At 49.9% G+C, this 69440-nt stretch overlaps 2 protein-coding genes and 1 long non-coding RNA gene across 9 annotated transcripts; 2 read left to right on the forward strand and 1 right to left on the reverse strand.

The window, feature by feature from the left end:
* Window positions 1-3058: 3058 nt before the first annotated feature.
* PLEKHB2 (pleckstrin homology domain containing B2) lies at window positions 3059-16554 on the forward strand. Of its 4 annotated transcripts, none has more exons than XM_053952180.1 (8): window positions 3059-3119; window positions 6355-6402; window positions 7015-7167; window positions 7890-7992; window positions 8840-8879; window positions 10954-11043; window positions 12155-12269; window positions 14288-16554. In XM_053952180.1, the coding sequence occupies exons 2-8, from the start codon at window positions 6366-6368 to the stop codon at window positions 14422-14424; spliced, it is 675 nt and encodes a 224-aa protein (XP_053808155.1). In that variant the 5' UTR covers window positions 3059-3119; window positions 6355-6365; the 3' UTR covers window positions 14425-16554. The 4 variants fall into 4 exon arrangements, with proteins under 4 accessions (XP_053808155.1, XP_053808154.1, XP_053808156.1 ...); XM_053952179.1 differs by lacking the exon at window positions 3059-3119 and adding an exon at window positions 3147-3216; XM_053952181.1 differs by lacking the exon at window positions 3059-3119 and adding an exon at window positions 4664-4686.
* A 20992-nt stretch (window positions 16555-37546) lies between these two features.
* LOC128792660 (uncharacterized) lies at window positions 37547-45160 on the reverse strand. Of its 3 annotated transcripts, XM_053951218.1 has the most exons (6): window positions 45092-45160; window positions 43461-43724; window positions 42649-43013; window positions 42256-42447; window positions 41167-41671; window positions 37549-39202 (listed from the first exon to the last, which is right to left on the reverse strand). In XM_053951218.1, the coding sequence occupies exons 1-6, from the start codon at window positions 45108-45110 to the stop codon at window positions 38769-38771; spliced, it is 1779 nt and encodes a 592-aa protein (XP_053807193.1). In that variant the 5' UTR covers window positions 45111-45160; the 3' UTR covers window positions 37549-38768. The 3 variants fall into 3 exon arrangements, with proteins under 3 accessions (XP_053807191.1, XP_053807192.1, XP_053807193.1); XM_053951216.1 differs by lacking the exon at window positions 45092-45160 and having other exon boundaries at window positions 37547-39202; window positions 43461-45061; XM_053951217.1 differs by lacking the exon at window positions 45092-45160 and having other exon boundaries at window positions 37548-39202; window positions 42385-42447; window positions 43461-45060.
* Window positions 45161-47010: 1850 nt separating this feature from the next.
* Window positions 47011-49320, forward strand: LOC128792661 (uncharacterized). 2 transcript variants are annotated; one of them, XR_008432499.1, is made up of 2 exons: window positions 47011-47670; window positions 47760-49320. It is a non-coding gene; the product is annotated as an uncharacterized LOC128792661 (long non-coding RNA). The 2 variants fall into 2 exon arrangements; XR_008432500.1 differs by having other exon boundaries at window positions 47011-47654.
* Window positions 49321-69440: the final 20120 nt, after the last annotated feature.

The raw sequence follows: 69440 nt of genomic DNA on the forward strand, positions 1-69440 counted from the left end.
TCATGTGACAGCACAACACAAACTGATCACACTGGGTCATTTTTGAGGGTAAAATCTGCCAAGGAATTTTGATCACGGGTGCAGGTGAATTACCCATAGAAATAGCAGGAACTGTAAGCCGAGAGTCTTTTCCACTGCATACATGGAAGTGTGTTAAGGCAGTCTGCAGAAAGATGTTTCCAAGTCAATGATTTACCTTTCTGTTCAGGACTATTATACACATGGCTAAAACAATACAACCTTCTGGAAAAACAGAAATATGTTCTTTTCCATCTCTCTTTCATCAGGGAAGCTTTATAGGCTATGTACAAACTATTGCAACCTGGCTTAGTTTTCCAAACAGTTAACCAAGCTTGCCTTATTTCTGGACCTATCTTCTGCTCTGCTATTCTCACCCAATGCCAAACTATTTTCAAGTTGCCCATAACCTTCATATTTAAGCTTTGAAACACTAATAAACAATAACCACATAACCCTTTTGGAGTCCTAGTTCTTTGAATTCCTTTTTCAGGTGTTCTCCAGCAGTAGCTCTCCTGATCTTTCTGTTGCAAGCAGGGATCTTTGGTTGAATAATAGTTTTCTTAATTTTACTACTTTTCATTTCATTACCTTGTAAGCAATGCTGATTCTGGAAAAAAAAATTTGCCTGATTGAGCATGTATTACTCGTAGTAATATTAATAGCATTAATTATAATAATAATGCTGGCATCTATTTTGTTTGAAATGCTTTTTCTTAATGCAAATGTATATTCTGCTTGGTTTAGAGTCTAATTATATTTTATGAATCAAAGTATGAAATCTGAAATTCAAATTTCAGCTGAAGACCCTCAAGTGACTGTGAGAATTCAAATGCTGATGTTGGTGGCAATCAAAATTTAGCATGTATTGAAGAGATGTATTATGTCAGCTGCATTATGACAAAGAATTAAGAGTAACATATGGCTCAATTTTTCCAAATCCGTTTTCCCAAACAGCAGTTTCTTAGGTGTTTAGAAATTTAATTTGCCAATTCAAATTTTAACTGGTATGTTGTAACTACAATGGGGAAGTTGAACTTCAGCCTTGTTTGCTTTGATTCAGGAGAAGAATGGGAGTAAAAAACCCAGGGTTTGGAAAGACTTTAACGTTCCAAACATTTTTTTCAAAATTATTAGTGAGGGATGAATCTTACATCATGCTTTGCAAGTTACCAGACTGACAGTGCAATTATGAACAGGCTGAACATTTGAACAAAAGCCTTCACTTTCACACTTCACTGGCAAATGGCTTGAAAAGAAATCCCCAGTTGAAACAGTATTCACCTAAATATTCTAGTTCTTTTGCTCAGGGTATTAATACTCAGGCCTTCAGCTGTGCAGCACAGCTAATTAGAAACTCGTTGATCAAAGTTTCCTCAGCAAATGAGGAGCCCAACATGTTTAATTCAAAAGATCTCAGAATGATAAACCTAAGAGATGTTTGCATGTGCTTCCAGCATATGCTTGGATTGCTGGCAGACTGAAGATCTATCTTTCCTGGATCTGTGCCTCTGTCCTGCTCCCTCAGATGGGATTTGTATGGCACTCACTTCCTGGATGAATTATCCAGGGCTGGGTTATCTGGCTGGGTTCACAGCCCTGCCCAACCTTCCAGGGTGGGTACAGGACAGGACACAGTCCCAGACAGCTCCAAAACAAAGTCTTGATGCTCTGCACCCATGGAGATAATTCATCCAGGAAACGGTTAAAATGGTTTGAAACCTAATATGAAAACTAAAGTTTTATATGAACCCAGATAGCCAATGCTTTGAAAACGTACCCAAAAGGTAGCTGTCCCCTCGTGACTGTTCACCCAGGGCAGGATCTGCTGAATTCCCAAATCCTCAAGAGGAATATTTTTCATTCCAGAAGAAAACTGCTCCCTCCCTGGATGTAAAGGTTGTCTTCCCTTCCACCACCAACCTAATACCTCTGTTTCTGAAAATACTTTTTCAGCAATGAAGGGTGACAGTTTTAGCCTCAGAGAAAGGACTCCTACATAAATGGAATTTGACCTACACAAATCTTGTTTATTGGCATTTTCTGAGACCTGTCCTGTTCACAGATAGGTGATCTCTTTTTATCTCCCCTGTTCTACCGACACCACTTTTCTGGTCCTTCAGAGGTACATGAAAGCAAAAGCTACACTACAGCCCTGAAGTACAGGACCGCAGGCTTTCTATGTATTTTCTAGTTAGAACTGCTGTTGTGCTCCAGAAGAGATAATAGATGGGTAGGAGGAAGTTGAGGAGCTTGTTGACAAATTAAGCAAAATTGTAACTATGATGAATATTATTTCTGTATTATCTAGGCTTAAAGAGCTGAAGCAAACAAATTAATGATTTTTTTTTTTCTTTTTACTTGTTGTTATAAGAGTGGTATTCCCTCCTAGGCTGCCAGAATGAGCCTGAGGAAAGTTCTAATAAGAAATTCCATCAATCAGGGGAAATATTACATCTCCATAACAGATTGTTCTCACTTTCCTCAGTAACCATCTCATACATTTTGCGTTAGAAATGGAAACAGAATTTAAATGACAGCGCTAATTAGCCGGTGAGACGGCGCACTTCCCATCGGTGCCGGCTGAGCGGCGTGCGGGCAGCACTGACCCCAGCAGAGCGTAGGGCTATCATGCAAGCATGGCCCGGGCGCGGCTGCTGGCTGCCTTATGTAACAGGTCACAGACCAGCCGGCCTTTCCTGGCCTCCGATACTTGCGTGACTGCCTGAACAAAGCGCCTGCTACTCTCTGTTGCGGTTCCACGGCGTGAGATCAGAAACTGTGGAAGAAAAGAAAATGCCTGATTTCTGAGTGCCGTGGGGCCGCCACAGTGCCAGCCGCTGGCCCGGGGCAGGAGGCGATGTATTTAAAGCTCCGGGAAAGCACGTGTCGCGCCGGGGGAAGGCATTAACGGGAACGGAGTCAGTGTCGCCGGCGCATGCCTTCCCCAGCAGGCCGAGCCTGTGCCGGGCTGGCCGCGCTCCCCGCGGCCACTGCGGCGGCTCCGCAGGCTCTGGGCCGGGCGGCGCGCCTGACGTCAGCACGGGGCTGGCACTGCCCGCGGGCGGAGCGGGGCCGGCGGCGGGCGCGGGGAGAGGCAGGTACGGCCGGCGGCTGGGCTGGGGTAGGGCAGGCGGGGAAGGGGGCCAAGGGGGCCCGGCTCCGGGGAGCGACCTGGCCGCCGTCAGCCCTGCCAAGGTCAGCGGGGCGCAAACCCGGCCGGGAGCGATGCCGGGACCCGGCTGTCGGCGGCGGGGAGGGCGAGAGCGGCTCTCGGGGCAGCCCAGGCCAGGCTGCTGCTGGCGGGGAGGGAGCGGAGCCGCCGCCGTGCCCTGCCGGGCAGAGGCGCGGAGGACCGGGGGCTGCCGTGGGGCTGTCCCGGTGTGAGTGAGCACCGCCCGGGCAGGGCTGGGACAGAGCCGCGGCCCCGCTAGCGCCGGGAGCTGGCTCGGAGAGCACAGACAGCTTACGGGGAAAGGGCCTGCGGAGCTGGGCCAGAGGCAGGGAGCTCCAGAAATAGAAAACTTGCGCTGTTGAGAGCGGGAGGGGCCGGGTAGGGTTACGTTTGAACACTGTACTTCCCGTACTCTCCCAGGTACGGAGAGTAAAGTAACCGTGTCTGCAGGCACTGCTGCTCACCGCCGGCTCAGCTGCGGAGCTGCGTCTGCTGTCTGAGCCTTCTCCATATACGGATTGCAGGATCTGGCCCACTGCAGTTATCAGAATTGCTCTAGTGATTACGAGCTGCAGTTTGATTTTGCAAATCAAAACACTTGATTTGTTTTAAAGTGTGTTTTATCAAGAAAGGGACTGGAACAGACTGTTGGATATTCCACATTATATTCTGTGCAGAAAACTGCTGTTCCAGGGAGCAGAAAGGAATTGTCCCACTCCTTTACTGCATCTACCCCTAACTCGAGTTCACTTTAGAGTGCTACTACTCTTAGATTTCAGTCACCAAAACACTTTTATTCATATTCGTTATAAATTAATTTATCTTTGGTTAAGTCCCATTTTTCATGTTGGTGGCACTGGCCTGGTTTAACAAGCAAATACTATTCGGATGCAGCTGATCTTTCTAGGCTGTCTTCTAGCTCTGCAGATATGCTTTTAAACATCATGTAGGAGGAGTGTGAATACTGTATAGGATTTCAAATGAGCCCTTGTGCTTAAAAAGGACAAGGAAGATTATCTAATTGTTTTTGCACCTCCTACTTTAAGTGCTGACAGATTTTTCCGTGTGATTCCTTGCTCTCTCTCCAGAGCTGAAGTTTTGGGCACTTAAATTCTAAATTGGGAAAGGGTATTTGCTGCCTCTGAGGTTACATGCAAGGTGCTGTGCAGCTGCTGAAGTCCCGTTTGCTCTTGTAGCTTTAGACAGCTCTGAGACATTCTTAATGTGAGACTTTGTGAGCCATTCCGTAATCACAGGCAAAACTCAATTTATCAAGAGAGAGGTTTTCTTCTGTGGTTTTTCCCCTTTTTGTGTCTAAGTTAAATCTAATTATGCTATTGTGTAACAGAGTCGGTTTAAAGGTAGCAACAACATTCCATGGCCTAGTCTAACAGTTGCAGCAGAACTGAAGTTCATGCAATTTCTTTTTTGGCTTGTAGACTATGAAACAGCCTCCAGAAACAGTGATTCCACCTTATTGGGAAAACTGGAAGGCAAGGAAACACCATTCAGACACCTATTCCTGTGAAAATGAAGAGCAAGTAGACTGTTTTCTTGTAAAGGAGAATCAAGGGGAGAGAAGCCTGTGTTGGGGTGGTGGCAGAATGAGCCTCAGGTCCTTTGTACTGCTTTGTTACTTTGGAAGAATTAATTGGCCTCTCTTTCTGGAGCTCTCTCTCTGTATAGGGATGACAAGAGCATGCTCAGACCCCAGAGCAGGACCAGGTGACCATAATTAAAGCAGAACAGGAATCTGGCACTCCCTTTCAGAAGTGGGCTCTCAGCAGAATCTTTCTTTTCCCAGCAAGCTGGTACAAAAGTAAAGAATGAGGTTTATCCTGGAGTTCAGACTTTACCTGCAGGTGATTCTCACCATCATATCCAAGCCTGTGCAGGATGTGGCATAGCTTAAATATGAAATCCTGATGGTTATAATCTTGTGTACTACAGTATTTGCCCAGTTGTCTGAAGAGGACACAGCTACAAGTAATTCCCATTAGATCAGGAAACAAATGGATGCTTAGTAACTTTATGTTTTACTAGAAGATTACAAATCTCTTCTTTTTCTCCCTTCTCAGCTTTAAACACATTCTGCTGAGATTTTCTGGGAGGAGTTCCTCTGTCTATCAAATCTTCTAAGCCATCTTTTACCCCCTCATGGCCCCCCCTTTATGCTGCTACAAGTAGAATGTTATTTGTTAGGTTTCAGTATCGTGTCTGTCTCTCCCATTGGCTTACAGGCCCCACAAATAATTTCTAAAAAGCAACCTTCTCAGGGGAGGCTTAAAATGCTTCTGTTCTTCTTCTTCTAGTTCAATTGCATCCGGATAGTTGAGTTTTTATAATCTCTTTTAAAACAATAATCAGAACACCATTAGGCTATAAAATAAAACCTCATTTTCCAATATATCCCACATTTGATGTCTTTTTCAGCATGCTCATAAACCAGAATGCAGTGGCTGAGTACTCAATGTCACATGTGATAACTTGAATTTAACACAGAGTCCTTGCCATGCTATTTCAAGCTTCATTTAAAAGCTGAGGAGAACTGAGAATCTTACTTTATGGGCTCATCTTTTAGTCACTTTAATTCTTACAGCGAGCTGGTGATGATCTGAAAGAAAGAAATACAAGTCATAAAAACAGCTTTCTCCTTCCTTTTTAAGATTAAACTGTTTCAGCTTTTGTTTTGACTGGACTTTGAGCCAGTGAATGAAAAACACAGAAGAAGAAATACAGAAAAAAAAAAAAAAGAAGCAAGTAGTGAGGCTGCTTGGTAATTTGAGACTGCAGATACAGGATGTACACCTATGCAGAGAGAAGGACTTTGAAAGGAACAGGTGGTGAGTCAGGAAACAGTCATTCTAGTCTGTTTCTTCCCCATTTTCTAAGAGCAGTAGCTGTAGGGTTTTGTTTGCTAGTTAATCATCAAGGTGGTCTCTGACAGTCACACTGGATCGCAGCAGTTGCACATTTGTTATGTCCTACGCCACCAGTTGTGCTTACTGAGTATCTTCAGCTGGGATCTGCTGCGTCTCTGCAACGTGAGCTGGTACATGCAGCTCTAATAGATGGTACTGAGATGCCTCTTTCTAATGTATTATTGTGAAATACTGACAACTGCTTTTCTCCCCCCTCCCCCTTCCTCTTCTCCCCTCTAGATTAAGCAACAATGGCATTTGTGAAGAGCGGATGGCTGCTCCGGCAAAGTAAGTCATGGGTCTTTCTCTTCCTTCTCTCCCTGTTCACTGGGATTTCTTCAGAAAACATCAGAGCAGCTGAGTAATTCCCAGGTTTTCTTAAAACAAGTAGTTCTGTAGGTTGTTTTTGTTGGGTTTTTTCCTTTTTACTTTTAGGACATGTCACATAATGATGTGTCATGACGGCATTCCCACGTGACCTTTGGGTACTCTAGTGGGAAACAGGATATAAACATGTCTGAGATGTCTGACTGGCATTCAGCTTCAGATGCTGCTCTGTAATTAGTGCTGTATAAGTGGGGACTTAGAAACTTTACCTGACACCTCAACTTAATGTCTTCCAATTAATCACATCCTCTGCTTGTTCCTGCAGCAAGTTAGAACACAAACATCAGGTCATGGACTTAAAATAAAACTAGTTTTGCTTTGAATTCTAGATGAAATATGGCACCCAATTCTCTAATGTTCCCAAGTGGGGATGTTGTAATACAGGATTTTGCTTGGCACTTTGGAAGGTTGTTTGGGCCAACTGTGGAGGATTTCTTGGTTTATTTTTTATTAACTTTAGGACATAAATATTTCCTGATATGTGTCCTCAAAAGTGACTGTCTGATTTTTAAGGTACCATTTTACGGCGTTGGAAAAAGAACTGGTTTGATCTATGGTCTGATGGCCGCTTAATATTCTATGATGATCAGAATCGCCATGATCTAGAAGATAAAATCCACATGCGAATCCACTGCATCAACCTCAGAGTGGGGAATGAATGTCAAGGTAATAATGAAACCTTCAGGATTTGTGTATCCAGAGATTCTTTACAACTTCAGTGCCTGCCCAGCATAGCACATACAGCACTACTGCAGATGTAAACATGTCCAGTGTGCAACTTCACTGTTCTTGAATCCCCCATCTTCCAAAAAAACTCAACCCCACCAACTCCTAAATTGCTTTGGAGATAACCAGGGTGTGGTATCACCATGTGATAGGTTAAGTTAGGGTTTGATACTTCCTGTTAAAACTCAGTGAGGACATGCGTGTACCATGTGTGCAGGAGGATGGGATGTTCCCAGCAGGACTGTGTGTCTGATACAGAGTGTTCTGGTGTAACCACAATGCTGGCTGGACAGAGAGGCATGGCTAGAAATGGGAAACCTCAGCAGATATTTTTCCTAAATTCACTTCTAGCATTTGCTAGTGCTCCACTTGCTGCTGACACAAGGGAAGGACACAAGTGCTGGACAGTACAATTGCTACGTATGGATTGGTTCTGCTGTGAGACACTTGCATTTTGTAGGAAAGGAGATGCTTACTTTCAGGACACTCTGAAGAGTAAGAACAGGTTATTTCCTTCTGGGACTCATTCTGATGCCACGCAAGGCAACTACAACTGGCTCTAGTTTATTTTATCCACACTTGGATAAACTGACTCCCTTCTTGTACATGTGCTCATGTAATGCTGTTTATACTCATAACTCATCTCTGTTTTTCTCACTCAGATTTCCAGCCTCCAGAGGGGAAGCAGAGAGACTGTTTACTGCAGGTTGTTTGCCGTGATGGGAAGACAGTCAACCTCTGCGCAGAGAGTGCAGATGACTGCCTGTAAGACAGCCAGAGAATAATGGTTTTGCTGCTTCTCCCTCTTTTATCCCTCTCCCTAGTTATTTTACTCCCTTCTAACTTTCAGAGATATATTTTAAGAAAGTTTTCAAGCAAATAAAAGCAGGTCTTCAGTGATAGAAAAACCAGTATCTCTCCTAGAAGTTGTCTAGCTCATGCAAACTAACTGCAAGTTAAGTCACTGAAAACACTGAAGGGTGAGGAGGAGTAGAAGAATCTGATTAATATGATCAATGCAAGACTTGTTAAACAGATTTTTTTAAAACTTTTGCCATTCTTCAATAGCACATGATGTGGCATTAGCCCAAGGATATCCCAGTAGCAATTGGAGGAATATTCCATTATTATGAATTCTCACCTGAGCTGGGCTGTGCAGAATTAGATAACTTCTGTGATCACTGTTTGCCAAGAAGTGTGTTTCAGGGAGCATGCTCCCAGCCCTGTGGCAGTAGTAGCAAGGCCCCTGCTCTAATCAGCACAGATGAGCTATTCTGCTGGGGTGTATCTCTTCCCATTACCTCATCCTGAGCATGACTGCATGTTTCCTACCTGCATGTTGTGCTTGCAGCGAGGACCTCCAAAACTGCATCCATTCCTCTTCTTGTTCCTCCTCGTTCTTTCTCAGCTCTGCAAAGAAAGTAATTATTTCTTAGTCTTGGTGTAACACTTGTGCATTTGAGTATCTCATTAGTCTTTGACACATGCAGTATCTTAAATTCTGCTCCTGCAGTACCTCTGCTTGCTAACCTTGTTTGTTTCATTGACCTGAAAGAAAAATGTGACATTAATTTTTATCAGTGTTCCACTAACCAATGGGGTTTTTTTGCAGGGCATGGAAAATTGCTCTCCAGGATGCCAGAACAAACACAGTGAGTGTCCTATCTAGACTTTATACTAGATAAAGCAGCACATCAGTGTTCTGTGTTTAGTTTAGTTCTGAAATCGTGTTCCATCCTTCTCTGCTAGAGCATGATAGTAAAGCTTGTGGGTGGGGAGAAGAATGATTCTCTGGATCACAAACGCATCCTTGCAGCCAAGTCCAGGCAAATACATGCTGTGTGGAAAATAATAATTTTAAGGAATTATTTCTCTGGGTGGAAGTGAATGTTTGGAAAGCTGGTCTGTGGGCACTGAGGCTGTGGGCAACAAGCAAATCTTCTGCAACCAGCAGAAATAAACTTTTTACTCCTACTGTTTGTTGCCTCCAGGTGAGTGCAGTGCTAAAGGAAGCTTACTACACAGCAGCTGTCTGTTAAAGTAGATCCATCCCACTGTGGGATGCTTCTTGGCAGAGACGGGGAGGAGTGAGATGCTTGGCAGGCATCTTGAGGAGGAGTGTATTACCTCTGCATTTTCTGCAATTTGTTTTTCCTTAGACTGCCTTCCAGAGTACTATGCAGCAGTAGCTTTCCTTGGATGACTAGGCTGAACCAAGATGAGGTGTTTCTGTTCAGGGAAAATGCTGTGTTTTGTAGAAGTTTATCTCAGTTTCTGATGGGTCACATTAACATTGCCACTGTACTGGGGTATCTGTCAGATGATATAACTTAGATTTGTAGATACCCAAAGCAAACACTCGTCATGGCAAAACTACCCCAGACATGACTGCCTCTGACTGCAGCCATGCTACACTGCCTGTGGCCTTAAATGAGAAGTGAAGGATTTGTCCTCATGCAGAGGACACAACACTCATGGTCTGTCTGCTCTAGTTTTAGGGGATTTACCATTCCTGTGTGTGAGATGGTGGCTCCTGATTTCAGGAAATGGGAACTGCTGTTTTCATGCCTCTGGCACTGCTGCCAGCCTTGATAGATGGCTCAGAACATGGCAGTGCTGACCTTGGTCAGCCAAGGCAGACCCCAACACTGCTCAAAATAGAGCAGGTAGCCCTCTACATAAGTAGATACATAAATTAACATTTTCCAAAGCTATTAAAAGTGTCCAACAAGGACTTGGACTAACTGGGGAAGTGGGTTTGAGTCTGTACGTGTGTGACACACTTTTCAAAAATTCCAACCATCCAGCAGTGCCTCCTAACTTCACTGGAGTAGTAGGGTGATCCCCTTAGCTTTGAGAACTGTATCATTTACAGGTGTTTGCAGGCTTGTACATCACTTGTACAGCGATCCCTGTGGCAGGGCAGAACACATTTACTGCTAAGATGTGAACAGATTTCTCAGGTGATGGAAATACCACTTCATATAGTATTTTAACCATGCTTCAAGCAATCCTTAGACTCTTCACCACGAGTTTGACTTGGGATATAACCATATTATGTCCTCAGATGCCATGATTTCATCAGTCCAAGAGATAATACAACATTTGTTGTTGATTTATTAAAATGTTCCCTTGTGAATTAAAGAATGGGAGCTAGCTTTTGCCTTGGAAAAGGGAATAAGAGCATCACTGTAGATTTTGGATATTTGGGGCAAGAATACAAAGGTAGTGTAAGAAATCTTAATTGTCTTTGAGAACTTACTCTAAATGGACTCAGGTACCACTTTTGGCTACTGCGTTTGTTTCCTTTACCCACTTCTGCAGAACTTGGTGATACCAATCTAGGGTGCCAGGAAGCAGCCAGCTTAGTTGTGAAGATTTCTTTATCTGAAGACAGAAAATGAAGAGCAGGGTAATTTCTATATCTGAGGCTCTGGAATGGTCAAAGGAGCCGGGGTGCTTTGTACACATTTCCCTGTCTGTGACACACACACAGGGAAAAATTTGATGGCTCCTTTCTGTGGCTATCAGGAATTTGTATTCTCCCAGATCTAGTCTCCAGGTACTTTGTTTTTGCAGACTTTACAAGGTACTCACTGCTTTCTTAACACACAGTGTGGCTAAAGGTTACTTTTTCTTTGGGGTCATTAGGTTTTAATCCTTAGACTGCTCTAACTGTCTGTCTGTAGGAACAGGTGATAACTGCTCTCTATCCTTGGTGTTTAGGGCTACGTGGGATCTGATGTGATGTATGATGAGACAGCCATTTCCTCGGCCCCTCCTCCCTACACAGCTTATGCTACACCATCACCTGAGGTAAGAGTTGCAGTCAGGAAGTGTCAACATGAACTAGGCAGCAGGAACAGCCTCCTTCAAGCACTCACAGAGTGCTGTGTTGTACTCTTATACCCAGCTTTAAAGCTTTTTACAACAGCAGAGAGTAAGGCACTAGCAGTCTATTGCTGCTCTTATTTGAGATGGATTTCCTTTCAAAGGGATGAGGCATATTTGGTTGGGAGGTATATAAAAGGGTGGCTGCTCAGTGAACTTGAAAAATAAAGCTTCTGAGAGACAGGGCAGGATTTATTTGGCTGATCTTCAAATATACTGGTCGTGCAGCTTCTAACATAAGGAAGTGTAACTACACTTTCATGTTGTGCAAGCACTGGATAGGTGTAAGATCAGGAGTGTTAGAAATGGGGTGTAGTGACTTTTAACACATAAGGATTTTGTTGTACCAAGATGTGACAGCAACACAATAACTCTAGTTCCTGGATACACAGTTCTTTTGCAGTGAAGGAGCAGCTTTGGGACCAAACCAGGATATGTAGGGGATTTCTGGATGTGCTTAGTGATGTGCAGTAATATGTTAGGGGATAGTTTGGAGCACTATTGCTTGTTGCACTATCTGCTCCAGCCTCTCACTCTTGTTAAGAATGAGTTGTGGTGCTGGAATCTTCCTTTGTGTAGCCTCCTCTTTTGGAGAAAAAAAAATTCTTCTAAAACATACAGCTCTAGAGCATTTGTCTTTAATCTGACATTTGCTTGGAGTATACCCTCTTGGAGGGCTGGCTGGAGTTTTTTGGGATCAGCTGCTGCCTTCCTGGTATTTCTGAGCTCCCCAGAGAGCTGCTGTTGGCATGAGGGCAGAGAAGAGAAGCTGGCAGGACTGTTGTGCCTCAGCCTGATGATCCAGGCCCTGCCTTTGCCGTTGCCTATCCAGGAAAGGAAGAGAGCGGATGCTGCTTATGAGTGCCTTTTTTCAAAGCACTGAATCCATTCCAGGGAGTAGATTGGCTATAGCAGGACATCCTGGATACTTTAGTGAAACTTTAATTACATTAGAAATGAAGGCAAATTGAACGGTGTGCTTGATCGGATCCATAGCAAAGTGTACTTGCGTAACAGACCTTTTTGATTTCCCCAGGTTTATGGCTATGGCTATGATCAGTACAATGGTGCATACCCCCCGGTGGGCCCTCAGATCTTCTATGCCTCCAATGGACAAGCTTATGCTCTGCCCTATCAGTATCCATACCAAGGTAATCAGCCCCATCCTCCACCTTCCCACAGAAGCTATTTGAGTCAATCTTTCTGGCTTTGGCTCTCTTAATCACCATCCTTTACCAGCCACCACTCCTGCACACAGAGAAAGAAACCTGACCTGTAACTGGAACCCAGTCCACTCACCCTTTCACAACAAAGGGACTGCAGTGAAATTGGTATTAAGGGATTTAACCTTCCCAATGCGATCTCAGCATAGTTACATTGCTTTGTAAACTCCTTTTGAAGCATACAGAACTCCAGCTACAGCATGTTTTCTAAGGAAAGGTACAAGAGCCAGAAGAAGATGGGGTTTTGTGATTCAGTACTTCATATTGGGCATTGCTGGAGCTTTTCATTCATCTGCTGCTCTTAAACCTAGTTTAATTATTTAAATGCAAGTTTCAAAGGTAAATCTACTCCCAGAACAAGGCTGTAGCTGGTTCCTTCCCTGTGTGCTGGAATTTCTGTAATGCAGCATTTCAGCCATGTGAAATCTTCTGTTTCTCTGTTCAGGTTTGTACAGCTTTCAATCTCAAAAACAGGAAGCAAAGAATAAAATTGTAGGGTGTGCTTTTGACGATAGTCACCTTAATTTAGGGTTAGTTTTGCACAGAGCCTTGAGTCCTACAGAACTGGGGCTTTAGAGTTGTATGATAAGAAAAATGAGAAAATTAATTGTTTATGATCTGACTCTGCAAACAAGAATCTCTACCGAGAATTTTTTAATTCAGTTTGGAGGGAGATTTTGTTTTCCATTTGACATTTTTTAGGTTATTTCACTTGCCCTTTCCATTTTTTGTTATAAGGGAGGTGCATCAGCCTTTAAAGCTTTTAAAGTTTTCTTCATATAAGTTACTGAAGTCCTAAGATACAGGTGATATATATTCAAACACAGAGGAACATGTGTTCTGTTGGTTCTGAAAAGCAGTAGCTTTTTTAAAACCCAAGAACTGTTTTTAAAACCTTCCAGCAGGCCTTGGAACTCAAGCCAAACCCAATGCAGCATCAGACAGTAACTCCCCTGAGCAGTTTGCAAGTCCAGTGTGTTAAGATACTGGTTGGGCATAGTAACCAAGGCTCAATGTTTTCCTTCACTAGGGTCACTGCAACTAAACTTTAGGGTTCAGATTCACCACAGCATCTCACTTAATCCCTGTACCTTCAGCTCCATTGCTCCTTCTCTCTAGTGACATAGTCCTTCTCAGGGGGGAGAGTCATGCATTGCTGAGAGTCAGTAAAAGCCGTTCCGAGTTGTATTTAGTTGGATTACTTAAGAATCTGTTACAAAACACCATTTTGGGATTTTCAAGAATTTTTAATCTCCCTGAAATGTCTGGAAGGGAAACAAGTACTGTTATGTTTGCTTTGCAGCTAGGAGCTAAATCAGTAAACATGAAAGGTGAAGCTTGTACAAGTCTGTTACAGAGCAAGGGTCAGTCAGTGGCTTCTTGAGTCTAAGGTTAATTTCTTACTATTGGCCAATTTTCATCTGAACAGAAATGTAGCAGCTGTCACCACCCCACAGATCAAGATGTGAAGGCTGAATTGTAGTAGGCAGTAAATGTAAATAACTGAATGCACAGTTTCAGACAAATGACTGGCTTGAGACCTGCCAAAATTTTTTTCAGGGGGAGGGGGTAAGGGGGAAGAACTAAACTATTTGCCTTAACTTCAAGGCTGAATCAATTTTTAGACCCACTTCTTACATTAAATCCACAAAGTGAATACAAGTAATTAATAGGTTCTTTGCAGAACAGTGTTCACTTTTTGCACATTTATGATGAGTTTTCCTCACAGATATTAAAGGCCAGAAGTGTTGCTAGGATTGCCCTTGGATTTAATTAATGTAGAGGCTGAATCCAAAGGAGAAATGCATTCTACCTGTGCAGCTGACAAAATATTAGTATTCATTTGAAGGAAGAAGGTGAAAGAATGGCCTGATTTGAAATTGCAGAGTATGGTATTAAGATGCACATTTCTTTTGCCCTCCTCCCAACAACCTCTTATTTCCTAGGACCTTATGGCCAGCCCCCTGCAAACCATGTCATCATTCGAGAGCGTTACCGTGACAGCGATGGAGATCTTGCACTGGGCATGCTGGCTGGAGCAGCAACTGGAATGGCTCTGGGATCACTCTTTTGGGTCTTCTAGATTACCCTTTCCTTATCTCTGTAGTTCCAAACCCCTTTATTGTGTGCAATAATATATTGGCAATGTTGTTTACTGTTAAACTTTGAAAAATGCAATAGTTATTTTTCGGTAGTGACATCTTAATAACTGATTCTTAACTGTCTTAATGAGAGTTTAAAGGCATCATTTAGTTAAATGGTTGGAAATGGCATGTGCTGCTCTTGAATTCTGGTCTGATGTTCAGAATTATAAGGATCAATATGAGCACCAGTGTCACGTGGTAGCGGTTACCTGCTTTATGAACAGACAGTTATTGTAAACACCATAGGAAAAAATATTTTTTTCTTTTTTTGAGGGGAAGGGTCCAAGATCTAGTTCAAATAAGAGGTTAACAGGAGTCCTGCATTAGTATACACATACTGCTGGCTTTTAAACATTCCCTGGAAAAACAGAGCTCAGCAGGATTCCTTGGCATTAGACAGTCTGCCATGCTTGAGGGATTTTTTTTGTTTTCAGACTTGCCTGTAGATGGTAGTGTGCTTTCTTAGGTGGAACCCTGTACCTGCCTCTCACACCATCCAGGTGAAGTTCTCTGAGAGTGTATGAGCAAACCACTAAGAAGCAGCAGCACTCCTCAATTCTTTTATTCTCCCAGAAATATGAATGACCAGTGGCAAGGTAGAGCAGGCAGAAACAGGAGGGGAGAGACAAGCAACACAAGCAGACCTTGTACACAGACACTTTGATACCAGCTGCTTGCCAGGGCTAGGATAAGATGCCTGCCTCTTAGCCACCAAGGGTTTCTGAACCAGATTCCTTATTTGCAACTAATGTTGAGCACAGCTGAGCCTGGGTTTGTTGTATGTGCATTTCCCCCTCACATTCAGCAGGTCTCCTCTTCCCTCCATGACTTGTTGAGATAAACACTCCAAGTATTTTCGCTTGTATGCGTGGTTTCTCTAGAGTGTGCTGTCCCCTGGAGTGCAGCTGTTTTGTGTGTTTCATGGCCTGTTCTAATCCATGCTGAGCTGTGCTTGGCAGAGAAAGAAAGCTCTGAAGAAATGCAAGGGCTTTCTTGTTCAGGTAAATGAGGCAGGGTGTCTAAGTTGAGTTCTTATAGTAAGAGGACTTATTTTTATGCTTCCACTTTTAGCTTCCTGTATTTGCATACTGTTTTAATGTTAAGTCTTACTTATGCTTCCATTTAGAAGAAGGTTAATTTCCTTATGGTTCACAGGGTTTCGTGTCATGAAAGATGAAAATAGATGAGAACTTGCACCTATATAAATTTAACTGAAGCCCCAATCTTCTCCATTTCATCCTAAAATTCTCTTGGCTCTGTCCTACTTATTTAAGCAATAGAGGTCCTGGACAAGAGTTTGGGTAGCAGCCAGGGGAAGCACTAGGCTTCCATGAGCCTTAGGACTAACTCAACCAAGTGGAATCACTGGAAGTAAACAGACAGATGGCTGCTTTACTAAGAGTGGCCTAATCCAGGGAAGGTAAACTGCTTTCAGGAAGCTGGCTCTGAGCTGTACACCAATGTGCAAGCATGTCCTTTCACAGGTTAACACAAGCTGCACGTGTTCTGCCAGTCAGATGTACTGGAAGGACATTCTGGAAGTGCAAAAGAGGACTAAAGTGAAAGTTTCCTATTGCTAGTCCAAGCCAAAAGAAATTGCAGTACACTACTGAAGCTCTCTTAGAGACCTTGAAGTCAGAAAGGGATGGAATGTAAGTGAAAAAACATGTCTGCCCTTTTAAAAATCCCTTTAAAAGGTGAATTTGATTACAGGTCTATGTTGCTCTTTGGTTTGTGCTTTACAATAGCAAGTTCTGCAGAATGCATCCATCTCCTCTTCTTCCTCTGTGATTCTTAACTTGTAAGGAGTAAGGGAGAATAAAATCACTGGGCATCGTATGATTTTTTTTGAATTTCCTAATGATTGGGAAAGGATAACATAAAGTAAATCAGCTGGGTTTTTTGTTTTGGTTTGGCCTTTTTTTTTTTTTTTTTTTTTTTTTTTTTTCAGAAGAACTATTAGTCATAGCAGGGGAACATGTCATTTGTGTTTTCAGGAGATAACTCTGTCTAGGTCCCTAGTTTCTTCAAGTGAAGTATATAAAATAAAGATGGTTGATTGCAAAACATTCCTGGGTTGAAACTAAAAAGAAATTATCTTTTTAAAAGTTCAAATTGAAGTAATTCTCCATTAAGAAAATAACCCTACACTTCTCAGTGGAAGAATACCTCAGGGAACCCTGGTCATGACCTCAGGTGACCTCAATGACCTAACGTGACCCCAGTCAGGTCCTCAAATGACCTCAAGTGATCCTGGTCAGGGTCTCAGGTGACCTCAAGTGACCCCAAATGACCTCTAGTAACCACACCCAGGGCCTCAGGTGACCTCAAGGAAACACAAATGACCCCAAGGGACAGAGGTCATGACCTCAGATGACCTCAAGTGACCCCAAATGACCAAACGTGACCCCGGTCAGGGCCTCAGCGACCTCAAGTGACCCCAGTCAGGGTCTCAGATGATGTTAAGTGAACCCAAATGACCTCAAGTGACGCCAGTCGGGGTCTCAGATGACCTCAAGTGACTCCAAATCACCGCAAGTGACTGCACTCAGGCCCTCAGGTGACCTCAAGGAAACCCAAATGACCCCAAGGGATGCAGGTCAGGGCCTCAGGTGACCTCAAGTGACCCCCGTCAGGGTCTCAGGTGAAATTGAATGACTCCAAATGACCTCAAGTGACCCCGATCAGGGCCTCAGATGATATCAAGCGACCCCAAATGACCTCAAGTGACACTGGTCAGGGCTTCAGGTGACCTCAAGTGACCCCAAATGCTCTCAAGTGACCCCACTCAGGGCCTCAGATCACCTAAAGCGACCCCAAATGACCTCAGGTGACACCGGTCGGGGCCTCAGGTGACCACAAGTGACCCCAAATGACCTCAAGTGATCTCGGTCAGGCCCTTAGATGACCTCAAGGGACCCCAGTCAGGGCCGAAGATGACCTCACCTGTCCCCAAATGTCCGCAAGCGACCTCAGTCAGGGCCTCAGGTGACCTCAAGCAAACCCAAATGACCTCAAGTGGCCCCAGTCAGGGTCTGAGATGGCCTCAAGTGACTCTAAATGACCTCAAGTGACCCCGGTGAGGCCCTCAGGTAGCTTCGGGTGAGCTCATGTGACCCCAGTCAGGGGCTCATGCCGACATCAAGTGACCCCAAAAGACCTCATGTGACCCCAGTCAGGATTTCAGATGGCCTGAAGAGACCTCAAATGATCACAACTGATCCAGGTCAGGACCTCAGGTTACCTCAAATGACCTCAAGGGACCCCGGTCATGGCCTCAGGTGACCTCAAGTGACCCCAAATGACCTCAAGTGACCCCAATCAGGGTATCACATGACTTCAAGTGACCTCAAATGACCTCAAGTGACCTCCGTCAGGGCTTCAGATGACCTCAAGTTACAACCAACAACCTCAAGTGACCTCGGTCAGGGCCCCAGGTGACCTCAAGTGACCCCAAATTACCGCAAGTGACCCCATTCCGGGCCTCAGATGACCTCAAGTGACCTCAAATGACCTCAGTTGATCCCAGTCAGGGCCTCAGGCGACCTCAAGTGACTCCGGTCAGGGCTACAGATGAACTCGAGCAACACCAAAAGACCTCAAGTGACCTCGGTCATGGCCTCAGATGACATCAAGCGACCCCAAATGACCTCAACTGACATTGGTCAAGGCTTCAGGTGACCTCAAGTGACTGCAAATAACCACAAGTGACGCCAGTCAGGACCTCAGATGACCTCAAGTGACCCCGGTCAGGACCTCACATGACCTCTAGTTACTTCGAAGGACCTCAGGTGACCCCAGTCAGGGCCTCAGGTGACCTCAAGTGCCCCCAAACGACCTCAATTCATCACGGTCAGAGCCTCAGGTGACCTCAAGGAAACCCAAATGACCCCAAGTGAGCCCAATCAGGGCCTCAGGTGACCTCAAGTGACCCTGGTTAGGGCCTTAGGTGACCACAAGTAACCCCAAATGACCTCAAGTACCCCATTCCAGGCCTAAGCTGACCTCAAGTAACCCCAAATGACCTCAGTTGACCTCAGCCAGGGACTCAGGTGACCTCATGTGACCCCGGTCAGGGTCTCAGGTGAAACGAGTAATCCCAAATGACCTCACGTGACCCGTGTCAGGGCCTCAGATGACATCAAGTGACCCCAAATGACCCCAAGTGACACCAGTCAGGGCTTCAGGTGACCTCAAGTGACCCCAAATGCCCTAGGTGACCGCAGACAGGGCCTCAGATAACTTCAAGTGACCCCAAATGACCTCAAGTGACCTCGGTCAGGTCCCCATATGACCTCAAGTAACCCCAAATGACCTCAATTGATCCGGGTCAGGGCCTCAGGCGACCTCAAGTGACCCCAGTCAGGGCCTCAGATGACGTCATGTGGCCCCAAAGGACATCAAGTGACCCCAGTCAGTGCCTCAGTTGACCTCAAGCAAAAGAAAATTACCTCAAGTGACCCCCCAGTCAGGGCCTCAATGACCTCAAGTGAGCCCGGTCAGGGCCTCAGCTGACCTCAAGTAGCCCCAAATGACCTCTCGTGACTGAAGTCAGGACCTCAGGTGACCTCAAGCAAACCCAAATGACCCCAAGGGACACAGGTCAGGGCCTCCGGAGACCTCAAGGGACCCTAAATGACCTCAAGTGACCCCAAAAGAGTTCATATGACACCCGTCAGGGCTTCAGATGACCTGAAGAGACCCCAAATGACCTCAGTTGATCCCAGTCAGGGCCTCAGGTGACCTCAAGGGACCTCAAATGACCTCAAGTGACCCCAGTCAGGGTCCTCAAATGACCTCAAGTGACCCCAAATGACCTCTAGTAACTGCAGCCAGGGCCTCAGGTGACCTCAAGGAAACCCAAATGACCCCAAGGGACAGAGTTCATGGCCTCAGATGACCTCAAGTGACCCCAAAAGACCAAACGTGACCCAGGTCAGGGCCTCAGCGACCTCAAGTGACCCCAGTCAGGGCCACAGATGAGGTCAACTAACGCAAAATTACCTCAAGTGACCCCAATCAGGGCCTCAGGTGACCTCAAGTGACCCCAGTCAGGGTCCCAGATGACGTTAAGTGATCCCAAATGACCTCAAGTGACGCCGGTCAGGGCCTCAGATGACCTGAAGGGATTCCAAATGACCTCATGTGACCTGTGTCAAGGCCAGGGCCTCGAGTGACCTCAAGTGACCCCAAATGACCTCAAGTGACCTCACTGAGGGGCTCGGGCGACCTCAAACGACCCAAAATGACCTCAAGTGACCCCGGTCCGGGCCTCAGGCGACCTCAAGTGACCCCAAATGACCTTAAGTGACCCCAGTCAGGGCCTCAGGTGATCTCAATGACCCCAAATGACCCCAAGTGACCACAGCCAGGGCCTCAGTTGACTTCAAGTGACCCCAAATGGTCTCAAGTGACCCCGTACAGGGCCTCAAATGACCTCAAGTGACCCCAGTCAGGGCCTCAGGGATGTCATGTGACCACAAACGATCCCAGGTGACCCCGGTCAAGGACTCAGGTGACTTCAAGCGACCTCAGTCCGGGCCTCAGGTGACCTCAAGTGACCCCAAGTGACCTCAAGTGACGCCGGTCAAGGCCCCAGGTGACCTCAGGCGCCACCAAATGACCTCAAGTGACCCCAGTCAGGGCCTTAAATGACATCAACTGACCCCAAATGACTACAAGTGACCCCAGTCACGGACTCAGGTGACATCAATAGACCCCAAATGACCTCAAGTGTCCCCCGTCAGGGCCTCAGATGACCTGAAGGGACTCCAAATGACCTCATGTGACCTGTGTCAAGGTCAGAGCCTCAGGTGACCTCAAGTGACCCGAAATGTCCTCAAGTGTCCCCAGTCAGGGCTTCAGATGACCTGAAGGGACTCCAAATGACCTTATGTGACCTGTGCCACGGCCAGTGTCTCAGATGACCTCAAGTGACCCCAAAATGACCGCAAGTGACCCCACTGAGGGGCTTCAGGTGACCTCAAGTGACCCCCAAATGACCTCAAGTGACCCCAGCCAGGGCTTCAGGCGACCTCAAGTGACCCCAAATTGCCTCAAGTGACCACAGCCAGGGCCTCAGTTGACTTCAAGTGACCCCAAATGGCCTCAAGTGACCCCATACAGGGCCTCAAATTACCTCAAGTGACCCCAGTCAGGGCCTCAGGGTATGTCATGTGACCACAAATGACCCCATGTGACCCCGGTCAAGGACTCAGGTGACCTCAAGTGACCCCAAATGACCTCAAGTGACCACAGTCAGGGCCTCAGATGACATCTAGTGACCCCAAATGACCTCAAGTGACCCCGGTCAAGGCCTCAGGTGACTTCACGTGACCCCAGTCCGGGCCTCAGGTGACCTCAAGTGACCCTAAATGACCTCAAGTGACCCTGGTGAAGGTCTCAGGTGACCACAAGTGACCCCAGTCAGGCCCTCAGATGACCTCAAGTGATCCCAAACGACCTCAATTCATCGTGCTCAGGGCCTCAGGCGACCTCAAGTGACCCGTCACGGACGCAGATGACCTCACGTGGCCCCAAATGATGGCAAGTGACCCCAGTCAGGGCCTCAGGTGACCTCAAGCAAAACAAAATAACCTCAAGTAACCCCAGTCAGGCCCTCAGATGACCTCAAGTGATCCCAAACGACCTCAATTCATCGCGCTCAGGGCCTCAGGCGACCTCAAGTGACCCCAGTCACGGACGCAGATGACCTCATGTGGCCCCAAATGATGGCAAGTGACCCCAGTCAGGGCCTCAGGTGACCTCAAGCAAAACAAAATAACCTCAAGTGACCCCAGTCAGGGCCTCAGATAACCTCAAGTGATCCCGGTCAGGGCCTCAGCTGACATCAAGTGACCCGAAATGACCTCAAGTGACCCCGTTTCATGCCTAAAATGACCTCAAGTGACCCCAAATGACCTCAAGTGACCCCGGTCAAGGCCTCAGGTGACTTCTATTGACCCCAGGCAGGGCCTCAGGTTACATCATGTGGCCACAAATGACCTCAACTCATTCCCGTCAGGGCCGCAGATGACTTCAAATGACCCTTAATGACCTCAAAAAACCCCCGTCAGAGCATCCGGTGACCTCGAGTGACACCACGCAGGGCCTCAGTTGTCCTCAAGTTACCCCACATGACCTCAAGTGACCCCAGTCACTGCCTCAGGTGAACTCAAGTGACCCCAAATGACCTCAAGTGACCTCGGTCCGGGCCTCACGTGACCTCAAATGATCCCAAATGACCTCAAATGACGCCAGTCAAGGCCCCAGGTGACCTCAGGCGCCACCAAATGACCTCAAGTGACCCCAGTCAGGGGCTTAAATGACATCAACTGACCCAAAATGACTACAAGTGACCCCACTCACGGAGGCAGGCAACCTCAATAGACCCCAAATGACCTCAAGTGTCCCCCGTCAGGGCCTCAGATGACCTGAAGGGACTCCAAATGACCTCATGTGACCTGTGTCAAGGCCAGGGCCTCAGGTGACCTCAAGTGCCCCCAAATGACCTCAAGTGACCCCGGTCTGGGCCTCAGGTGACGTCAAGTGACCCCAAAGTGCCTCAAGGGACCCGTTCAAGGCCTCAGAAGACTTCAAGGGACCCCAAATGACTTCACATTACCCCACTCAGGGCCTCAGGTTGCCGGAGCCTTCCCCGGATTGGGGTGACTCCGGATGGTGGTAAAGTCTCTCCTCCAACCCGTGCCTTCAAAGAAAGACTCAGTAGTCTTCAGTCGTCCGGTCTCAAGGTAGTTTATTGCATGTTATCTCAAGGCACACAGACTCCCTGACATTGTCCCTGACTCTGTCTGTCCCCGTCTCTGGCTGTCCCCGTCTCCCCTCCCCGAGGGGCTGGTGCCATCTTTTATATCACACATTACGTATTAGGTGTTTATAGTTTTTTCCCCAATGCCTACTACCTATGTTGAACAGTGACTTTCTACTCTAAACCAATCTGTGAGTGCCAACACCACCAAGAACATGGAGAATAGGAAGAAGAAAGAAGGAGGACAGGGCACGCCCAAATCCCTCCATCTTAGAACCTCTGACCCCCATGTACAAACCTTAGACCCCCCTGTACAAGGCCTAAAACCCCCCTGTACAGCACTCAAAAATCCTACCTTTCACTTTGTGACTACTTCTATTATAATATCTAAACTTTTGTGATTTCTTGTTCTTCCTGCAAGGTTGGTAAATTGTTCCATGGGTCAAGCTCAAGACCACAGGGGTCCCTGGCCGCCTGCCAGGGTCTCAGAGGCTTCTGCCCTGGGCCCAGAACATCCAAGAGTGTCTGAGGGACACCTTGGGTTCCGACATCAGGTGACCTCAATGACCCCAAATGACCTCAAGTGTCCCCGGTCAGGGCCTCAGATGATATGAAGTGACTCCAAACGACCTCATGTAACCTGGATCACGGCCACGGATTCAGGTGAAGTCAAGTGACCCCAAATGACCCCAAGTGAACCCGGCCAGGGCCTCAGTGGACTTCAAGTGACCCCAAATGGCCTCAAGTGACCCCGGTCATGAACTCAGATGACCACAAGTGACCGAAAATGCCCTCAAGTGACACCGCTCATAGCCTCAGATGACCTCAAGTGACCTCAAATGACCCCAAGTGACCCCAGCCAGGGCTTCAGGCGACCTCAAGTGACCCCAAATGGCCTCAAGTGACCCCGTACAGGGTCTCAAATGACCTCAAGTGACCCCAGTCAGGGCCTCAGGGGATGTCATGTGACCAAAATGACCCCATGTGACCCCGGTCAAGGACTCAGGTGACCTCAAGTGACCCCAAATGACCTCAAGTGACCACAGTCAGGGCCTCAGATGACATCTAGTGACCCCAAATGACCTCAAGTGTCCCCCGTCAGGGCCTCAGATGACCTGAACGGACTCCAAATGACCTCATGTGACCTGTGCCACGGCCAGGGCCTCAGGTGACCTCAAGTGACCCAAAATGACCTCAAATGACGCCAGCCAGGGACTCAGTTGACTTCAAGTGCCCCCAAAGGGCCTCAAGGGACCCCAGTCAGGGCCTCAGGTGACCTCAAGTGACCCCAAATGACCTTAAGTGACGCCAGTCAGGGCCTCAGGTGATCTCAATGACCCCAAATGACCTCAAGTGACCCCGTTCAAGGCCTCAGAGGACTTCAAGTGACCCCAAAGGGCCTCAAGGGACCCCACTCAGGGCCTCAGGTGACCTCAATGACCCCAAATGACCTCAAGTGTCCCCGGTCAGGGCCTCAGATGACATGAAGTGATTCCAAATGACCTCATGTAACCTGGATCATGGCCACAGATTCAGGTGACGTCAAGTGACCCCAAATGACCCCAAGTGAGCCCGGCCGGGGCCTCAGTTGACTCCAAGTGACCGAAAATGGCCTCAAGTGACCCCGGTCATGAACTCAGATGACTGCAAGTGACCGAAAATGCCCTCAAGTGATACCGGTCATGGCCTCAGATGACCTCAAGTGACCTCAAATGACCCCAAGTGACCACAACCAGGGCCTCAGTTGATTTCAAGTGAACCCAAATGGTCTCAAGTGACCCCAGACAGGGCCTCAAATGACCTCAAGTGACCCCTGTCAGGGCCTCAGTTGATGTCATGTGACCACAAATGACCCCATGTGACCCCGGTCAAGGACTCAGGTGACCTCAAGTGACCCCAAATGACCTCAAGTGACCACAGTCAGGGCCTCAGATGACATCTAGTGACCCCAAATGACCTCAAGTGACCCCGGTCAAGGCCTCAGGTGACTTCACGTGACCCCAGTCCGGGCCTCAGGTGACCTCAAGTGACCCCAAATTACCTCAAGTGACCCTGGTGAAGGTCTCAGGTGACTGCAAGTGACCCCGGTCAGAGCCTCAGTTGACCTCAAGTGACCCCAAATGACCTCAAGTCACCCCAGTCAATGCCCCTGGCGACCTCAAGTGACTCCAAATGACCTTAAGTGACAGTGGTCTGGGCCGCAAGTGATGCAGATGAGCCCAAATGACCCCAAGTGACCCCAGTCAGGGTCTCAGATGACCTCAAGTGACCACAAATGACCTCAAGTGACCCCGGTCAAGGCCTCACGTGACTACAAGTGACCCCAGTCAGGGCCTCAGGTGACATCATGTGGCCAAAAATGACCTCAACTCATTCCCATCAGGGCTGCAGATGACTTCAAATGACCCTTAATGACCTCAAAAAACCCCCATCAGAGCATCAGGTGACCTTGAGTGACACCGCGCAGGGCCTCAGTTGTCCCCAAGTTGCCCCACATGACCTCAAGTGACCCCAGTCACTGCCTCAGGTGAACTCAAGTGACCCCAAATGACCACAAGTGTCCCCGGTTAGGGATTCAGATGACCTGAAGGGACTCCAAATGACCTCATGTGACCTGTGTCACGGCCAGGGCCGCACGAGACGTCAAGTGACCCCAAATGACCCCAAGTGACCCCAGCCATGGTCTCAGTTGACTTCAAGTGACGCCAAAGGGCCTCAAGGGAACCCAGTCAGGCCCGCAGGTAGCCGCAATCGACCCAGAATGACCTCAAGAACCTGGAGCAGCAGTGGTGCTTTCCGGAGCTGCATATTTTGCCTCTCTAGTCGCCAACATCATAGAAAAAAGCTTTTCCACTCCATTGCTCAAGGGGAAAGTCTACCAGCACTGGTCACTTCCCCCGATCTCGCCAAGAAATTGGATTTGCTGCACATTCGAAAGACACTGTACTTTCCTGGGCAACCTGCAAATTGCTGGCAAATGACCATGCTCTCTGCCCACTCTTGCCCAGCTCTTCATATTAGCCGGCACGTTGCAGCCTGGCGAAGGCAAGAAACCTGGAGAGCTGTCACAGAGCAGAAGGGCAGCTGAGATGCTGAAAAGCAGCAAAACTGAACAGCCTGCCTCAGCTTCAGCAGTGTGCAATTGACTGAAGGCGAAAAACCAAGCAGCAGAGCAGAGGGCTTCTGTGCGCAATGAAGGCAGTTGCAAGAATCCAACAGCTGCTCCTTGCCAAGCACAGTCAGCTGACTATGTTCTTGTTTCTTGACAAACTCACCGCTGCCCTTCTTTTCTGCAGCTGCCGCCGTGTTCTCGGCACCGCGGAGCCTCAGGCCACAAGCAAGACTTTCCACCGAAGGACTTCTCAGCACTCAGTCGAAACCCAGAGAAATTGTCCTGGAACACCTTCCAGTTGCATGCTAAAAGTGCAGTCATCAGGCTGGTGAGGGTCAGCCATCATTCTCTAGCAGTTCGAGGGCTGAGCACACAAGCCAAATTTTGGCTGCTTTGTTCTTCTCCTCCTACGAGTTACGGCGCTCTCTAGGGCTCTCGGAGGCGAAGACGCGGCTACTTCACGCACAGATCACTGGAGCGGCAGTGGTGCGCTGCCGAGCGCTACTTCTGCCGAAAGTGGCTTGGGAGCGGCTCTTCCCTTCGGAGCTCGCAGAGGCCCCGTATTCTGCCTCTCTAGCCGGCTGCATCTTAGCGAAAAGCTTTTCCCGCTCTATTTCACAAGGAGAACGCGTACCAACACCGCACACTTTCCCTGATCTTGCCAAGAAAAGCTGTCTTGTGCGCTTATCAAAGCCACTGCACTTTCCTAGGCAAACTGCTGACAGCTAGCAGTTCTCTAGGCGCCCACCTGCTCCGCTCGGTGTCCCATTGAACCCGTTGCACCCGGGAAAAGGAAAAAAGCCTTGAGAGATGTCAACGTGCATAAGTGGAGCAAAGAAGCTGAAAAACAACCAAGCTGAATAGCCTGGCTCACCTTCAGTAGTGCGCACTACACAGAAGGCGGAAAAAGAAGCAGCAGAGCAGCGGGTCTCTGTGCGCACTGAAGGCAGTGGCAAAAATCCAGCAGCTGCTCCTTGCAAAAACATTCAGCTGCCTATGTTCTTGTATCCTGAGAAACTCACCGCTGCCTTGCTTTTCTGCAGCTGAAATCGTCTTCTCTGCATCTGAGATCCTCTGGGGAGCAGCAAGAATTTCCAAAGAGGGATGCATGAGGAGTAAGTAAAAATGCAGGAACATTGTCCTTCCTGTAACACCTTCCATTGGCATGTCAAGAGTGAATTCAAGAGGCAGGAGAGCGGCAGTCACCGTCCTGCAGCAGCCTGCTAGCTTCGCACACAAGCCGGCTTCTTTGCGGCTTCGTTCTTCGCCTCTTGCAAGCTACCGCGATCTCCGGCTGCCGGAGGACAAGAAGCGGCTACTTCGTGCACAGATCACTGGAGCGGCAGCGGTGTGCTCCGAAGAGCCGCTTTTGCCGAAAGACGCCGGCAAGCGGCACTTGCTTTCGGCCAGCTCCGGAGCCGCGTATTCTGCCTCTCTAGTCGCCTACATCTTAGCGAAAAGCTTTTCCGCTCCAGTTCTCAAGGAGAAAGTGTACCAGCACTGCTCACTTAGCCCGACCTTGCCAAGAAATGGGATTTGCTGCACATGCCAGGGACACTGCACTTTCCTGGGCAAGCTGCAACCTGCTGGCAGATGGCCGTGCTCTCTGCCCACTCCTGCCCAGCTCTGGGTAGTAGCGGGCACGTTGCAGCCTGGCGAAGGCAAGAAACCTGGAGAGCTGTCACAGAGCAGAAGGGCAGCTGAGATGCTGAAAAGCAGCAAAGCTGAACAGCCTGCCTCAGCTTCAGTAGTGTGCAATTGACTGAAGGCGAAAAAGCAAGCAGCAGAGCAGCGGGCTTCTGTGCACACTGAAGGCAATTGCAAGAATCCAGCAGCTGCTCCTTGCCAAGCACAGGCAGCTGCCTAGGTTCTTGCTTCTTGACCGACTCACAGTTGCCCTTCTTTTCAGCAGCTGCCACCGTGTTCTCTGCATCTCGGAGTCTCTGGGGAGCAAGAAGAATTTCCAAGGAGGGATTCATGGCCACTACGTCAGAACCCAGGAAGGTTGTCCTGGAACACCTTCCATTGGCATGTCAAGAGTGAATTCAAGAGGCAGGAGAGCAGCAGCCACCGTCCTGCAGCTGTCTGCGAACTTCGCACACAAGCCGGCTTCTTCGCGGCTTTGTTCTTCGCCTCTTGCAAGCTACCGCGATCTCCGGCTGCCGGAGGCGAAGAAGCGGCTACTTCGCGCATAGATCACTGGAGCGGCAGCGGTGCGCTCCGGAGTGCCGCTTTTCCCGAAATGTAGAGAGCTTGGCAGAAGAATGGTTAAACATCAAGGGACATGAAACTGTAAAATTGGTCAAAGTATGAGGGGCTACGTGACTGCTGCATCGGTCAGCATGACCCTGGGTATAGAAATCAGGATATGTAGAAATCAGAGTTTGCAAGAATCAGAATGCTGAAAACTGCTTGGTATGTAGAAATAGATAGAGAAGAACCAAAAAGTATCAATCACAAGAACAGCAAGAGCAACCGAACAAGACAGATGCGCAAATCACACAGCAACCAATCATGAGCTTGGCTTTTGCAATATGCATGAACTAATTAACAAGTATATATAAACTTTGTAATTTGTTGTAATAAACTGAGACTTGATGATCATGATATCATGAGTCTTGTCTCCCGCGGCGCTTCTCCGACAAATGGTGACCCCGACGTGATCCGAGGCAAAGGCGGGAGAGGTGCTCCGTTGGGTTCGGGTCCTGCAGCTGGAAGGACGGCGACAGAGCTGCCAGTTTTTGCTCCGCGCCCTGAGTGACCACAGCGGTGGGCTCAGCTGATACATGCTGCCGAAGCTTGAAGTGGCCAGCAACGGTACCGACACAACCATGGACAGGCAAGCAGCCTGATTGCCTGTATGAATATGATTTATTTAGTACTTTTCTCAGAAAAAGACAGGTTAGGGGGATTGACTTAGATAAGGATCTCCCTTCGCTCTTACATCATGCTCATTCTTATGGCTTTTTTGTAAACCCCCATACTGTTCATGAACTTTCAGAATGGAGAAGATATGGGGATAAGTTGTGGGAATTAGTGTTAGATGATGATAAACCGGGCAAGAAAATGAGTAAACTTTGGAGAGTGGTCCATAACGAATTGTTGATGTGTCAGGCAGAAAAAAGGGCAGTGGAAGGGGTACGAACAGCTCAGGAGAAAAATAAGGAATATGAACCCTCGCTTCTCTCCAGTGAGCCAAACCCTCCGGTTCTTACAAACTTTCCCGTCCCCATCTCTGTTTCTGCAATGCCTGTACCTCCCACAGACACTGGTGACATTGAGGTACGACCGTCAGCTCCCCCTTTACCCCCACCGCCGCGTCCCCCTCCAGGCATACAAAACGTTACTGTAGCACCCGCCCTGCAACATCCTCCGTCTCCCGGCCAGGAGCCTGTCCCTGGGGCAGAATCTGACCTCGCGGAGGCCATGGCTAAAGAGAGACGTGAGGTATGGGCTGCTGTCGCACGGGAGGGTATGCAGACGGGGGACGCTGAGCTCTTCACGGCAGCACAGGAAACCCTTGCTTTTCCAGTGATATTTACGCCAAATGCTCAAGGGGGGTACACTGCGCAGGTCCAGAGCCTTGACTGGAAAATTGTAACACAGCTGCGTGCCACTGTGGGGAGCTATGGTATTACCAGTGAGCCCGCTAGGCAAATGCTTGATTTTATTTTTAATGCTCATACCTTATTACAGTCCGATGTTAGGGGAATGGCCAAATTGATTTTTACCCCGCATCAACGCTTACTTTTTGAGGCACGCTGGAGAGAGGAAGCGGTAAGAAGCGCCAATTTACCTAGGGCTCAGGGCGACCCTTTAGCAGGGCTTACTGTAGCCGAGCTTCTGGGAGAGGGTGCCCATGTACGTCTGGAACAACAGGCCGCCCTAGGACCTGACAAATTAAGGGAAGCCACAATAGTAGCAAGAAGAGCGATAGACAAGGTCAAAACCCCGGGTGGAGTCCCAATGTATATGGGGATTAAACAGGGTAGAGAGGAGCCTCTTGGCACCTTCGTGGATAAGATAATGGAAGCATTGTCCAAAGCAGGGGTGGCCGATCATATGCAGGATGCCCTACTCAAACAGTGTATACTGCAGAATAGCAATTCCACAACCAGAAATTTGATTACTTCCTTTCCTGGGGATTGGACCGTCCAAGCAATGTTAGAGAAGGCTGCTTCTGTGCCAGTTGGGTCTCAGGCGTTAATAGTTAATGCTTTACAAGAAATAGGACAGGGGTTACGGGAACAAGCAATAAGCTCTCAAAATCAGGTTTTAGCAGCCCTTGCTCCCCTTCAAGCTGCAGCTGCGCGCCCCTGTTCTAACATTACTGGAGAGGCACGACCAAGATGCTACCGCTGTGGAAACTTAGGTCACATTCGAAAAGAATGCGGAGCGACAGGAGTTTGGTGCCGCAGACGCCAATCAAATACCCACAACTCCAATGCATGCCGAAAGAAGCAGGGAAACTCCCAGAGCAGCGCAAACAGCGGCCGCGCCAAGACACAAATGGCAGCTGCAGGAGCGAAACCTCCCAGCAACTCCAACCTGCCACCTGCGGGAGCCTCGGCTTGGACTTGGCAGCCGCAATAGAGACTGATCTCTTGACCTCAAAACCATATAAGATTCCAACGGGAATCCATGGCCCCCTACAAATACACGGACAAACTATGGGAGGACTCATTATTGGCCGCTCTTCAGCCGCTATATTAGGCCTCTTTGTGGAACCAGGAATCATCGATGCCGATTGTTCGGCAAAATTATGATCATCGCTCATACGTCATATCCCCCAGTGACGGTACCAAAAGGTCAAAGAATTGCTCAGCTAATCCCAATCCCACAAATGACCAAGGGATTGGAACCTATGTCCCAGGTCCCTAGAACCCCGGAAGGATTTTGTTCGACAGGAGGTCTTGCATTGCTTACCCTAGACCTTAACACCCGCCCCAAAAAATCTTGCCGCCTGATTCATCAAGGACATAGCATTGTGCTTAAAGGACTTTTAGATACGGGTGCGGATACTAGCGTCATCGATCCAGGTCATTGGCCTGCGTCTTGGCCCACTCAGCCTGCAGCAACCACGGTGAGCGGTATTGGTGGGATGACACTTGCGAGCCGTACCCCGGTACTGACTGTTGAGATTGAAGGGAGACAGGTGTCTGCAGCACTTTCTATAACAACTTTTGCAGAAAATGCTGAATGCACACCTTGTTGTGCAAAAAGAAAACAGGGGAAGTGTAGAGAGCTTGGCAGAAGAATGGTTAAACAGCAAGGGACATGAAACTGTAAAATTGGTCAAAGTATGAGGGGCTACGTGACTGCTGCAACGGTCAGCATGACGCTGGGTATAGAAATCAGGATATGTAGAAATCAGAGTTTGCAAGAATCAGAATGCTGAAAACTGCTTGGTATGTAGAAATAGATAGAGAAGAACCAAAAAGTATCAATCACAAGAACAGCAAGAGCAACCGAACAAGACAGATGCGCAAATCACACAGCAACCAATCATGAGCTTGGCTTTTGCAATATGCATGAACTAATTAACAAGTATATATAAACTTTGTAATTTGTTGCAATAAACTGAGACTTGATGATCATGATATCATGAGTCTTGTCTCCCGCGGCGCTTCTCCGACACCGAAAGACGCCGGGAAGCGGCACTTCCTTTCGGCCAGCTCCGGAGCCGCGTATTCTGCCTCTCTAGTCACCTACATCTTAGCCAAAAGCTTTTCCGCTCCAGTTCTCAAGGAGAAAGTGTACCAGCACTGCTCACTTAGCCCGACCTTGCCAAGAAATTGGATTTGCTGCACATGCCAAGGACACTGCATTTTCCTGGGCAAGCTGCAAACTGCTGACAGATGGCCGTGCTCTCTGCCCACTCCTGCCCAGCTCAGGGTAGTAGCGGGCACGTTGCAGCCTGGCGAAGGCAAGAAGCCTGGAGAGCTGTCACAGAGCAGAAGGGCAGCTGAGATGCTGAAAAGCAGCAAAACTGAACAGCCTGCCTCAGCTTGGATCCTGTGCAATTTTTCTGAAGGCGAAAAACCAAGCAGCAGAGCAGCGGGCTTCTGTGCGCACTGAAGGCAATTGCAGGAATCCAGCAGCTGCTCCTTGCCAAGCACAGGCAGCTGCCTAGGTTCTTGCTTCTTGACCAACTCACAGTTGCCCTTCTTTTCAGCAGCTGCCACCGTGTTCTCTGCATCTCGGAGTCTCTGGGGAGCAACAAGAATTTCCAAGGTGGGATGCATGACGACTATGTCAAAACCCAGGAAAGTTGTCCTGGAACACCTTCCATTGGCATGCCAAGAGTGAATTCAAGAGGCAGGAGAGCGGCAGCCCCCGTCCTGCAGCAGCCTGCCAGCTTCGCACACAAGCCGGCTTCTTCGCGGCTTCGTTCTTCGCCTCTTGCAAGCTACCGCGATCTCCGGCTGCCGGAGGACAAGAAGCGGCTACTTCGCGCACAGATCACTGGAGCGGCAGCGGTGCGCTCCGAAGAGCCGCTTCTGCCGAAAGACGCCGGCAAGCGGCACTTGCTTTCGGCCAGCTCCGGAGCTGCGTATTCTGCCTCTCTAGTCGCCTACATCTTAGCGAAAAGCTTTTCCGCTCCAGTTCTCAAGGAGAAAGTGTACCAGCACTGCTCACTTAGCCCGACCTTGCCAGGAAATAAGATTTGCTGCACATTCCAAGGACACTGCACTTTCCTGGGCAAGCTGCAACCTGCTGGCAGATGGCCGTGCTCTCTGCCCACTCCTGCCCAGCTCTGGATAGTCGTAGCGGGCACGTTGCAGCCTGGCGAAGGCAAGAAGCCTGGAGAGCTGTCACAGAGCAGAAGGGCAGCTGAGATGCTGAAAAGCAGCAAAGCTGAACAGCCTGCCTCAGCTTGGATCCTGTGCAATTTTTCTGAAGGCGAAAAACCAAGCAGCAGAGCAGCGGGCTTCTGTGCGCACTGAAGGCAATTGCAGGAATCCAGCAGCTGCTCCTTGCCAAGCACAGGCAGCTGCCTAGGTTCTTGCTTCTTGACCAACTCACAGTTGCCCTTCTTTTCAGCAGCTGCCACCGTGTTCTCTGCATCTCGGAGTCTCTGGGGAGCAACAAGAATTTCCAAGGTGGGATGCATGACGACTAGGTCAAAACCCAGGAAAGTTGTCCTGGAACACCTTCCATTGGCATGCCAAGAGTGAATTCAAGAGGCAGGAGAGCGGCAGCCACCGTCCTGCAGCAGCCTGCCAGCTTCGCACACAAGCCGGCTTCTTCGCGGCTTCGTTCTTCGCCTCTTGCAAGCTACCGCGATCTCCGGCTGCCGGAGGACAAGAAGCGGCTACTTCGTGCACAGATCACTGGAGCGGCAGCGGTGCGCTCCGAAGAGCCGCTTCTGCCGAAAGACGCCGGCAAGCGGCACTTGCTTTCGGCCAGCTCCGGAGCTGCGTATTCTGCCTCTCTAGTCGCCTACATCTTAGCGAAAAGCTTTTCCGCTCCAGTTCTCAAGGAGAAAGTGTACCAGCACTGCTCCCTTAGCCCGACCTTGCCAGGAAATAAGATTTGCTGCACATTCCAAGGACACTGCACTTTCCTGGGCAAGCTGCAACCTGCTGGCAGATGGCCGTGCTCTCTGCCCACTCCTGCCCAGTTCTTGGTACTAGCGGGCACGTTGCAGCCTGGCGAAGGCAAGAAACCTCTGAAACAATGCGCGGAATAAATAAATAGACTCCATAACCTGGGGTAGTTATGAAGTGGGTATGTATGTCAGCGCCCGGCACAAGTGAGATAGCTCTCCAAAAGTTGTGCCCCGAGCCTCAGTCTGACCCACACTTTTATTCTTAAAGACGTTCCATATGCAATACACTGCACGACTTTTTCATGCGTATTCAACCCCTGGCCCCGCCTGTCCTCGCTTCTCATGCTAAGTAAGTCCACGCCCTTCTGGGCATGCGTGGTTTGCTGTGGTGGTCGTACGGGGGTCTCTTGGTGGTCCTGAGGCTGAAGATTGTGGTCTTCCTCATGATTGAACTTTTGAACTTTTCCTCTCTGCGCGTGCGCTTTTGGTCTTTTGGTGCTTATCTGAGTACGTCTGTCAGTCTTGATAGGCTTGGAGACAGGGGAGCTTCTTTATCTGGGTTCTTTGCTTCTTCTGGTATTGTTCTTTATGCAAGAAGCTTCCGAAATTTGCATTTTCCTATGCCCTTTGTACTAGGCAAAGGTTTCTTAAGTAAAAGGTTGAAAATTCAACGCATAACTCTACAAGATAAATTAGAAATGCTTAATTCATTTTGTTAACCTAACTCTAAAAATCTCTGCTTCAGTCCCCCCTTTTCTTAAAATATAGTCAATTCTTTTACTACAGGGGTCTTGATTTAAATTCTGATCTACTATCATGACCGTCCTCTTTCAGTAAGATTCTATGAGTTCTAGAGAGTGATGTCAGACTGGCCATGTGTTTTAACATCCTCGAATTCTACATGAGTGTTAAAGTAGACATCATTAAACTTACAGTAACTAAAATTAATAGAATTATAATTGGGTGACATAAAGTCTTCTAAACAGTGTATTTCACTAGTTATGACTTGTGTTTATTAGCTAGTGATTGGTGCTGAATACACCAAGTTAAGAGACTTAACATACAGGAGGTTAGTGACATGTCTTGGGTAGACATTCTCTTTCGCACCCCATATGGTTTTTCATAAAGCAATTCAAAGTGGTTTAGCTTTTCTTTAGTCTTGGGTTTGGTTTGGATCTGCAGTAGTGCTAATGGGAGGGATTGAGTCCATGACAAATTAGCTTCTTTTCACAATTGTACAATTTGTTGTTTGATCAAATGATTCATTTTTTTTTACCTGACCACTTGATTGTGGGTTATATGGGGTGTGAAGTTCTCAGTCTATGTTCAAGTATTGGCTAACTTGTTGCACGAATTTTACAATAAAATGTGGTCCTCTATTTGAGGAGATTGTGGCCAGGACTCTAAAGTGTGGTATGTTTTCTTGTACCAATACCTTAGTTACTTCTTGAGCTTTAGAAGTCCTGGTGGGGAATGCTTCTGGCCATCCTGAAAAGGTATCTGTTAGCACCAGTAAAAACTTATACCCCCTTTTCTTGGCAATTCTGTACAATCAATCTGCCATTGCTGCTCCGGCCCATGACCCTTCCTCATCTGGCTAAGCTTTGGTTTGAGAGTATTTTTGGGGTTGGTCTGGAGGCAAAGGTCACATTGTCGAGTTGTAAATGTCTAGTTATGATAGAGCATCAATACCCCAATGGTTTTCTGGTGTTCTTCCTTTATTAGGGACCATAATAAATAGGAGGCTAGAACTAATTTTCCTTCTATGGTGACCCATCCCTCTTGGTTATAGCCTCCTTTTTGCTCATAGATTAATTTTTTTTCTAGTTTGTTGTATCTTGGCTTACCTTTAGGGGAAATTTGCCCCTCTGGAATCAGGGCTGCCTCAGTTATGACCTCAATTCTTGCTGCTTCTTTTGCTTCCCTATCTGCCAGCTTGTTTCCTTCTTCCAATTCTGAGTTTATCTTCTGATGTGCCTTAATGTGCATGATCGCTACTTTCTCTGGCAACTGGACTGCTTCTAGAAGTCGCAGTACTTCTGATGCATATTTAATATTTTTCCCTTGAGAGTTCAGCAGTCCTCTCTCTTTCTAAATGGCTCTGTGAGCATGCACTACTCCAAATGCATACTTCGAGTCCGTGTAGATGTTTATTTCTTTCCCTCTTGCCAATTCTAGGGCCCGAGTTAGAGCAATTATCTCGGCCTTCTGTGCAGAGGTATTTGTTGGCAGGGGCCCAGATGATATTACTTCCTTGCACGTTGTAACTGCCTACCCGGCGTGCCGTTTTCCACTGATGATATAACTGCTTCCATCAGTAAACGAGACTTCTGCATTCTCCAGAGGGGTGTCCTTCGAGTCAGGGCAGCTGGAGTAGGTGGCTTCAATGGTCTCCAGGCAGTCATGTTCCACTGGTTCCCCTTGGTTTCTACTGAGGAAGGAGGCTGGATTGACAATGTTAGTCACTACTATCTCTACATCATCTTGCTCCACTATGATAGCTTGGTATCTCAGGAGCCGTTGTGGGGAAAGCCAATGCCCACCTTTTACCTCTAGCACTGCAGACACTGTGTGAGACACTAGCACAGTTCTTTTCTGGCCTAGGGTGAATCTGTGTGCCTCTTGGATGTTCAGTACGACTGCTGCAACAGCTCTGAGGCACCCAGGCCACCCTTTAGCTGCTGTATCCAATTGCTTCGAGAAGTAAGCCACTGCTCTCCGATATGGGCCGAGGTCCTGTGCTAGTATTCCTAAGGCGATTCCTTGCTTCTCATGGGAGAATAAAAGGAAAGGCTTACTCACGTCCGGCAATCTCAGGGCTGGAGCTGACATGAGGGCTTTTTTCAGCTGGTTGAAAGCTTGCGTAGCTTCCTTTGTCTCTTGGATGTTCCTGCTTTCAGTTGCAATCGGTTCATATAAGGGCTTAACAAACAGTCCATAGTTATAGATCCATAACCTGCACCACCCTGTCATCCTCAGGAAAGTTCGTAGTTCCTTTACAGTCTGAGGTTTTGGGGTCTGGCATATTGCCTCCTTCCGGTTTCGGCCCAAGGTACGTTGTCTAGCACTGACTTCGTAGCCCAGATAAGTTACTTTCTGTTTTACTACTTGGGCTTTTTTCTTTGATACTCGGTACCCTTGGAGCCCCAAAAAGTTCAAGAGGCTTATCGTCCAGGCCATGCATGCTTCCCTTGTCCGTGTGGCTATCAGGATGTCATCTACGTACTGTAGCAACTTCCCTTCCTCTGGAGGGGCTTCTCAGGTCTCTAATTCTTTTGCAAGTTGTTCTCCAAACAAAGTGGGTGAGTTTTTGAATCCTTGTGGGAGTCTGGTCCATGTCAGTTGAGTTCTTCGCCCGCTCTTAGGATTTTCCCATTCAAATGCAAAAATTTTCTGGCTTCGTGGATAGGAAGGCAAAAGAAGGCATCTTTTAAATCTAAAACGGTAAACCAAGTTAGCTCGGCTGTTAAGCAAGTTAATAATGTGTAGGGATTGGCCACCACAGGATATAGATCCTCAGTTACCTTGTTTATGGCCCGCAGATCCTGTACTAACCGGTATGACCCATCAGGTTTACGAACTGGTAGGATAGGGGTATTAACACTTACATAACATAAGTTGTAACAAGGTATTATAGACAATATCATGGTCATCAATGGAAGCAATATTTGATTGAACTTTTTCAGTTCTGAGGGTTCGTAACTTGTGTTTGTCAGTCACAGCAGGGAAGCACAGTGAGGCTGCTTAACAGGGCAGGATGCATACATATACTTTCCTTCGTCTACATTCACTTAACTTTATTTTTACTTACTCTTACACATAACAAAACAACCACAACAACAAGGTGCCTTTTATTTTTCAACACACCTATTACACTTTTAGGTGTCCCTGGCTAGTCCCAGTCTTCTTGGATACCCCTCAATCTAGCAGTGTGGTTCCCAACTCTAGATCTTGTCAGACTTATCTTCAAACTGGCAAAATTTTTACTCAATCTTGGGTGCTCTCAACAACCCAGCAAACTTAATTCTGGCTGCTCTTGGAATGTTAATCCCTCAACCCAGCAGGTTTGACTTAACCCTGGATGCTCTTGGAACATTAATCCCTCAATCCAGCAGGTTTGATCTTGGATGTTCTTGGGCATTCTTATCCCTCAATCCAGCAGAATTTTTAGGGGCCCCTCCTACACATTTTACCTTTTATTTTTCCCCAATAGATTATGCCAAGAAAACCCTCTTTTTACCTTTTAATTAATTTTTTTTTCTAATTAATTACCTTTTCCTCCCCCCCCACCCCACACTAAGGGGTCCCACTCTTTCTCTGAGACCCAGTCCCAGGGGGGGTTCTCTCACTCTTTTTATCACTCGCTTAGTCTCTTTACTGGCCGCTTTTCTCGCGAAAAAGACGGAAATGCAGCATGGGAGACTGCCGCTCTCGCTTAGCAGGTCTGGGGTAACCAGCCCGCCTCTCATTCACACACATTCATCCCCCCTTTATTCGCCCTGTAATGCAAAGGATCTCCCAGTTGCCGAGCCGTGGGGGTTTTTAGCCACTTGGCACGAAGCTCGGATAGCTGGTACATCTGAGGGTCCACCAGAAGAACGGGAGGGACACTCGGGTTGCTGAAATCCTGCTCGTTTATCGAAGGGTCGCAGAAGGGGCAAACAGGGAGACAACGAAGCAGAAGGGAGGCAGATTCCGAGAGCCCCGAAGGGCGGGGTGAGGATTCTTTTACTGCGTAGGGGTAGGAGGGTTTAGCATTCGAGGGTACAATCTGGAGAAGGCTAAAGGGAGGGGAAATACAACATTAACCAGTGGGGAAAAGGGAAAGGAGTGTTCTTGGTGGAAGAACCAAAGGGAAAACGTGGAACAGAGAAGATTCTAGGCTAAGGGGCAGACTTGAACAATAACCGACAGGACAGGGGGAGGGTACAATTCTCTTACAAAAGGGGGTGGAGAACTCATACAACTGCTGTTTCCCATGGCAACCCTAGACTGCCTTCCCCAACCCCTCCTCCTACATCTCTCCCGGTTTTATTTATTAAATAAGCACTTCCCAACGTTTTAAGCAACATACGTCTAAACAAAAATAAAGCAACCGAGAAAATGAACATTATCAGAAAGATCCAAAAGAGTCCCCCGAGAATGATAGCAACCCACCCTGGGACACCCCATTGAGACAGCAGTTTATTCACAGGATCTACAGTCGAGGTCTCAGTCTTGAGGTTGTCAACTTGCTCTCGGATCCGCTGGATATTAGCTTGGATGGATGTGCTCTTTGATGCCAGATTGAAGCAGCACATTCCTTCAAAGTCCTCACAGCCGTGGCCATGGGCGAGCAGTAAGAAGTCAATAGCAGCCCTATTTTGCAGTGTGGCGTGCCGGGTGACTTCTTCGTCCGCTAGCAAGTCGGAAAGGGCAGCGGACGTGGCGTTGGCCTGCTTACTGAGCCAACACTCGAGGTGAGAAAGCTCACCGAGGGCCTTTGCTGTGGCATACCATGGTAAAAATATGGATACCGTGACTCTCTTCGTCTTTCCCCAATTGTAAATTTTTGAATCACAATTTTCGTCGAATTGGTTATAGGATCTCTTTTTGCGAGCCAATTTATTTTCGTTTTTCCAATTTAAAATTTGGGTTTTGTTCGGTGTCAGTGTGGTAAGCTGCCCAAGGCTGCAGGGGCCTCCCTGGATTTGGGAGGGAATCCCTGCCCACACCCTGTCGCCGCAGATGAGAAAAACCCCCCTGGGGAGCACCCTGGGAACTGAGGAGGACCTAGATACCATGGTCGAGGTGCAATTGCACCAATTTGCTGCATGGTATCTCCCATCGTGGGGAGATACATCGTGTCTTTTTACTTCTTGGGTACCAGCGGGGTGGAGTTTAGCCATTTGATCCCAGTCTTTCTGGGAGGGCTGGTACCTAAACCTGACACAATATGTTGCCTGAGAGGAGCCCAATAGGTCCAATTCTTGGGGCTCCTGTGGTGCATATGGCAGAATCCTCGTCCACTCATCCCAGGTGTCCACAGGATTAGGTTTTTTTTCCTGCATATGGATAGTCGTTTGGCGACAGGGGGACTCCTACCAGGCACGTGGATAACGGATTGTCCACACTTCCCATGGCCATACAGAAGTTGTCCTGCTTCAAGGACTTCGCCAGCGTGACCCATATGTTTTCTCTCAGCTGTGGGACTATCCAGCTCCTGACCGGTGACAGCCAGATGATGACGATCAGGAGCATCAGATGTTTCAGAGGTGTCCTCAAGGCGGCAGTCATCCTCAGCGTCTTGTGATAAAAGAAAGCATAACTTGAATGATAAATTTTCCTCAGTGGTCCCTCCCCAACCTCCCCCATTTTTATTTACTAAATAAGCACTAAATAAAATTAGAGAAAAGGGGTAAGGATTGAGGGAAAGGGGAGGTTAGGGGAAAGGAAAGGGTACAGGGGGCGATGGGGTAATTGGGTACGTAGAGTTCAGCGGGGGAAAATATCTTCGGGTAATCATGACACGCGTGACGATATTGGGAGGAACGGTCTTTCTTCTCCTCCTCTTCTAGGCAGTGGAAACTCCGTCCATCGATGAGGTGTTCTCGGTGCTTTGCACCAAGGACACGTTGTCTTGCTGAGCTGGCACTCTACGAAGGGCTTGACATATTTCCCCGGAATCCATCTTGGTCCTTTATCTGTAGAAACACAGGCATACCCTCTCCCCCAGGTTATTAGAGGGAAAGGGCCCTGGATAGCTTTGGATTCTGGGTCCTTTATCAAGACTGGTGGCCTCTCGGCGAGTTGCGCTCTGGTGTTATTGTGAAAATGGCGGATAATAGGAGGGTCAGGCTCCCTTTCTGAGCAGTTTAAAAAATTCAGGACATACAGGGCCTTACATAACCTTTCAGCTGGGCTCACTGTAATGTCCGGCTTATGTTGTTGTTCAAGGAGCCTTTTTAGATTTCTGTGGGCCCTCTCTATTATCGCCTGTCCTGTAGGATTGTGGGGAATTCCGGTGGTATGGGAAATTCCCCACTCTTGCGCAAACTCACCGAAGCGCTTTGACGCATAGCATGGGCCATTATCAGTTTTTATGTGAGATGGGACTCCCAACGTAGAGAACGCCATGAAAAGATGTTTCATGGCATCCCTGGTTTTTTCGCCTGCATGGACGGAGGCAAACACTGTGCCGGAAAACGTGTCAATAGAGACATGTATGTATTTCATCCGACCAAACGGCTCGAAGTGTGTTACATCTGTCTGCCATATCTCTAGCGCTCCCAACCCTCGGGGATTTGTCCCCGAAATGAGGGAAGGAAGAGCGAAAGACTGGCAGCTCGGGCAGGTAGAAACAATGGTTCTTGCCTGTGCTATCGAGATCTTAAACTGTCGCACTAGAGCCGGGGCATTCTGGTGGTAAAATGCACGGCTGAGCCGCGCTTGCCGGAGTATGTCTGGTAAGGTGGTTGAAGCGGTTGCAGATATTTGTGTTGACATGGCTAGGAGGTCCGCTTTCCGATTACCCTCAGTGATCTCTCCGGGTAAATCGGTGTGTGCCCTTACGTGCATGATATGATAAGGTTGCTCTCTATGGGAAAGTAGCCAAATGAGATCAGAGAGTAAACTGTATAAATTTGTGTTTGAAACTTCTTTGAGGAGGGCACCTTCGGCCCTTTCTGCTACCCCAGCGACATAGGCCGAATCAGTGACCACATTCAGAGGCTGTTGAAATTTTTTGAATGCTCTCACGACTGCGGCAAGTTCCGCCATCTGGGGGGAACCCTCAACCACTTGGACGTCAGACTCCCACTTCTGACTGTCCGGGTCCTTCCAAGTGATCACCGATTTGTGGGATCTGCCCGACCCATCGGTGAACACCGTGAGAGCACCTGGAATTGGTGTTTTGCTTTTAAACATTCTCGGGGCCAAATGCAATGTATCCTTAAACAATTTATGCTTAGGATAGTGAACCGAAATTTGTCCAGGGAAGCTGTCCAGAGCAATGAGCAAATTTTCATTAGTTTGCAACAACGAGTCCAATTGATCTAATCTAACAGGTAAGTAAATGCACTCAGGGTCACACCCTGCGAGGGTTCAGAGGCGGTGTCGTGCCTTCATTATTAAAGTGGCTAGCAATTCTGCAGGGGTCGTGATCGTCCTAGAGGGCTGGTGTGGTAGGAAGAGCCACTCTAAGATGACCAGGGGATCAGATGCTCTGTTATCCCACTGGAAGAGAAGTCCATGGAGGTGGGGGCACTTACCCAACACCGCGAAGTTCACGGGAAGGGTCCGGACCACGCGGTGTGCCTGGCGAGACTTCAGAGCAACAGCAACCCGTTGCAGGGCTTCCCGCGCGGCAGGTGTCAGCTCGCGTGGTGAGGCGAGGTCTCCGTCGCCTCGAAGCAGACAGAAGAGAGGTGACAGCTCCTCAGTCGTCAGTCCCAGGAGGGGGCGGATCCAGGTGATCGTTCCGCACAGCTGCTGAAGGTCTCGCAGAGTCTTCGGATCCTTGTTGATGGTCAGTGTCTGTGGCGTCACTGTCCTTCCCGTGATGAGGAATCCGAGGTACCTCCATGGTGCTGAGAATTGGATCTTCTCTTCTGCTATCTGGAGCCCTGCAGCTTTGATAGCCTTAATAGTCTTGTCCAGTGTTGCCTTTAGGTATGTCGAGTCGGAAGCACAAACTAGCACATCATCCATGTCATGCAGGATGATGGCCTCAGGGAAAAGCCGACGCACAGGTGATAAAATCTGCGCTACAAAAGTCTGACAGAGCACAGGGGAATTTTTCATCCCCTGAGGCAGGGATGTCCAATGATATCTTTTAAAAGGTTCAGCCCTATTCAATGATGGTACAGAAAAGGCGAACCTGGGAGCATCCCCGGGGTAGAGCGGAATGTTAAAAAAGCAGTCTTTGATGTCTATCACTGCTAGCTGCCAGTCTCTGGGGAGCATAGAAGGTGACGGAAGGCCTGGTTGAATGGGACCCATATCTTCTATCACATCATTAACCCTTCGCAGGTCTTGGAGCAGGCGCCACCTGTCTGTGCCAGGTTTTCTAATTACAAAGACAAGGCTATTCCAAGGGCTGGTAGAAGGTGTTAAATGCCCAAGTTTCACCTGCTCCTCTACTAATTTATGAAGCGCACTCAATTTTTCTGATGGAAGGGGCCACTGATCCACCCAGACCGGTGTGTTGGTTTTCCAGGTCAGGGGTGGGGAAGTGCGCTCTGCAGTGGCCCACGCTAAAAATCCCACAAAGGGCTAGGGATGTCGAGGCGGGCTCCCCATTGGCATAAAACATCCCTTCCTAATAATAGTATGTTTGAAGAGACAACAAAAGGTCTCACCGTTGCCAATTGTCCTTCTGGACCTTCCACGCACACAAGATGCCTACTCCTCAGAGAGTGGACCGCTCCGCCCACACCGGAGATCCTGCCGCAAGGGGGCACAAGCTCCCAGTCGCTGGGCCACCTCACCTGGGGGATGATGGTCACGTCAGCTCCTGTGTCTGCCATGAGCCGCATCTGCACCGACTTTCCCTGGAAAGAAAGTTTGGCATCAATTAATGGTCTTTCTTTACATACATTTTGGGTGAAGAAAACATGTCTCTCTGTGTCCGGGTCATCGTGGGTGTCCAGTACGTAAAGCAAAGCAAAAGGATCGCCTTTCCTTAAAGTAAATGGTGGGTGGTTCCAAATGACGGAGACGGTGATCTCCTCTCCTGGTGGAAAACACACTACCTCAGCTAAGATGGTGATTTCATTTGGCGTGTTGAAGGAGTCTTCTAAGATGAGCACGGTGGTGTCCCGACAGTCGTGGAGGGGGCCCAGGAACCCAGCAGGAATTCTCGTCAGGTCCTCATCCTGGAGAGAGATGGTGACGCTGCTGCGGAGGACCTGATGATTGCCCTGATTTAGGGTACCCGTCCGGCGGAAGAGGCGGAGTCCGTCCTCGTGGCTGCGCTGAACTGCTGGACTTGGCCGCGCGGCCACTCGTCCTCCCTGATGGTCGGGAGGCTGGGATGCTGAGAAGGGCCACTTGGTGTCGTCGCGCGGCCCTTCCTCGCGCTTCGCCGCCAGTTTCCCGCTGGCTGGTACCCTTGTCGCTGTAGATGAAACTGGTGATGTTGATAAAATGGGTTCCTAGGATATGGTCTTGGGGGGGGCAAGATAGGTTGTTGAATCTGTGGCCAGTGGGGACAGTTCACCTGGATGTGACCCAGCTGACCACAGTTAAAACAGCACGTATTTTGTAAGTTTATCATGGCCTCTCCCACCCCTTTGCTGACAGCCAGGGCCACCGTGTGCTCTATTGACATTGCCTTTGTGCAAGCCTCCACCATCTGAGAGATGGTGGGCTCGGGGTCCTGAGGTAGTGCACGGAGAATCTTTTTTGTTTCCGAATTAGAGTTAGAAATGGCCATCTTTCATAGAAGCTCTGCACGAGCTTCTGCGTTGTCTCTCAATGGCCTCTTTCAGTCTATCAACAAAAGTAATAAAAGTCTCCTCAGGCCCTTGCATGATAGAAGAAAAGTTTTGCAGGGGGGTCTTACCATCCGGTATCTTCAGGAGTGCCTCCTTTCCCGCTGCTGCTATGTCCTGAAGCAGCTCCTGTGCTAGTAGAATTTGGTCCTCCGGACTGCTGAACTCCCCTTCTCCAGCAAGGGCTTCCATTGCCTCATCCCCCTCTCCCACCACCTCTGCGAGATCATACTTGCGCAGGAGTGGTTTCAACAGTTTTTTCCAATGAATCTCCCAGAGGTCGCATTCGGTGGGAGCAAACAGTGCCTTAGCAATATACCTTAAATCATGGGGGACTAGGAAACGTCCAGCAAATGTTAAGTCCAGCACATTTTTAAAGAAAGGCGAGTTTCTGCCATAATCTTTGGCAGCCTTCCTTAACTCCTTCACCTCAGCGTATGGAATTTGCTCCCACTTTGGCTCCCTCCCCCGCCGGAGGATGACCGGTGCCGCAAAGCTGCCCAAGTCCCGTGCCAATTCCAAATTCCCATCCTTAATTGCCTCCTCTCTGATCTTTGCCCAACCCCCCCCCCCCGACTTGTTGGAATGCTGGGGGCTGCCACTCTCCTCATCCTCTTCCGAGGATGAAGCAGGCTGGGTTAGGGCACGGTGCCTCCCCCTGGCCGGTGGGTCCCGGAGACCGTGCGTCCGACAGGCCAGGATGGCCTGCTTCCGGCCAGGCTTCTTCCTGGTTCCGGTACTGGCAGTGGCAGGAGAGGAGGAGGCGTGTCCCGACCCACCCACTGGGGCGTGACTTTCTGGTGGGGGGTTCCCACCCACGGGGGCTGGGCCCACTTGGGGGCTGGTCCCAGCCACAGGGGGCCCACCCAGGGGTGTGGTCAGAGGGAAGGAGGGGACGGGTCCCGACACAGGGGCGGCACTCGACGGAGTGGGGGGAGGAGGCGGGGGCGAGATGTCAGGAATTTTCTGGGGTGAAGGAGAAGGAGGGGCGCCATCTTGGGGCTGGTCTTTTTTCGCCATGAGGCAGGCGCCATTTTGTCCTATTTGTTCAGTTAAGTCCTCTAAAGAGCAACAGGGTTTCAAACTAGGATTAGGGTCTCTGGTATAGAGGGAACAGGAATGACATGTGTTGGGGTGGCCAGTCCCAACACACGAATGGGACAGGGAGGATCGGGAAGCAGCAGAGAGACGGCAGCAGCTCTGTGCCGATGTATGGCAGGATCTGTCTCCCGATCCGCCCTTAGGGGAAGAGGGAATAGGATTGGGGTGGGAGGAACACGAGGTAGGTGAACTGGGGACCCAACTCTCTCTCTTCTTTTTTAACAAATTAAGAATGGAATGAAAAAGCGGAAAAAAACGACCGACTGAAATCCTCCCCTGAACTTGTAAATCGTAAATCTTTCTCCCAACTCTTCCCCAGAAATCAGGCACCAAAACATCTTCCCGTGTAATAGCAGGAAAATGTTCAAAAATAAATTTAACAAAAGGCTTTAAATCTCTCTTATTAAAAGAAATGTTCCCTAAAACAAGGTGGGACTTAATTTGGATCTAAAACTCCCGTTGAGCTGGAGACAGGCGGTTACCCATTATATCAGGTCTCACAGCTAAATCACCCTCTTCGAAAAGGAAAAAAAAACAAAAAAAAAAACAAAAAAGGGAGGTGACGCCTAGTCAGGCGTAAGAAAAAGCAAGATAAGCATACCTCTGAAGGACACAGGCATAAAACGGGGACATCGAAGAGGGGTCTGGTGGAACTTCTGCTGGTCCGAGGGCGTTGCTGCTGCCGCGCAGCTCGAAGGTCCGTCGGTTATCAGCAGAACCCAGGAGACAGAAGCCTTCCGAACTGAAAGGGCGACTGTCCCAGGAAACTGGTCCCGAACGCCACTTGCAATCCTGGAGAAGGCTGGTCACAGAGCAGGCAATCTCCAGGAGACGGTCAAGGACTGGACCCGCTGGTGTCCGTCCCTGTTCGGGCAGCCACTTGCCGAGCCGTGGGGGCTTTTAGGCACTCGGCACGAAGCTCGGATAGCTGGTACATCTGAGGGTCCACCAGAAGAACGGGAGGGACACTCGGGCTGCTGAAATCCTGCTCGTTTATTGAAGGGTCGCAGAAGGGGCAAACAGGGAGACAACGAAGCAGAAGGGAGGCAGATTCCGAGAGCCCCGAAGGGCGGGGTGAGGATTCTTTTACTGCGTAGGGGTAGGAGGGTTTAGCATTCGAGGGTACAATCGGGATGTGATAAATTGTGGTAACTTGTTTGTTCATCAAAGGAATTGGAATATTAAAGGAGGAAAAATAAAATTAAAGTATGAGGGACTAGCTTGCTTGTTAGGAGATAGGGGAAGCATCTGTGAAGTTGGGAAACAGCAACTTGCGGGTTTTACTAAAAAAAGGACAATAAAGAAGCAACTACAAACTGCAAGGCTATAGGCATATTGCAAGGCTATAGACATATTGCAAAACGCAAGACCGCAAGTATGATTAATCACCATTTAGGGAGCTTTTCTTAGCTTCTCTTGCAGACACAGGCTAAGGATGTTGGGGGATGGCCGGAGCTGATTATGAAATCAGCGACCGCCAGGCAACGGCCACCGGACTAGACAACGTAGGAGTGCTCCGGGTACGCCCATCACTGTCCGGAACCGATTGTGAAACCAACGATCACCTGCCTCGACGCAACGCAGACACGATGCAGAGGGATGCTCAAGCTACGCCCACCGCTATCGCAAGAGACGCGAATGAAGAAACCTCCAAGAAACTATAAAAGAGACTGAATAAGGGGGGTGGGGTGTGGGGCACTGCAGTGTGGGACACTGCAGGAGGGGCGGTTAGGAGACCCCTACCCACCCAGCGCTGTTTTGCTTGCTACTGCTTGCTGTAATTAATAAAATTCTAATTGACCTTAAAAAGGCTGAATCAAATTATTCGCCTCAATTTATCACAGGGAGAAGGCTAAAGGGAGGGGAAATACAACATTAACCAGTGGGGAAAAGGGAAAGGAGTGTTCTTGGTGGAAGAACCAAAGGGAAAACGTGGAACAGAGAAGATTCTAGGCTAAGGGGCAGACTTGAACAATAACTGACAAGACAGGGGGAGGGTACAATTCTCTTACAAAAGGGGGTGGAGAACTCATACAACTGCTGTTTCCCATGGCAACTCTAGACTGCCTTCCCCAACCCCTCCTCCTACACCAGTGACAGCTTTTCACACTGAAAGGCAGTGCTATTGTATAACAAACACTTAACTCTTAGCCCAGCCGGGCTCGCTGGCTACTTTTGCAAGCTTTTTACCAACTAGCGATGCTTGTAAGCGGTGCTTGTAACTCCTAGCTTGTACCACGCTCCCACTAGCTGCGCTATCAGCTAGCGGCGTTCAAAGCAGCTCCTCAAACCGCGGCTTGTGCCCGCGCGCCCGCTGCGCTATCAGCTGGGCTGCGCCTAAAGCACCTTTGCAAGCCCCGACTTAAGCCCCGCGCCGCGCTCCCCTCGCTCGCCAGGGACAGCCCGTGCCACGCATGCGCACCACCCGCTCTATCAGGTAGAGTGCGCACTACCCGCACTATCAGGTAGTGTGGCTGAGAGCTGCCCTGCGCATGCGCCCCACCCGCTCTAGCAGGTAGAGTGGCTGCTAGCCGCCCCGAGCATGCGCACTACCCGCACTAGCAGGTAGTGTGGCTGAGCTGCCCCGCGCATGCGCACTACCCGCACTAGCAGGTAGTGTGGGCTGAGAGCTGCCCTGCGCATGCGCTCTCTAGCACTGCCGCGCCGCGTCTCTCTATCTTAGCAACGCCGCACCGCGCATCACCGTTCCACTCACACATACACACACACGCACAAGCACGCACGTCCGGACGTAACAGACACACTACACTGCAATCGGGACACACACCACACACTGAAATCGCGATTTCGCCCTCCCCGAGCCGCGCTATCAGCTGGGGAGGTCCTCCCGCCGCCGGCCTCTCCCCCGATGGCGGTCTGCTTGCAAGCCCCTAGGCAAACCTGCGCGCAAAAACATCTTTTTGCGACTTATCAGTGCCAACCTTAAGAAAATAAATTAATACATACCGCTTTCATCCGCTAGTCGACGGGCCGTGGTATGCTCCCCGCAGTGTACAGCCGAGGCGCAGAGTCCCTCCGGGGAAAAGCCCCGTGGCGCCTGAGGGTGTCTGCTCCCAACCGGACCTGCGGGTGAGCAGAGCAGTCCCTTCGTGGTCGCCAACTGAAACGATACGCGGAATAAATAAATAGCCTCCATAACCTGGGTTAGTTATGAAGTGGGTATGTACGTCAGCGCCCGGCACAAGTGAGATAGCTCTCCAAAACTTGTGCCCCGAGCCTCAGTCTGACCCACACTTTTATTCTTAAAGACGTTCCATATGCAATACACTGCACGACTTTTTCATGCGTATTCAACCCCTGGCCCCGCCTGTCCTCGCTTCTCATGCTAAGTAAGTCCACGCCCTTCTGGGCATGCGTGGTTTGCTGTGGTGGTCGTACGGGGGTCACTTGGTGGTCCTGAGGCTGAAGATTATGGTCTTCCTCATGATTGAACTTTTGAACTTTTCCTCTCTGCGTGTGCGCTTTTGGTCCTTTGGTGCTTATCTGAGTACGTCTGTCAGTCTTGATAGGCTTGGAGACAGAGGAGCTTCTTTATCTGGGTTCTTTGCTTCTTCTGGTATTGTTCTATATGCAAGAAGCTTCAGAAATTAGCATTTTCCTTTGGCCTTTGCATTAAGCAGAGGTTTCTTAAGTAAAAGGTTGAAAATTCAACAGATAACTCTACAAGCTAAATTAGAAATGCTTAATTCATTTTGTTAACCTAACTCTAAAAATCTCTGTTTCACCTCGAGAGCTGTCACAGAGCAGAAGGGCAGCTGAGATGCTGAAAAGCAGCAAAGCTGAACAGCCTGCCTCAGTTTCAGCAGTGTGCAATTGACTGAAGGCAAAACACGAAGCAGCAGAGCAGCGGGCTTCTGTGCGCACTGAAGGCAATTGCAAGAATCCAGCAGCTGCTCCTTGCCAAGCACAGGCAGCTGCCTAGGTTCTTGCTTCTTGACCAACTCACAGTTGCCCTTCTTTTCAGCAGCTGCCACCGTGTTCTCTGCATTTCGGAGCCTCTGGGGAGCAACAAGAATTTCCAAGGTGGTGTAAGAGCCCGTCTGAAGCCCCTCATTTTCCGTTCTGCCTTCCGATAGCCACGAGAAAGAATCCCTTCCTCCACTGCAGTTCCGGCTTAGAACAGGACACAGTGCAGGTGCAACCACTGAACCGTCATGCTAGCTGTTCCGAACAAGGCCTGGCAAGAACTTGGCAAGGACTTGGCAAGGACTTGGCAAAGACCTGACGTGGACCCAGCACGGGACAGCCTGATGCGCGGCCTGCTTCTAATCTCCGTTCTTAAGCCAAATGAACTTTTGGGGTGACTCCCGGGGTCCTTCATTGAAGACCCCTCATCTGCCTCGTTACCAGTGGGACAAACAAAGAATGAGAAACCTCCTCCCAAGGACTGAGACTGAGACCCCTGCTACAGGGAGGAGGGGAAATTGGTGGTCTGACCACTAATGACATGACCTGTTTCCCTTCAGTGATTCAAATGGACTTATTCTTCATTGTATTCGTCTTGCTTTGGTGGTTTCTGTGGACTCACCTGTTCCCGCGTGGCGATTACAATGGACTTTCGTTGTTCCACTTGCTCCCCCCTCTTTCCTCTGTGGACTATAACTGGAGCCCCGAGTCGACCAGAACTTCGGAGACTCCCCCGACACGACAGACGGATCCCCATCGTCCGGACCACTGAGGATCTCGCCTGTGTTGGTAGCTATTCCCATACCCCTCTTCTCTCTCTCTCTCTCCTTTTATCTCCTTTCCGATCCCCACTATCGCATTTACTGTTTTGGCCCCTAATAAAGGTGCATTTGTTGTGATTAACTGATAGTGCCTTGTTGTTTGCCTTTTTGCACTTTTGGGATCGGTGAAAAGAACCATCACGACACCCCGCAATAAGGGGATCGTGACATTAAAATTGGCGTCACGGACAGGATTTCTGTCTAGACAGAAGGGTTGCAGCTGAAAAGGCACCCACACTGTCTTTGGAAATTCACAAAGGATCCACTAGTGCAAAAGGCGGGACGCTTCTTTTGTTGTTGTTGTGTATCTGGTCTGGGAAGGAAGGGACAACTTGAAGCAACTAAGCAGAGCCTCCCAGGCAGATTATTATCCTTTCACCCAGCCAGGGAAGCGAAGGGCGACACAGCGAGTGCTGTGTAGTTTTGTGGAACTTAAGTTTGTAGCTCCCTGTCGTGGTTTTGGTCCCTTCACAAAATGAGTGACAATCTTAGCCTTGAAATTAAAGCTGAATTTTATGCACTACTAGCCAAACACAATGCCAGACCTTCTACGGAAAGAGAAAAATGGGCACAGAGTAATTGGTTGAACTTAGAAAATGTTATTGATAGAGTGTGTTCATTACAACATGAAACAAAATTCAAACTGGGCAAAAATAAAACTATCTTATGCTCAGTTTTGGGAGCTTGTCTTACGGCAGCTATAGAAAATGGCTTCGAGCGAAGAAGTGAGGAACATGCTATAATAGACTCCCTTCAAAATCTAGTTGAAATTTTGCAAAAACAGTTCTATGAAGCAAAAGATGTGATCTATGCATTGCGAGCTGCCTTAACAGAGGAACATGTTAACAAATCACATCATGCTGATTCCTCTACAGAGCCTGAGGAGAAGGAAACTCCTCACATGAAACAAATCTATCCTCATCAAGAACTTGAAGCAGCAAGTAATTGTGGGAAACATTGCTGCCATCACTTGAGACCCTTGATTAAAACTATCTCAGTGTACAGCTATCTCAGTGATGATGATCTCCAACCTCACATCACAACCAAACACATACCATCACAACTAAACACTGCCACTGAGCTAGCTAAGCTTAAAAGGGAATATGGACACCCTCCACATGAATCAGAAACAGAATCTGTTTTCCGGGTGTCCCTCACTGGTGGTGATCAAATTCAATTAACTGAACAGGAAGCCAGTGGGTACTGGGGACATGGTGTCTTCTTAACAACAGGAGAGAAAGGTGACACATGGTCCCTGACACAGCGTGCAGCTTTTTGGGCCGGGGGAACAAGCCCCTTGGAAAGGGGAGATCCCATAGCTAGAATTAGTACCCCCGACCAACTCTTGGAAAATGTGCACAAAGCTGCTTGCCTGCAAATGACTCTCAAAAAGAAATTAATTCCTGACTTTGAATCCCTGATGCAATTACCTGTGAAGCCCGAGATCACGACCCCTTGAATTTGTGGGCTTCCAGAATCACTCAAACCTACAGCAATTCTCCTTCCAAAAACGATAGCAGCTGTATCTCCTGTAGAAAGACCAGATAGATTTCCTAGTAAGCAGAAGGACCCATTTGTTCCCCTTTATGACTTGTTGAGGAAAGGGGTGAAATGGGATTGGAGTCTTTCTCAGGAGTCAGCATTGCAATTGCTGATTTTTGAAGCAACAGCTCATCAAGCAGTGACCCCTATCCATCCTACAGATCCTTTCCAGGTGGAATGGGGATTTGCCTCCTCAGGGCTGTCAGTACACATATGGCAGCGGGGTGCTGAGGGTCTGACAAGACCTGTTGGTTTTTACTCCCGTGGTTCCAAAGATGCTGAGAAAAGATACACTACCTGGGAAAAAGGATTGTTGATGGTTATCTTAGCTTTCCTAGAAGTAGAAAAAATTGCACGAAAACAACCAATTGTATTGAGAGGCCCCTTCAAGGTTATTAAGACAGCCACTAGTGGGACTCCCCCTCCTGACGGGGTGGCCCAGAGGGCCTTAGTGAGAAAGTGGTATGCTCAGGTTGAACATTACTGTAACTTCTTCTCAATGACAGAAGGATCTGTAAAACTTTACCAATCCAAGAAACGGAGAGCTTGGACAAACCTGCCTCTGTAATCAAAGTAACCCCTCCTTTCTGCCCCAAACAATCAGCAAACTCTTGGTTTACTGATGCTTCTGCTAAAGGGAAAGGAAAAGTATGGAAATATAGGGCAGAAGCCCTCCACTTTTCCTCTGGTGAGCAAATGATTACAGAGGGAGAAGGTAGTGCACACACTGGGGAGCTGATAGCTGTCTGGCGTGTTTTTCAACGAGAAGCACAGAATTCCTCTTTGGTCTGCATCTACACTGACTCCTATGCTCTCTACCAAATGATCCTAATAATCCAGCTCATGACCCTGGCCAACCTGTTCTGGTGGACCTCTCTTACTATAGGACTAGTAGCACTTGTGCTAAAACCCCCTCTGAATAAATATGCATGGGAAGCCTCTGGTGCTCTAGGGAAAGAGCATTGGACAAATACATGCTGGATAATTCCATCATTCTAACTTTTCTGCCTCTCGGCGGCAGAATTCTGTTGTGTTTACTTTTTCAGAAGAACTCCGAGGGACATGAAGACCACCTAATCCATGATCAAACTGGTAATACTTTTCTGCATCCTACCACAACCCCATGGCCAGAAACCAGCTGAGTGACCGTGGTCTGAACTAATTGTGGTAGCATGCAGAAAAAGTGAAAGGCTCTCTTTAAGCACAAAAAGGTCTGCACGCACCCAAGCGTACAGGATTGTTGGCACAATTTTACACTAACACAGACTGCAGAAGTGGTTTGTTTATGGGGAAAAAACACCAAAGGGCTTTCTTTTAAGTTTATAATAAATGCTGTAGCTCAATCTACTACGGTTTATACCACCACCACTACCACCACTCGAGCCCAGCCACCAGTTATGCTTACCCCGAAAATTTTTGAAGTTGGACCATATATAATCAGGAAAACTGGCCAACAACAGATATTATTTGATCCGGCATGGTCTCTTAAACAAGTCAAATTGCTGATGCAAAACAATGTCTCAGAAATACAACCAGCTTGTTCACCCTTTTTGCAAACCTCTTTTCAGGCTTGGACAACCTGGCTGCGACAGTGGAACCCTCCTAAAAAACGGGTGCCAAGAGACATAACTGGTGTTGTGGGAACAGAATTGGGAATCAGTTCAGAGGTATTAATGAATAAATTGGCTTCTACGACTAGAGATTTGACCAAAATACAGCAACCACTGCAGTCGTCCTTATCGGCCTTGGGAACACATCAGTGCTTGCTATCAAACATTCTACCAAATTGGGAAAAGATAAATGTGAAGGATAAAAAATTGATCATTGATGCACTTAATGCCACACAAAGCAATGTTTCCTTAGCTCTTAGCTGTATCCAGGCTCAATTATGGATGCAGTCAGTTGCTGCCTCAATTATAAGAGAAGGTGAAGAAGGCACTTTTCCTACTGAGATTAGGAAAATAGTCTGGGACAGTGCCACTGACTTTGAAAGAGATTTCCAATCCTGGTGGAATTTAGTGAATTTTACCTATGACCCTAACACAAACACAGCCACAGCATTTTGTGCTGACCATAAGTAATGCCTCAGTGCATTTGATATTCCCTAGCATCGCATTAGGATTAAATCATGATGGACCCACTTTCTATCCTTCTGAACATAGAGAATGGGCCCGTCAAATTGATGACAAATGGCAAACTGTCAATTTAGAGTCCTGTACTATCCGAGAACAACTAGGGTTTATCTGTGAAGGTAACGCAATTATAGCTCAAGATATCTGTTTAGACACAGAACAAAATAGCTGTCATTTTGATATTCATCCTAACGAGACTTCTGAAACAGTCCTTGTATCTACAGGCAATGGGCGTGCCTGCTTCAGAACCGCTTGTGATACTGTGTTTATAGAAAGTACAGTAGTAGATACTAAAAATCATTCAAATTATTGTGCTTGCAACTTTACTAAAATTGCAGGATGTGATTTTTCTTTTGTAGCTCCAGTTACCTTACATGAACTTTTAGAATCCAATCTCATGTTGATTCACAAGCTACTGCCTACTCCCATTGGGATGAACCTTACTTTGGTAAAGCAACTATTACTTCATCAAGACCTAATAGAGATCCTAGGAAAAATCAAGGAGAATTGACAGAAAACTCTGGTAACTGTTCATCATGATGTGCAAGAAATACATCGTCTTGTAGAAAGGGTGGAAAGTGATGCCGAGCACAAGTGGTGGGATACCCTTTTCGGGTGGTCACCCACCGCCACCGGTATCCTGAACAAATTGTGCCATCCCGTTGTTGTTCTTCTGATTTTAGTTATGATTGGTTTTGTTTTATCAGTAATCTTGCTTATTGTAAATTGGAGAATGATGAAACAATGAACAAAATTAACATCTATAATTAATGCACACCACTTGGCCGACATCCTTTACACTATAGATGTTCCCAGGACTGTAGACACAAGAAGATTATAGGGTTGGTAGATATGTTTTACATCATTTTCTTTTATGATTTCTTTTAATCACTGTTTTAATTATTTTTGTTTCTTGATTATAAAATTATACTGAGTAATATTGATGATACTAGGTTTATTACTTTACTGCTTAATATTGATTATACTGGTTTATTATTTGATCAATTTATTGTTTAATTGATTAATATTGATTATTATTTAAAAAAACTATTGCTGATTTAATTCTTGTCTTAGTTTTCCTGTTTTCTCTTTCCTTTCCTTTTTCTCTTCCCTTTTCCCTGGAATGTGCTGCCAACACTTAATGAGTCCTGAAGACTCCACGACGACACCATGGAACCCTGCTGATGAAGATCTTTCGAGGGCAATCGTCAGTCACGGGGTGGTGTAAGAGCCCGTCTGAAGCCCCTCATTTTCCATTCTGCCTTCCGATAGCCACGAGAAAGAATCCCTTCCTCCACTGCAGTTCCGGCTTAGAACAGGACACAGTGCAGGTGCAACCACTGAACCGTCATGCTAGCTGTTCCGAACAAGGCCTGGCAAGAACTTGGCAAGGACTTGGCAAGGACTTGGCAAAGACCTGACGTGGACCCAGCACGGGACAGCCTGATGCGCGGCCTGCTTCTAATCTCCGTTCTTAAGCCAAATGAACTTTTGGGGTGACTCCCGGGGTCCTTCATTGAAGACCCCTCATCTGCCTCGTTACCAGTGTGACAAACAAAGAATGAGAACCCTCCTCCCAAGGACTGAGACTGAGACCCCTGCTATAGGGAGGAGGGGAAACTGGTGGTCTGACCACTAATGACATGACCTGTTTCCCTTCAGTGATTCAAATGGACTTATTCTTCATTGGATTCGTCTTGCTTTGGTGGTTTCTGTGGACTCACCTGTTCCCGCGTGGCGATTACAATGGACTTTCGTTGTTACACTTGCTCCCCCCTCTTTCCTCTGTGGACTATAACTGGAGCCCCGAGTCGACCAGAACTTCGGAGACTCCCCCGACACGACAGACGGATCCCCATCGTCCGGACCACTGAGGATCTCGCCTGTGTTGGTAGCTATTCCCATACCCCTCTTCTCTCTCTCCTTTTATCTCCTTTCTGATGCCCACTATCGCATTTACTGTTTTGGCCCCTAATAAAGGTGCATTTGTTGTGATTAACTGATAGTGCCTTGTTGTTTGCCTTTTTGCACTTTTGGGATCGGTGAAAAGAACCATCACGACACCCCGCAATAAGTGGATCGTGACAAGTGGGATGCATGAAAAATAAAATCAACACTCAGGAAGTTTGTCCTGGAACACCTTCCATTGGCATGCCAAGAGTGAATTCAAGAGGCAGGAGAGCAGCAGCCCCCGTCCTGCAGCAGCCTGCGAGCTTCACACACAAGCCGGCTTCTTCGCGGCTTCGTTCTTCGCCTCTTGCAAGCTACCGCGATCTCCGGCTGCCGGAGGACAAGAAGCGGCTACTTCGCGCACAGATCACTGGAGCGGCAGCGGTGCGCTCCGAAGCGCCGCTTCTGCCGAAAGACGCCGGCAAGCGGCACTTGCTTTCGGCCAGCTCCGGAGCTGCGTATTCTGCCTCTCTAGTCGCCTACATCTTAGCCAAAAGCTTTTCCGCTCCAGTTCTCAAGGAGAAAGTGTACCAGCACTGCTCACTTAGCCCGACCTTGCCAGGAAATAAGATTTGCTGCACATTCCAAGGGCACTGCATTTTCCTGGGCAAGCTGCAACCTGCTGGCAGATGGCCGTGCTCTCTGCCCACTCCTGCCCAGTTCTTGGTACTAGCGGGCACGTTGCAGCCTGGCGAAGGCAAGAAGCCTCGAGAGCTGTCACGGAGCAGAAGGGCAGCTGAGATGCCGAAAAGCAGCAAAGCTGAACAGCCTGCCTCAGCTTCAGCAGTGTGTAATTGACTGAAGGCGAAAAAGCAAGCAGCAGAGCAGCGGGCTTCTGTGTGCACTGAAGGCAATTGCAAGAATCCAGCAGCTGCTCCTTGCCAAGCACAGGCACCTGCCTAGGTTCTTGCTTCTTGACCAACTCACAGTTGCCCTTCTTTTCAGCAGCTGCCACCGTGTTCTCTGCATCTCGGAGCCTCTGGGGAGCAACAAGAATTTCCAAGGTGGGATGCATAACGACTATGTCAAAACCCAGGAAAGTTGTCCTGGAACACCTTCCATTGGCATGCCAAGAGTGAATTCAAGAGGCAGGAGAGCAGCAGCCACCGTCCTGCAGCTGTCTGCGGGCTTCGCACACAAGCCGGCTTCTTCGCGGCTTCGTTCTTCGCCTCTTGCAAGCTACCGCGATCTCCGGCTGCCGGAGGACAAGAAGCGGCTACTTCGCGCACAGATCACTGGAGCGGCAGCGGTGCGCTCCGAAGCGCCGCTTCTGCCGAAAGACGCCGGCAAGCGGCACTTGCTTTCGGCCAGCTCCGGAGCTGCATATTCTGCCTCTCTAGTCGCCTACATCTTAGCGAAAAGCTTTTCCGCTCCAGTTCTCAAGGAGAAAGTGTACCAGCACTGCTCACTTAGCCCGACCTTGCCAGGAAATAAGATTTGCTGCACATTCCAAGGACACTGCACTTTCCTGGGCAAGCTGCAACCTGCTGGCAGATGGCCGTGCTCTCTGCCCACTCCTGCCCAGTTCTTGGTCCTAGCGGGCACGTTGCAGCCTGGCGAAGGCAAGAAGCCTCGAGAGCTGTCACGGAGCAGAAGGGCAGCTGAGATGCCGAAAAGCAGCAAAGCTGAACAGCCTGCCTCAGCTTCAGCAGTGTGTAATTGACTGAAGGCGAAAAAGCAAGCAGCAGAGCAGCGGGCTTCTGTGCGCACTGAAGGCAATTGCAAGAATCCAGCAGCTGCTCCTTGCCAAGCACAGGCAGCTGCCTATGTTCTTGATTCTTGACCAACTCCCAGTTGCCCTTCTTTTCAGCAGCTGCCACCGTGTTCTCTGCATCTCGGAACCTCTGGGGAGCAAGAAGAATTTCCAAGGTGGGATGCATGACGACTATGTCAAAACCCAGGAAAGTTGTCCTGGAACACCTTCCATTGGCATGCCAAGAGTGAATTCAAGAGGCAGGAGAGCAGCAGCCCCCGTCCTGCAGCTGTCTGCGAGCTTCGCACACAAGCCGGCTTCTTCGCGGCTTCGTTCTTCGCCTCTTGCAAGCTACCGCGATCTCCGGCTGCCGGAGGACAAGAAGCGGCTACTTCGCGCACAGATCACTGGAGCGGCAGCGGTGCGCTCCGAAGCGCCGCTTCTGCCGAAAGACGCCGGCAAGCGGCACTTGCTTTCGGCCAGCTCCGCAGCTGCGTATTCTGCCTCTCTAGTCGCCTACATCTTAGCCAAAAGCTTTTCCGCTCCAGTTCTCAAGGAGAAAGTGTACCAGCACTGCTCACTTAGCCCGACCTTGCCAGGAAATAAGATTTGCTGCACATTCCAAGGACACTGCACTTTCCTGGGCAAGCTGCAACCTGCTGGCAGATGGCCGTGCTCTCTGCCCACTCCTGCCCAGTTCTTGGTCCTAGCGGGCACGTTGCAGCCTGGCGAAGGCAAGAAGCCTCGAGAGCTGTCACGGAGCAGAAGGGCAGCTGAGATGCCGAAAAGCAGCAAAGCTGAACAGCCTGCCTCAGCTTCAGCAGTGTGTAATTGACTGAAGGCGAAAAAGCAAGCAGCAGAGCAGCGGGCTTCTGTGCGCACTGAAGGCAATTGCAAGAATCCAGCAGCTGCTCCTTGCCAAGCACAGGCAGCTGCCTAGGTTCTTGCTTCTTGACCAACTCACAGTTGCCCTTCTTTTCAGCAGCTGCCACCGTGTTCTCTGCATCTCGGAACCTCTGGGGAGCAAGAAGAATTTCCAAGGTGGGATGCATGACGACTAGGTCAAAACCCAGGAAAGTTGTCCTGGAACACCTTCCATTGGCATGCCAAGAGTGAATTCAAGAGGCAGGAGAGCAGCAGCCCCCGTCCTGCAGCTGTCTGCGAGCTTCGCACACAAGCCGGCTTCTTCGCGGCTTCGTTCTTCGCCTCTTGCAAGCTACCGCGATCTCCGGCTGCCGGAGGACAAGAAGCGGCTACTTCGCGCACAGATCACTGGAGCGGCAGCGGTGCGCTCCGAAGCGCCGCTTCTGCCGAAAGACGCCGGCAAGCGGCACTTGCTTTCGGCCAGCTCCGGAGCTGCGTATTCTGCCTCTCTAGTCGCCTACATCTTAGCCAAAAGCTTTTCCGCTCCAGTTCTCAAGGAGAAAGTGTACCAGCACTGCTCACTTAGCCCGACCTTGCCAGGAAATAAGATTTGCTGCACATTCCAAGGACACTGCACTTTCCTGGGCAAGCTGCAACCTGCTGGCAGATGGCCGTGCTCTCTGCCCACTCCTGCCCAGTTCTTGGTACTAGCGGGCACGTTGCAGCCTGGCGAAGGCAAGAAGCCTGGAGAGCTGTCACAGAGCAGAAGGGCAGCTGAGATGCCGAAAAGCAGCAAAGCTGAACAGCCTGCCTCAGCTTCAGCAGTGTGTAATTGACTGAAGGCGAAAAAGCAAGCAGCAGAGCAGCGGGCTTCTGTGCGCACTGAAGGCAATTGCAAGAATCCAGCAGCTGCTCCTTGCCAAGCACAGGCAGCTGCCTAGGTTCTTGCTTCTTGACCAACTCACAGTTGCCCTTCTTTTCAGCAGCTGCCACCGTGTTCTCTGCATCTCGGAGCCTCTGGGGAGCAACAAGAATTTCCAAGGTGGGATGCATGACGACTATGTCAAAACCCAGGAAAGTTGTCCTGGAACACCTTCCATTGGCATGCCAAGAGTGAATTCAAGAGGCAGGAGAGCAGCAGCCCCCGTCCTGCAGCTGTCTGCGAGCTTCGCACACAAGCCGGCTTCTTCGCGGCTTCGTTCTTCGCCTCTTGCAAGCTACCGCGATCTCCGGCTGCCGGAGGACAAGAAGCGGCTACTTCGCGCACAGATCACTGGAGCGGCAGCGGTGCGCTCCGAAGCGCCGCTTCTGCCGAAAGACGCCGGCAAGCGGCACTTGCTTTCGGCCAGCTCCGGAGCTGCGTATTCTGCCTCTCTAGTCGCCTACATCTTAGCCAAAAGCTTTTCCGCCTCAGTTCTCAAGGAGAAAGTGTACCAGCACTGCTCACTTAGCCCGACCTTGCCAGGAAATAAGATTTGCTGCACATTCCAAGGACACTGCACTTTCCTGGGCAAGCTGCAACCTGCTGGCAGATGGCCGTGCTCTCTGCCCACTCCTGCCCAGTTCTTGGTACTAGCGGGCACGTTGCAGCCTGGCGAAGGCAAGAAGCCTCGAGAGCTGTCACAGAGCAGAAGGGCAGCTGAGATGCCGAAAAGCAGCAAAGCTGAACAGCCTGCCTCAGCTTCAGCAGTGTGTAATTGACTGAAGGCGAAAAAGCAAGCAGCAGAGCAGCGGGCTTCTGTGCGCACTGAAGGCAATTGCAAGAATCCAGCAGCTGCTCCTTGCCAAGCACAGTCAGCTGCCTAGGTTCTTGCTTCTTGACCAACTCACAGTTGCCCTTCTTTTCAGCAGCTGCCACCGTGTTCTCTGCATCTCGGAGCCTCTGGGGAGCAACAAGAATTTCCAAGGTGGGATGCATGACGACTATGTCAAAAGCCAGGAAAGTTGTCCTGGAACACCTTCCATTGGCATGCCAAGAGTGAATTCAAGAGGCAGGAGAGCAGCAGCCCCCGTCCTGCAGCAGTCTGCGAGCTTCGCACACAAGCCGGCTTCTTCGCGGCTTCGTTCTTCGCCTCTTGCAAGCTACCGCGATCTCCGGCTGCCGGAGGACAAGAAGCGGCTACTTCGCGCACAGATCACTGGAGCGGCAGCGGTGCGCTCCGAAGCGCCGCTTCTGCCGAAAGACGCCGGCAAGCGGCACTTGCTTTCGGCCAGCTCCGGAGCTGCGTATTCTGCCTCTCTAGTCGCCTACATCTTAGCGAAAAGCTTTTCCGCTCCAGTTCTCAAGGAGAAAGTGTACCAGCACTGCTCACTTAGCCCGACCTTGCCAGGAAATAAGATTTGCTGCACATTCCAAGGACACTGCACTTTCCTGGGCAAGCTGCAACCTGCTGGCAGATGGCCGTGCTCTCTGCCCACTCCTGCCCAGTTCTTGGTAGTAGCGGGCACGTTGCAGCCTGGCGAAGGCAAGAAGCCTGGAGAGCTGTCACAGAGCAGAAGGGCAGCTGAGATGCTGAAAAGCAGCAAAGCTGAACAGCCTGCCTCAGCTTCAGCAGTGTGTAATTGACTGAAGGCGAAAAAGCAAGCAGCAGAGCAGCGGGCTTCTGTGCGCACTGAAGGCAATTGCAAGAATCCAGCAGCTGCTCCTTGCCAAGCACAGTCAGCTGCCTATGTTCTTGATTCTTGACCAACTCCCAGTTGCCCTTCTTTTCAGCAGCTGCCACCGTGTTCTCTGCATCTCGGAACCTCTGGGGAGCAAGAAGAATTTCCAAGGTGGGATGCATGACGACTAGGTCAAAACCCAGGAAAGTTGTCCTGGAACACCTTCCATTGGCATGCCAAGAGTGAATTCAAGAGGCAGGAGAGCAGCAGCCCCCGTCCTGCAGCTGTCTGCGAGCTTCGCACATAAGCCGGCTTCTTGGCGGCTTCGTTCTTCGCCTCTTGCAAGCTACCGCGATCTCCGGCTGCCGGAGGACAAGAAGCGGCTACTTCGCGCACAGATCACTGGAGCGGCAGCGGTGCGCTCCGAAGCGCCGCTTCTGCCGAAAGACGCCGGCAAGCGGCACTTGCTTTCGGCCAGCTCCGGAGCTGCGTATTCTGCCTCTCTAGTCGCCTACATCTTAGCCAAAAGCTTTTCCGCTCCAGTTCTCAAGGAGAAAGTGTACCAGCACTGCTCACTTAGCCCGACCTTGCCAGGAAATAAGATTTGCTGCACATTCCAAGGGCACTGCATTTTCCTGGGCAAGCTGCAACATGCTGGCAGATGGCCGTGCTCTCTGCCCACTCCTGCCCAGTTCTTGGTCCTAGCGGGCACGTTGCAGCCTGGCGAAGGCAAGAAGCCTGGAGAGCTGTCACGGAGCAGAAGGGCAGCTGAGATGCCGAAAAGCAGCAAAGCTGAACAGCCTGCCTCAGCTTCAGCAGTGTGTAATTGACTGAAGGCGAAAAAGCAAGCAGCAGAGCAGCGGGCTTCTGTGCGCACTGAAGGCAATTGCAAGAATCCAGCAGCTGCTCCTTGCCAAGCACAGTCAGCTGCCTAGGTTCTTGCTTCTTGACCAACTCACAGTTGCCCTTCTTTTCAGCAGCTGCCACCGTGTTCTCTGCATCTCGGAGCCTCTGGGGAGCAACAAGAATTTCCAAGGTGGGATGCATGACGACTATGTCAAAACCCAGGAAAGTTGTCCTGGAACACCTTCCATTGGCATGCCAAGAGTGAATTCAAGAGGCAGGAGAGCAGCAGCTCCCGTCCTGCAGCTGTCTGCGAGCTTCGCACACAAGCCGGCTTCTTCGCGGCTTCGTTCTTCGCCTCTTGCAAGCTACCGCGATCTCCGGCTGCCGGAGGACAAGAAGCGGCTACTTCGCGCACAGATCACTGGAGCGGCAGCGGTGTGCTCCGAAGCGCCGCTTCTGCCGAAAGACGCCGGCAAGCGGCACTTGCTTTCGGCCAGCTCCGGAGCTGCGTATTCTGCCTCTCTAGTCGCCTACATCTTAGCCAAAAGCTTTTCCGCTCCAGTTCTCAAGGAGAAAGTGTACCAGCACTGCTCACTTAGCCCGACCTTGCCAGGAAATAAGATTTGCTGCACATTCCAAGGACACTGCACTTTCCTGGGCAAGCTGCAACCTGCTGGCAGATGGCCGTGCTCTCTGCCCACTCCTGCCCAGTTCTTGGTAGTAGCGGGCACGTTGCAGCCTGGCGAAGGCAAGAAGCCTGGAGAGCTGTCACAGAGCAGAAGGGCAGCTGAGATGCTGAAAAGCAGCAAAGCTGAACAGCCTGCCTCAGCTTCAGCAGTGTGTAATTGACTGAAGGCGAAAAAGCAAGCAGCAGAGCAGCGGGCTTCTGTGCGCACTGAAGGCAATTGCAAGAATCCAGCAGCTGCTCCTTGCCAAGCACAGTCAGCTGCCTAGGTTCTTGCTTCTTGACCAACTCACAGTTGCCCTTCTTTTCAGCAGCTGCCACCGTGTTCTCTGCATCTCGGAGCCTCTGGGGAGCAACAAGAATTTCCAAGGTGGGATGCATGACGACTATGTCAAAACCCAGGAAAGTTGTCCTGGAACACCTTCCATTGGCATGCCAAGAGTGAATTCAAGAGGCAGGAGAGCAGCAGCCACCGTCCTGCAGCTGTCTGCGAGCTTCGCACACAAGCCGGCTTCTTCGCGGCTTCGTTCTTCGCCTCTTGCAAGCTACCGCGATCTCCGGCTGCCGGAGGACAAGAAGCGGCTACTTCGCGCACAGATCACTGGAGCGGCAGCGGTGCGCTCCGAAGCGCCGCTTCTGCCGAAAGACGCCGGCAAGCGGCACTTGCTTTCGGCCAGCTCCGGAGCTGCGTATTCTGCCTCTCTAGTCGCCTACATCTTAGCCAAAAGCTTTTCCGCTCCAGTTCTCAAGGAGAAAGTGTACCAGCACTGCTCACTTAGCCCGACCTTGCCAGGAAATAAGATTTGCTGCACATTCCAAGGACACTGCACTTTCCTGGGCAAGCTGCAACCTGCTGGCAGATGGCCGTGCTCTCTGCCCACTCCTGCCCAGTTCTTGGTAGTAGCGGGCACGTTGCAGCCTGGCGAAGGCAAGAAGCCTGGAGAGCTGTCACAGAGCAGAAGGGCAGCTGAGATGCTGAAAAGCAGCAAAGCTGAACAGCCTGCCTCAGCTTCAGCAGTGTGTAATTGACTGAAGGCGAAAAAGCAAGCAGCAGAGCAGCGGGCTTCTGTGCGCACTGAAGGCAATTGCAAGAATCCAGCAGCTGCTCCTTGCCAAGCACAGTCAGCTGCCTAGGTTCTTGCTTCTTGACCAACTCACAGTTGCCCTTCTTTTCAGCAGCTGCCACCGTGTTCTCTGCATCTCGGAGCCTCTGGGGAGCAACAAGAATTTCCAAGGTGGGATGCATGACGACTATGTCAAAACCCAGGAAAGTTGTCCTGGAACACCTTCCATTGGCATGCCAAGAGTGAATTCAAGAGGCAGGAGAGCAGCAGCCACCGTCCTGCAGCTGTCTGCGAGCTTCGCACACAAGCCGGCTTCTTCGCGGCTTCGTTCTTCGCCTCTTGCAAGCTACCGCGATCTCCGGCTGCCGGAGGACAAGAAGCGGCTACTTCGCGCACAGATCACTGGAGCGGCAGCGGTGCGCTCCGAAGCGCCGCTTCTGCCGAAAGACGCCGGCAAGCGGCACTTGCTTTCGGCCAGCTCCGGAGCTGCGTATTCTGCCTCTCTAGTCGCCTACATCTTAGCCAAAAGCTTTTCCGCTCCAGTTCTCAAGGAGAAAGTGTACCAGCACTGCTCACTTAGCCCGACCTTGCCAGGAAATAAGATTTGCTGCACATTCCAAGGACACTGCACTTTCCTGGGCAAGCTGCAACCTGCTGGCAGATGGCCGTGCTCTCTGCCCACTCCTGCCCAGTTCTTGGTAGTAGCGGGCACGTTGCAGCCTGGCGAAGGCAAGAAGCCTGGAGAGCTGTCACAGAGCAGAAGGGCAGCTGAGATGCTGAAAAGCAGCAAAGCTGAACAGCCTGCCTCAGCTTCAGCAGTGTGTAATTGACTGAAGGCGAAAAAGCAAGCAGCAGAGCAGCGGGCTTCTGTGCGCACTGAAGGCAATTGCAAGAATCCAGCAGCTGCTCCTTGCCAAGCACAGTCAGCTGCCTAGGTTCTTGCTTCTTGACCAACTCACAGTTGCCCTTCTTTTCAGCAGCTGCCACCGTGTTCTCTGCATCTCGGAGCCTCTGGGGAGCAACAAGAATTTCCAAGGTGGGATGCATGACGACTATGTCAAAACCCAGGAAAGTTGTCCTGGAACACCTTCCATTGGCATGCCAAGAGTGAATTCAAGAGGCAGGAGAGCAGCAGCCACCGTCCTGCAGCTGTCTGCGAGCTTCGCACACAAGCCGGCTTCTTCGCGGCTTCGTTCTTCGCCTCTTGCAAGCTACCGCGATCTCCGGCTGCCGGAGGACAAGAAGCGGCTACTTCGCGCACAGATCACTGGAGCGGCAGCGGTGCGCTCCGAAGCGCCGCTTCTGCCGAAAGACGCCGGCAAGCGGCACTTGCTTTCGGCCAGCTCCGGAGCTGCGTATTCTGCCTCTCTAGTCGCCTACATCTTAGCCAAAAGCTTTTCCGCTCCAGTTCTCAAGGAGAAAGTGTACCAGCACTGCTCACTTAGCCCGACCTTGCCAGGAAATAAGATTTGCTGCACATTCCAAGGACACTGCACTTTCCTGGGCAAGCTGCAACCTGCTGGCAGATGGCCGTGCTCTCTGCCCACTCCTGCCCAGTTCTTGGTAGTAGCGGGCACGTTGCAGCCTGGCGAAGGCAAGAAGCCTGGAGAGCTGTCACAGAGCAGAAGGGCAGCTGAGATGCTGAAAAGCAGCAAAGCTGAACAGCCTGCCTCAGCTTCAGCAGTGTGTAATTGACTGAAGGCGAAAAAGCAAGCAGCAGAGCAGCGGGCTTCTGTGCGCACTGAAGGCAATTGCAAGAATCCAGCAGCTGCTCCTTGCCAAGCACAGTCAGCTGCCTAGGTTCTTGCTTCTTGACCAACTCACAGTTGCCCTTCTTTTCAGCAGCTGCCACCGTGTTCTCTGCATCTCGGAGCCTCTGGGGAGCAACAAGAATTTCCAAGGTGGGATGCATGACGACTATGTCAAAACCCAGGAAAGTTGTCCTGGAACACCTTCCATTGGCATGCCAAGAGTGAATTCAAGAGGCAGGAGAGCAGCAGCCACCGTCCTGCAGCTGTCTGCGAGCTTCGCACACAAGCCGGCTTCTTCGCGGCTTCGTTCTTCGCCTCTTGCAAGCTACCGCGATCTCCGGCTGCCGGAGGACAAGAAGCGGCTACTTCGCGCACAGATCACTGGAGCGGCAGCGGTGCGCTCCGAAGCGCCGCTTCTGCCGAAAGACGCCGGCAAGCGGCACTTGCTTTCGGCCAGCTCCGGAGCTGCGTATTCTGCCTCTCTAGTCGCCTACATCTTAGCCAAAAGCTTTTCCGCTCCAGTTCTCAAGGAGAAAGTGTACCAGCACTGCTCACTTAGCCCGACCTTGCCAGGAAATAAGATTTGCTGCACATTCCAAGGACACTGCACTTTCCTGGGCAAGCTGCAACCTGCTGGCAGATGGCCGTGCTCTCTGCCCACTCCTGCCCAGTTCTGGTAGTAGCGGGCACGTTGCAGCCTGGCGAAGGCAAGAAGCCTGGAGAGCTGTCACAGAGCAGAAGGGCAGCTGAGATGCTGAAAAGCAGCAAAGCTGAACAGCCTGCCTCAGCTTCAGCAGTGTGTAATTGACTGAAGGCGAAAAAGCAAGCAGCAGAGCAGCGGGCTTCTGTGCGCACTGAAGGCAATTGCAAGAATCCAGCAGCTGCTCCTTGCCAAGCACAGTCAGCTGCCTAGGTTCTTGCTTCTTGACCAACTCACAGTTGCCCTTCTTTTCAGCAGCTGCCACCGTGTTCTCTGCATCTCGGAGCCTCTGGGGAGCAACAAGAATTTCCAAGGTGGGATGCATGACGACTATGTCAAAACCCAGGAAAGTTGTCCTGGAACACCTTCCATTGGCATGCCAAGAGTGAATTCAAGAGGCAGGAGAGCAGCAGCCACCGTCCTGCAGCTGTCTGCGAGCTTCGCACACAAGCCGGCTTCTTCGCGGCTTCGTTCTTCGCCTCTTGCAAGCTACCGCGATCTCCGGCTGCCGGAGGACAAGAAGCGGCTACTTCGCGCACAGATCACTGGAGCGGCAGCGGTGCGCTCCGAAGCGCCGCTTCTGCCGAAAGACGCCGGCAAGCGGCACTTGCTTTCGGCCAGCTCCGGAGCTGCGTATTCTGCCTCTCTAGTCGCCTACATCTTAGCCAAAAGCTTTTCCGCTCCAGTTCTCAAGGAGAAAGTGTACCAGCACTGCTCACTTAGCCCGACCTTGCCAGGAAATAAGATTTGCTGCACATTCCAAGGACACTGCACTTTCCTGGGCAAGCTGCAACCTGCTGGCAGATGGCCGTGCTCTCTGCCCACTCCTGCCCAGTTCTGGTAGTAGCGGGCACGTTGCAGCCTGGCGAAGGCAAGAAGCCTGGAGAGCTGTCACAGAGCAGAAGGGCAGCTGAGATGCTGAAAAGCAGCAAAGCTGAACAGCCTGCCTCAGCTTCAGCAGTGTGTAATTGACTGAAGGCGAAAAAGCAAGCAGCAGAGCAGCGGGCTTCTGTGCGCACTGAAGGCAATTGCAAGAATCCAGCAGCTGCTCCTTGCCAAGCACAGTCAGCTGCCTAGGTTCTTGCTTCTTGACCAACTCACAGTTGCCCTTCTTTTCAGCAGCTGCCACCGTGTTCTCTGCATCTCGGAGCCTCTGGGGAGCAACAAGAATTTCCAAGGTGGGATGCATGACGACTATGTCAAAACCCAGGAAAGTTGTCCTGGAACACCTTCCATTGGCATGCCAAGAGTGAATTCAAGAGGCAGGAGAGCAGCAGCCACCGTCCTGCAGCTGTCTGCGAGCTTCGCACACAAGCCGGCTTCTTCGCGGCTTCGTTCTTCGCCTCTTGCAAGCTACCGCGATCTCCGGCTGCCGGAGGACAAGAAGCGGCTACTTCGCGCACAGATCACTGGAGCGGCAGCGGTGCGCTCCGAAGCGCCGCTTCTGCCGAAAGACGCCGGCAAGCGGCACTTGCTTTCGGCCAGCTCCGGAGCTGCGTATTCTGCCTCTCTAGTCGCCTACATCTTAGCCAAAAGCTTTTCCGCTCCAGTTCTCAAGGAGAAAGTGTACCAGCACTGCTCACTTAGCCCGACCTTGCCAGGAAATAAGATTTGCTGCACATTCCAAGGACACTGCACTTTCCTGGGCAAGCTGCAACCTGCTGGCAGATGGCCGTGCTCTCTGCCCACTCCTGCCCAGTTCTTGGTAGTAGCGGGCACGTTGCAGCCTGGCGAAGGCAAGAAGCCTGGAGAGCTGTCACAGAGCAGAAGGGCAGCTGAGATGCTGAAAAGCAGCAAAGCTGAACAGCCTGCCTCAGCTTCAGCAGTGTGTAATTGACTGAAGGCGAAAAAGCAAGCAGCAGAGCAGCGGGCTTCTGTGCGCACTGAAGGCAATTGCAAGAATCCAGCAGCTGCTCCTTGCCAAGCACAGTCAGCTGCCTAGGTTCTTGCTTCTTGACCAACTCACAGTTGCCCTTCTTTTCAGCAGCTGCCACCGTGTTCTCTGCATCTCGGAGCCTCTGGGGAGCAACAAGAATTTCCAAGGTGGGATGCATGACGACTATGTCAAAACCCAGGAAAGTTGTCCTGGAACACCTTCCATTGGCATGCCAAGAGTGAATTCAAGAGGCAGGAGAGCAGCAGCCACCGTCCTGCAGCTGTCTGCGAGCTTCGCACACAAGCCGGCTTCTTCGCGGCTTCGTTCTTCGCCTCTTGCAAGCTACCGCGATCTCCGGCTGCCGGAGGACAAGAAGCGGCTACTTCGCGCACAGATCACTGGAGCGGCAGCGGTGCGCTCCGAAGCGCCGCTTCTGCCGAAAGACGCCGGCAAGCGGCACTTGCTTTCGGCCAGCTCCGGAGCTGCGTATTCTGCCTCTCTAGTCGCCTACATCTTAGCCAAAAGCTTTTCCGCTCCAGTTCTCAAGGAGAAAGTGTACCAGCACTGCTCACTTAGCCCGACCTTGCCAGGAAATAAGATTTGCTGCACATTCCAAGGACACTGCACTTTCCTGGGCAAGCTGCAACCTGCTGGCAGATGGCCGTGCTCTCTGCCCACTCCTGCCCAGTTCTTGGTAGTAGCGGGCACGTTGCAGCCTGGCGAAGGCAAGAAGCCTGGAGAGCTGTCACAGAGCAGAAGGGCAGCTGAGATGCTGAAAAGCAGCAAAGCTGAACAGCCTGCCTCAGCTTCAGCAGTGTGTAATTGACTGAAGGCGAAAAAGCAAGCAGCAGAGCAGCGGGCTTCTGTGCGCACTGAAGGCAATTGCAAGAATCCAGCAGCTGCTCCTTGCCAAGCACAGTCAGCTGCCTAGGTTCTTGCTTCTTGACCAACTCACAGTTGCCCTTCTTTTCAGCAGCTGCCACCGTGTTCTCTGCATCTCGGAGCCTCTGGGGAGCAACAAGAATTTCCAAGGTGGGATGCATGACGACTATGTCAAAACCCAGGAAAGTTGTCCTGGAACACCTTCCATTGGCATGCCAAGAGTGAATTCAAGAGGCAGGAGAGCAGCAGCCACCGTCCTGCAGCTGTCTGCGAGCTTCGCACACAAGCCGGCTTCTTCGCGGCTTCGTTCTTCGCCTCTTGCAAGCTACCGCGATCTCCGGCTGCCGGAGGACAAGAAGCGGCTACTTCGCGCACAGATCACTGGAGCGGCAGCGGTGCGCTCCGAAGCGCCGCTTCTGCCGAAAGACGCCGGCAAGCGGCACTTGCTTTCGGCCAGCTCCGGAGCTGCGTATTCTGCCTCTCTAGTCGCCTACATCTTAGCCAAAAGCTTTTCCGCTCCAGTTCTCAAGGAGAAAGTGTACCAGCACTGCTCACTTAGCCCGACCTTGCCAGGAAATAAGATTTGCTGCACATTCCAAGGACACTGCACTTTCCTGGGCAAGCTGCAACCTGCTGGCAGATGGCCGTGCTCTCTGCCCACTCCTGCCCAGTTCTTGGTAGTAGCGGGCACGTTGCAGCCTGGCGAAGGCAAGAAGCCTGGAGAGCTGTCACAGAGCAGAAGGGCAGCTGAGATGCTGAAAAGCAGCAAAGCTGAACAGCCTGCCTCAGCTTCAGCAGTGTGTAATTGACTGAAGGCGAAAAAGCAAGCAGCAGAGCAGCGGGCTTCTGTGCGCACTGAAGGCAATTGCAAGAATCCAGCAGCTGCTCCTTGCCAAGCACAGTCAGCTGCCTAGGTTCTTGCTTCTTGACCAACTCACAGTTGCCCTTCTTTTCAGCAGCTGCCACCGTGTTCTCTGCATCTCGGAGCCTCTGGGGAGCAACAAGAATTTCCAAGGTGGGATGCATGACGACTATGTCAAAACCCAGGAAAGTTGTCCTGGAACACCTTCCATTGGCATGCCAAGAGTGAATTCAAGAGGCAGGAGAGCAGCAGCCACCGTCCTGCAGCTGTCTGCGAGCTTCGCACACAAGCCGGCTTCTTCGCGGCTTCGTTCTTCGCCTCTTGCAAGCTACCGCGATCTCCGGCTGCCGGAGGACAAGAAGCGGCTACTTCGCGCACAGATCACTGGAGCGGCAGCGGTGCGCTCCGAAGCGCCGCTTCTGCCGAAAGACGCCGGCAAGCGGCACTTGCTTTCGGCCAGCTCCGGAGCTGCGTATTCTGCCTCTCTAGTCGCCTACATCTTAGCCAAAAGCTTTTCCGCTCCAGTTCTCAAGGAGAAAGTGTACCAGCACTGCTCACTTAGCCCGACCTTGCCAGGAAATAAGATTTGCTGCACATTCCAAGGACACTGCACTTTCCTGGGCAAGCTGCAACCTGCTGGCAGATGGCCGTGCTCTCTGCCCACTCCTGCCCAGTTCTTGGTAGTAGCGGGCACGTTGCAGCCTGGCGAAGGCAAGAAGCCTGGAGAGCTGTCACAGAGCAGAAGGGCAGCTGA

This window comes from Vidua chalybeata, chromosome 10, assembly GCF_026979565.1.
Source record: "Vidua chalybeata isolate OUT-0048 chromosome 10, bVidCha1 merged haplotype, whole genome shotgun sequence".
Lineage (NCBI taxonomy): Eukaryota > Metazoa > Chordata > Aves > Passeriformes > Viduidae > Vidua > Vidua chalybeata.

What these genes read in the sequence shown, in the direction of transcription:
- PLEKHB2 (XM_053952180.1), top strand. Translation starts at nt 6,366, where the DNA reads ATGGCATTTGTGAAGAGCGGATGGCTGCTCCGGCAAA. An exon ending in CGGATGGCTGCTCCGGCAAA is followed by an intron (nt 6,403 to 7,014) that starts GTAAGTCATGGG and finishes CTGATTTTTAAG; the next exon opens with GTACCATTTTACGGCGTTGG. An exon ending in CTATCAGTATCCATACCAAG is followed by an intron (nt 12,270 to 14,287) that starts GTAATCAGCCCC and finishes CTTATTTCCTAG; the next exon opens with GACCTTATGGCCAGCCCCCT.
- LOC128792660 (XM_053951216.1), bottom strand. Translation starts at nt 44,409, where the DNA reads ATGGCGAAAAAAGACCAGCCCCAAGATGGCGCCCCTCCTTCTCCTTCA. An exon ending in ACTCCTGAAGATACCGGATG is followed by an intron (nt 43,014 to 43,460) that starts GTAAGACCCCCC and finishes TTTCATCTACAG; the next exon opens with CGACAAGGGTACCAGCCAGC. An exon ending in CGTGAACTTCGCGGTGTTGG is followed by an intron (nt 39,203 to 41,166) that starts GTAAGTGCCCCC and finishes TTTTATCACAAG; the next exon opens with ACGCTGAGGATGACTGCCGC.